General features: G+C 57.9%; 3 protein-coding genes across 5 annotated transcripts in view; 1 reads left to right on the top strand and 2 right to left on the bottom strand.

Annotated features, from left to right (window-relative positions):
* Positions 1 to 11,604, bottom strand: part of Syt3 (synaptotagmin 3) — a 17,003-nt gene extending 5,399 nt beyond the window's left edge. Inside the window, exons 1-7 of the mRNA XM_077793102.1 lie at positions 11,544 to 11,604; positions 10,770 to 10,902; positions 9,105 to 9,270; positions 5,963 to 6,491; positions 3,887 to 4,262; positions 2,663 to 2,881; positions 1 to 87 (exon numbers count right to left, since the gene is read on the bottom strand). The exon at positions 1 to 87 is cut by the window's left edge and continues 34 nt beyond it. Of these exons, the coding sequence (XP_077649228.1) occupies positions 1 to 87; positions 2,663 to 2,881; positions 3,887 to 4,262; positions 5,963 to 6,491; positions 9,105 to 9,255 (1,362 nt within the window). The 5' untranslated portion in view covers positions 9,256 to 9,270; positions 10,770 to 10,902; positions 11,544 to 11,604. The remainder of the gene's footprint in view (positions 88 to 2,662; positions 2,882 to 3,886; positions 4,263 to 5,962; positions 6,492 to 9,104; positions 9,271 to 10,769; positions 10,903 to 11,543) is intronic.
* Positions 11,605 to 15,998: 4,394 nt separating this feature from the next.
* C15H19orf81 (chromosome 15 C19orf81 homolog) lies at positions 15,999 to 23,806 on the top strand. Of its 2 annotated transcripts, none has more exons than XM_026406429.1 (5): positions 15,999 to 16,065; positions 21,423 to 21,495; positions 21,597 to 21,717; positions 22,905 to 23,038; positions 23,554 to 23,806. In XM_026406429.1, exons 1-5 carry the CDS (start codon positions 15,999 to 16,001, stop codon positions 23,747 to 23,749), a joined length of 591 nt encoding a protein of 196 aa, XP_026262214.1. In that variant the 3' UTR covers positions 23,750 to 23,806. The 2 variants fall into 2 exon arrangements, with proteins under 2 accessions (XP_026262214.1, XP_026262213.1); XM_026406428.1 differs by having other exon boundaries at positions 21,597 to 21,721; positions 22,888 to 23,038.
* Positions 23,807 to 26,523: 2,717 nt separating this feature from the next.
* Positions 26,524 to 67,366, bottom strand: Shank1 (SH3 and multiple ankyrin repeat domains 1). 2 transcript variants are annotated; one of them, XM_026406351.2, is made up of 24 exons: positions 67,112 to 67,366; positions 66,671 to 66,874; positions 66,088 to 66,159; positions 65,159 to 65,267; positions 64,823 to 64,974; positions 63,071 to 63,238; positions 62,522 to 62,638; positions 57,993 to 58,070; positions 57,722 to 57,788; positions 57,110 to 57,440; positions 56,083 to 56,276; positions 52,851 to 52,964; positions 52,599 to 52,674; positions 52,126 to 52,152; positions 44,660 to 44,742; positions 44,306 to 44,430; positions 43,708 to 43,843; positions 43,357 to 43,437; positions 42,789 to 42,812; positions 42,501 to 42,569; positions 41,972 to 42,090; positions 33,261 to 33,357; positions 29,120 to 32,219; positions 26,524 to 27,241 (listed from the first exon to the last, which is right to left on the bottom strand). In XM_026406351.2, exons 1-24 carry the CDS (start codon positions 67,364 to 67,366, stop codon positions 26,524 to 26,526), a joined length of 6,516 nt encoding a protein of 2,171 aa, XP_026262136.2. The 2 variants fall into 2 exon arrangements, with proteins under 2 accessions (XP_026262136.2, XP_077649287.1); XM_077793161.1 differs by lacking the exon at positions 42,789 to 42,812.
* Positions 67,367 to 68,142: the final 776 nt, after the last annotated feature.

The following is a 68,142-nucleotide window of genomic DNA, read 5'->3' as shown; positions in this document are numbered from 1 at the left end:
AGAGGCTTTGATGATGGTCACGGTGAGGCGCCCGGCCGTGGGGAGGTAGCAGAGTGAGAAGTTGAGCTCCCCAAGATCTGCCTTTTCCTGCAGGTGGAAGGGGTTCAGTGATGCCGGGCCCATCTCGTCCTGGTTCCGCTCTCTCCTCTGACACCCAGGCTCAGCCCCATCCACTCCACTCAGCACTGACTCTGGGCCAAGGCCTGAGCTCCCTGGACACAGCTGCCCACCACTGTCAGAGCCTGTGTGTTCTGCAGTGAAGGTGGGAAGGAGGGGGAGGGGAGGGAGCGGGGGAGGAGAGGACCCAGTAGTGGAGGGGCCAGGGGCCAGGATGCTGTTGGAGACAGGTGGAAAGAGACCACAGGTGGAGGCCCAGAGAAGGACAGAGACCCAGAGAGAGGGACAGAGACCCAGAGAGAGAGGGACAGAGACCCAGAGAAAGGGGGGGCAGAGACCCAGAGAAAGGGGGGGGCAGAGACCCAGAGAGAGTGGGGGACCAAGACCCTGAGGGAAGGGGACAGAGACCCAGAGAGAGTGGGGGACAGAGACCCAGAGAGTGAGACAGAGACCCAGAGAGAGAGGGACAGAGACCCAGAGAGAGAGGGACAGAGACCCAGAGAGTGAGACAGAGACCCAGAGAGAGAGGGACAGAGACCCAGAGAAAGGGGGGGGGCAGAGACCCTGAGGGAAGGGGACAGAGACCCAGAGAGAGTGGAGGACAGAGACCCAGAGAGAGAGGGGGACAGAGACCCAGAGAGTGAGACAGAGACCCAGAGAGAGAGGGGGACAGAGACCCAGAGAGTGAGACAGAGGCTCAGAGAGAGAGGGGGACAGAGACCCAGAGAGAGAGGGGGACAGAGACCCAGAGAGAGAGGGGGACAGAGACCCAGAGAGAGAGAGACAGAGGCTCAGAGAAGGGGGGGGGCAGAGACCCAGAGAGGGGGACAGAGACCCAGAGAGAGAGGGGGACAGAGACCAGAGAGAGAGAGACAGAGGCTCAGAGAGAGAAGAGAACAGAGACGAGAGAGAGGAGGACAGAGACGGGGGGTGGGGGTGGGGAGGCGGGGTGCGGGACAGAGACCCAGAGAGAGGAGGACAGAGACGAGGAGGGAGACAGAGACCCAGTGGAGGAGGGAGAGACAGGGCCGGGGTCCTGTGAGGGAGCAGAGACCAGAGCAAGAGGGGGACTGGGTGGGAAGGGGCGTGGGAACCCTAGGGGTATGAAGGGGAGGAGGGGGAGCAGCGACTGGGCCCCCAACATGCAGAGAGAGACCTGGGGCCCAGGTCTAGGTCATCACCGACGGTGTTAGGGGCCAGTGTTTTGGGGACACAGAGGCGAATCATCTGCTCAGGGCAGTAGGAGGGGACCCTGGAGCTTGCAGGACAGGTGGCATCACTGAACCGCTTCCCCAGTCGCAGCGAGGCTTCAAGGGAGACAGACCCCCTGTCCCTGACACAGAGATGGAGCAGTGGCCGGGGCTGGCCAGGAACTACACGGCGTTGGGCAGCCCTGCAGCCTGCCAGGGCCCTGCGTCCCACCCCTCCCCCATCACCTCAGGCCCTGGCCCAGGCTGCTCCCTGGGCTCAGAATACCCTTCCCTCCCTGCCTCCTGTCACCTCCCCTGACCCCAGCTGTGTCCGCCCAGACCTGAGCTCCCGAGGACAGGCTGGGGGAGGAGGGATGAGTGGATGAGCCGGGGGCAGATGGGAGGGGAAGGGCACAAGGGGACAAGAGAGGGGGCCTGTGGGGCTGCTGAGGCAGCCTCAGAGAGCAGAGGTGTGACAGATGGGAAGACGGCAGGCAGGGTCCCTGGCACTAGGCGCTTAGGTCCAGAGGCTGGGCTTGCAGGACAGGGCAATGGCCAGGGAGAGGCCGTGGGGGCCCGTGGCAAGAGCCGTAGGCACCCAGTGTGCCACTGGCCAGACAGGGAAACAGCCCTGTCCTGGTGTGCGAACAGGCCTTGCTGCCCGTCCACGGCTCCCAGAGACAGAGAACCGGGAGGTGGGTATCCCGGGGAGCAGGCCTGGGGCTGACTCTGGGGTCCCACAGATGAGCTGCCAGAGGGTGGGTTTGTAAGAAAGGAGGAGGGCGCCCTGGGAGAGAGCCTGTGGGCACCACCATCCGGGCCCTGGGAGGCATGGGGGACTGGGGATCCCAGCAGGCTTAAGGCCTGGGCCATCAGGCTGTCGGGACTCAGGAGAGGGGGCAGGAAGAAACCCTGGGCAGAACAGGACGGGCGGGAGGGGGGGAGTTGGAAGGTCATGGGTTTGAAAAGTGGAGTAGTCCCGAGATCAGAGAGGCCTGCGGCTTCGGAGGTCTGGCAACTGGAAGGTCAGGAGGTGGGAGGTGAAGGAAGCTGGGGAGTCAGAAACCTGGGGTCGGAGGGCAGATGTCACAGGGTTGCACGGTGACATCATCAGGTGGGTGGGGAGGGGGCCTGAAGCCCGGGAATCTGGGATCCAGGCGGATGCTAACGTCTGACAGAGTCGGGGTCGGGGATGAGAGGCCCATTGCTGTGTCACGACCCATTAAAACAACCAAACCACAAACCCCCGGGACAAGAAGTGAGGAAGTCCCGGGGCCAGGAGGGCACAAAACCAGTGTCTCAGGCTGGGGAGGGGGAAGTCAGCCGAGGGCCGGTGGGACGCAGGTGCTACTGACCGAGCCGCCCTCCACGATGTCCCTCCAGAGCGGGCGGTCGGGGGGCTGCTCGGCCAGCTCCAGGAGGTTGTCTAGCACCACCTGGCCGATGAGGTCGTGCCGCGAGAAGCGGTCAAAGTCATAGACGCTGAAGTGCAGCTTACGCTGCGCCAGCTCGGCCAGGGGCACCGAGAACTGAAACGTCTCGTTGAAGACGGGGTTCAGGGTCTTCCTATGCACCTGGCAGTGGGCGAGAGAGGGAAGCAGACAACATGCCCCCAGCCCCTTCCCAGGACCCAGGGGTCCAGCCCCAGCCTCCTCCCTCACACCCAGGGTCCAGCCCCGCCCCAGCCTCCTCCCTCAGACCCAGGGTCCAGCCGCAGCCTCCTCCCTCAGACCCAGGGTCCAGGCCCAGCCCCCCTCCCTCAGACCCAGGGTCCAGCCCCAGCCTCCTCCCTCAGACCCAGGGTCCAGGCCCAGCCCCCCTCCCTCAGACCCAGGGTCCAGGCCCAGCCTCCTCCCTCAGACCCAGGGGTCCAGGTCCAGCCTCCTCCCTCAGACCCAAGGGTCCAGCCCCAGCCTCCTCCCTCAGACCCAGGGTCCAGGCCCAGCCCCCCTCCCTCAGACCCAGGGGTCCAGGCCCAGCCTCCTCCTCAGACCCAGGGTCCAGGCCCAGCCTCCTCCCTCAGACCCAGGGTCCAGGCCCAGCCTCCTCCCTCAGACCCAGGGTCCAGGCCCAGCCTCCTCCCTCAGACCCAGGGTCCAGGCCCAGCCCTCCTCCCTCAGACCCAGGGGTCCAGACCCAGCCTCCTTCCTCAGACCCAGGGTCCAGGCCCAGCCTCCTCCCTCAGACCCAGGGTCCAGGCCCAGCCTCCTCCCTCAGACCCAGGGTCCAGGCCCAGCCCTCCTCCCTCAGACCCAGGGGTCCAGACCCAGCCTCCTCCCTCAGACCCAGGGTCCAGGCCCAGCCTCCTCCCTCAGACCCAGGGGTCCAGGCCCAGCCTCCTCCCCCAGACCCAGGGGTGCAGGTCCGGCCTCCTCCCTTGGACCCAGGGGTGCAGGCCCAGCCTCCTCCCTCAGACCCAGGGTCCAGGCCCAGCCTCCTCCCTCAGACCCAGGGGTCCAGGCCCAGCCTCCTCCCCCAGACCCAGGGGTGCAGGTCCGGCCTCCTCCCTTGGACCCAGGGGTGCAGGCCCTTAGGTCCCTGCTCTTCGGAACCCTGAACTGCAGCCCGTGGCTTCGGACCTTGGTCTGGAACTTCTTCTTGCGGTCTGGCAGCAGGTAGATCTTCACATAGGGATCCGAGAACCCATTGGAGTCCTTTGCGGGCAGGTCCAAGGCCTGCAGGATCCGTACCACCAGCTGGTCGGAGCCATAGAGGTACCGCAGGGCAAAGCTGATGCGGCCACAGGGTGCCCCTGCCTCGCCAGAGCCCCCGCCACCCCGCCGGCCACCTGGTCCCGTGCCCTGGTACAGCTCTGGCTTAATCTGCCCAATGAGTTTGGCTTTTTCCTCTCCACCGGGGAGGGGCAGGGGCAGGGCAGGTGGCCGCTCCTCGCTGCTCGGGTCAGGTTGGGTGGTCAGAGTCTGCTGGGTGAGGGGCCGGGGCAGGGCTGGGTACCTGTGGACAGGGGAGACCAAGGTGGGGGTCCAGGCCCAGCCTCCTCCCTTAGACCCAGCCTCCTCCCTCAGACCCAGGGGTCCAGGCCCAGCCTCCTCCCTCAGACCCAGGGGTCCAGGCCCAGCCTCCTCCCTTAGACCCAGCCTCCTCCCTTAGATCCAGCCTCCTCCCTCAGACCCAGGGTCCAGGCCCAGCCTCCTCCCTCAGACCCAGGGGTCCAGGCCCAGCCTCCTCCCTTAGACCCAGCCTCCTCCCTTAGATCCAGCCTCCTCCCTCAGACCCAGGGTCCGGGCCCAGCCTCCTCCCTCAGACCCAGGGGTCCAGGCCCAGCCTCCTCCCTCAGACCCAGGGGTCCAGGCCCAGCCTCCTCCCTCAGACCCAGGGGTCCAGGTCCAGCCTCCTCCCTCAGACCCAGGGTCCAGCCCCAGCCTCCTCCCTCAGACCCAGGGTCTAGACCCAGCCTCCTCCCTCAGACCCAGGGGTCCAGGTCAGACCCAGTGGCTCTGATCTTTGGCTGCATCTGACCACCTGGGACTCCTCCCTGCCTCCCTCTCAGCTCCCAGAGAGGTGGCTGTGATCCCTTCCTGTACCCACTCTGTGACCTTGACATCTCACTGAGCATGTTTCTTCATCTGTATCTGGGGGGAATTAGCCCCATTGCTAGGCCAGCTCTGTCCCTAGACCTGTGAATCGGCTTTCGGAAGCCTCCTCTGGACCTCAAACTGGTGACTCAGAATAACTTCTTGGGCCCCTGGGGTCTCACATAGCCCAGACCCTCTGAATCTTCTTCTCCCCCACCTGTCCTCTCTATTGCCACTGCCCTTTCCCAACCAAGGCTTGTCCTCTTCGGTTGGGACTCCCAGCCTCCAGTCTCCCTCCTGTCCACTCCTTGTGGCCCCAGAGGGGTCCTTCTACACCCAGAACTGACCCTGCTCCTCCCCTGCTCACAGCCCTTCATTGCTCCCCAGGGCCCACAGGACAAAGCCCGGCCTCCCTACCTGGCACTTGAGGCCCTGTGTGGTCTGGTGTCTGCAGCCCATCTTCCAACGTCCCTCTCCCACCCAGTGACTCCTGGCTGTTCCCCCAGTGCACTTGCACCTCCCCTCTCGCCTTTGCGTGGTTAGTTCCCTTTTCCCAGAATGCACAGCCACTCCCCTGCCCCCTGCCTGACTCAGCAGAGGCACCTCCACCTCCAGGAAGCCCCTGGTCTCCTCCCAGCCTGGGAACAGGGTCTCCTCTGGACCTTCAGGGGTGCTCCAGGGCAGTCAGGCCGAGCTCATGCCAGATGCTCAAGGTCCACATGCAGAATGAGCCACCCTGGAATGGGCTCCAGGTCCCCAGGGCTAATCCCAGCTTAAAGTGAACCAGAGGAATAATTGCTTCTGCCTTGGGGATCCAATTCCCATTCTCCTCCACTTTCCTGACTCTATATTCTTGTCCCCAGCCCTCTCCTGCCTCTGAACCCAAGAATCCAAGTCCCCAAGACTCCAGGCCCTTCTCCTTCAGGGCAGAGGAAAAAAGGCCCCTCTAGCCCCATCCTCCCTTAGGTCCGGAGTCTGGGGCCTCCGCCTCTTCATTCCTGGGATCCAGGAGTCCAGACCACAATCTTCCTGACCCAGAACTCAGAAAAGTCACAGATGGGAAAGAGACACAGAGGAGCAGAAGTTCAGAGTCGACCCCAGCCCAGCAGTGGCTCTCACCTGGTGCTGGGCGCTAGGCTGGTGACTTGCTGATGCGACTGGGCACTGGGCAAGCTCCCACCACTGGGGGGCAACAGGAGCAACCCAGATCCTGCCCCGCCCTCAGAGGGCAGCTCAGGAGATGTCTGGCTTGGTTTGACCCCAGCAGCTACCACAGCCGCTGCTGCCGCCTCTGGATATGTGTCCATGTCCAAGTAAGAGGGTTCCGGGGGGTCGGAGCCCCCCAAGCTGCCCGGCTCCAGCAGCTCGGCAAAGGGCGGATGGTGGGCCGTGTGGGCATGGTGATGTGGGCCGCCGAGCAGAGGATGGCCACCCAGGCCAGCCCCCAGGTGGTGCCCGCCACCACCCACCAGGCCTGCCAGCCCAACCCCAGGACCTAGGTCTTTCCGCAGGGGGCCGCCGCCCACTGCCGAGCCTCCCTTGTCCCGCCAGGGCACCCAGCACAACTTCCAGGACACGAAGAGAGAGACACCCAGGAGGACAATGCCACAGAATGTGACGATGACCGACAGCAGGCTCACGGAAATGTCTAGAAAGAGTGAGGACAGAGGTCAGGGGTCAGGGTGGGTCAGAGTGCATTCTCCCCCTGAGTCCCCAGGGGGCCGACCCTCGGTATTTGGCATGCATCGGTATTTGGCATGCATCGTCCCCAGCACTTCTCCTGCAGGCAATTTAAACTCCCCAGCCCTGGAGGGAGCTATTCCACAGGACCGGGTCTAAAGAGGTTGAGAGTTTGCATTCGGTTATGGAGGACAGAGCTGAGGTCTGGCCCCAGCTGTCTGCCTCCACATTTTACTCTCTTGATCAGAGCCCCGTCCCCCTTCCGATAAGAAAACACAACACCTGGGACAAGACCAAGGCCCCTCCCAAACACTCAGAGATGGTCCAGGAAAAGTGGGAATGCATGGCAGTGTCAGGAGGGTCAGGACTGAAATCACAGTTTGCCCTGTGGCCTTGGGAACCTGTCTGAACCACTCTGAGCCTTACATTCTCCATTTGCCCGATGGGAAAGATCATCCTGCTTTTTGGTTTGAAGAAATGCAGAGGTAAATGTGGAATATCCTAAGACATTTGCTCATGGGTGGCCACATACTGGACACCTCAGTGCCCCAGATGAAGCTGGCAACATAATTATTCCCATTTTCCACAAAAGGTAACTGAGGTCATTAGAATCACCTGCCCAAAGTCCTTCCGTGGCTAGGTGGTAGAGTCACAATCTGAGCCTGGGATGCCTGGCAGGAGCACCCATGGTCCTCACCACTGTGCTATCTTACCTCAATCATGCTTAGTAAATGTTAGTTCCAGTGTGACTTCATATTGGAATAATTAGTCCTATTGCTTCCATGAAGTGACCCAGCAGCATAACACCAGCTTCCAAATGCCTGTGACATGCTGCTCTGCCTCAGAGAAACCCAGGCAACAGCCTGTTTCTTGCAACCAAGAATTGGTGGCTTGCTCAGTGATTGGTACCAGGAGTGGGGCTTTCTGGAAATGTGCACTTGTTCTGGGACTGGCTCCTGGGGGTCATCGAGGTAGAAGACAGGTGAGCCCTGCCTGTGTAGGTGGCAGATTACGGTGGGGAAGTAGGTGGCTAAGTCATTACCAGCAAGGACGGCTGAGTGTTCAGGGGACAGACAGAGGGAACAGACACCTCCTGGTCCTGTACTGCTCACTGAAGCTACAGCGGTGTGTGACACTAATCCTTGACCGTGTGTAACCTAGGGATCACTTGTCCCATCTTACACTTAGAAAACCCAGGCTCTGAGAGAGAGAGAACGTGACCCTGCAGGGCCGTAACCAACCACCGGCAGAGGAATCCTAAACTTCCCTGCCTCCTCCCTTGAGTGACCCAAACTTGCTGCAAGTTCTGGGGACCGTTAGAAACCAGAGGCAAGGACTTTAAAAGCCTCCTGAATGCGGGTGGAGCGGAGGCCGGGGGTCCCTCTGGAGGAAGACTGAACAGCCTTCACTGTCCAAGTCAGACCGTGAGCGCTCCAGGGCTGACGGGTCCCTCGTCCCCACGCCAGGCCCGGGAGCCGCCAGGTCTGGGGAGGTGTGTGACTCCACAGCAAAGGAGTCACACCTCCCTGCAGAGAAGGCTGGCCCTCGACCAGCTCCTGGGAGGGAAACTGCCAGGACAGACAGACAAGGGCCTGATAGGAGTGGCTTATTTCACCGGGACCTGGGACCATACGACAGCTTTTCTCAATTCCGAGTTCTTCTAGTAAATCCGTGAACCTGAGGGGGGGTCCCTGGGATCCCAAGGACTAGACTCTCCAGGATCAAATTCTGGCCCCACTACTCACCTAAGACTCTGAGCAAGAGACAGCCACTCTCTGGCCTTCACTCGTCATCAGTGGCCCCTGGCTGTCCTACACACAGGGGGCCCAGCCCTGACCCAGTGCTCAGCCAGAGGCTGTGGTGGCATGCGTGACATTTCCTGGTTTCAGAACCCTGCTGCTTCCTAGCTCTCTGACATCAGGCAAGTCACATCACCCTCTGAGCCTCAGTTTTCCCTGTAGAAAACCAGGATATATGTACCATGGAGGACCACTGTGCACAGTCAATGAGGAGGACCTCGCCTGGTCCCCGATCCACAGCGGGTGCTCGATAAGTAAATCCCAGGATTGGCTTTAGGGTCACTTTGTGTCCAGTGTTCTAAGTGCTTCCCATGGGTTGCATCATTTGAGTCTCTCATCTGCCCTATGAAGTAGTCACTTTTATCGTCCCCATTTTCCAGATGAGGAAACTGAGGTATAGAAGAAGAGTCGCTTTCCTAAGGCCATCCAGTTACCGGGCAGGGAGGTGGGATTTGGATACCCACAAGTCAGACAGCCTGACTCAAACCTGAGCTTGGAACCACTGTGTGAGATGCACCAAGGGCCACAGCTACGGGGAGGCCACAGAGCAAAATGCAAAAGGTCAGAGGTCAAGTGGTTCCGCAGTCAAGTGACTAACCACACAGCTCCTTCTCCTTAGGTGAGAGGTTTGGGGAATGGGGTAGCAGCAGGCAGGAGGGGTTCAAGGTGCTAAGTGCGACTGTTCCCAAAGGGAACGGGAAGCTGAGCAGCCTGCTCTGAATTCCTGGAAGTCTTGGCTGTTGTGGAGGTGGGTGGCCAGCCAAGACAGCTGGGGTGCTGACCTGCATCTGGACCCCGGGGGTAGCCTCGGATTCGTAGCTCATTGAACTCCTGGCACCTGTCATTGGTGTCGGCGTCTCGGACCCGTGCACAGAGGTCTGAGACCAGGATGAGAGCCCGCCGGCAGAGGTCATCCTCATAGTCTCCAGACATGGTGTCCGTCTGGTCCTGTGATTGGGAGCGGGGTAGGGAGAAGGGGTGGGCAGCGGGCAGAGAGCAGGGGCAGGTGATCAGGGACCAAGATCAGAGGAAGAAGGACAAGAACACAATCATGAGGGAGAGATGGACAAGGAAAGAAATTAGGAGCAGATAGACAAAAGGACAGAAGTCAGGGGTGGACAGACAAGAAGATAGAGACATAGGTTGGACACACTAAGGAGACAAAGGCGTGAGTGGACAAGACGACCGAGGACAGGGACAAGTGGACCTGGAGGGGCAGACTGGGAAGGTCAGCAAAGGGGCAGAGTCAGGATGCACAAATAAAGGGATGGGCAGACAAGGAGACAGAGATTAGGGCTGCACAGAGGAAGGGACAGAGATTAGGGACGGACCCATGAGGAGAAGGCCATTCATCATTCATTCATTCTTCCAACACATCTTCATCAAGCACCAACTACACACCAGGCTCTGTGCCGGCTGCTGAAGATCCAGCAGAGAACAAAGTACGGGGGCCCCTCAGTGTCACAAAGTACGGGGCCTCCTCAGTGTCACAATCCAAAGACAGGGGACGAAGAGCAAACAAGTAAACAAACCAACACCAACAAGAAGACACACTCCACTTCAAAAGAAACAGCTGGAGGACGGGCCACAAAGGAACCAGGAAGGGGACAGTTAGGGAGGGCTCTCTGGCACTTGAAGGACAAGATGGAGCCAGCCATGAGTAGCAATGAGGCTAGAGCAGGGCAAAGCATTTGGGGCAGCAGGAACAGCATGAGCAAGGGCTTCAGGTTGGAAAGTGCTTAGAGGGTCAGAGGAAGGAGAAGGAACCAGACTGGGGTGGGCAGTTAGAGGACCAGGAAAACAGAGAAGAGGTGATAGGTATGGTGAATTATGGGGAGGGATGGGGATGCAGAGACAGGAACCAAGTTGAGGGAAGGGAGAGATGATGGGAGGAGAGACAGAGATAATGGAGAGGGCAACCTGGAGACCAGAGGAGAAGGAGAGAGGTACAGACAGATGGAGGGGAAGTCAAGAATTGTGACTTGGGCTGGACAGAGACAAAAATATGAGCTGGTATGTAATTCATGGAAGCTGAAAAATGGACAGAGGGGCAGCAACAAGGGGCAGGTGGCAGTGTGAGCAGAAATAGCTTCCAAAGAGAAACAGCAGGAGAAGAGGATAAAGGGATGCAGAAACAAAGCCCAGACAGACAGATAATGGCTTGAGCTCAAGACAGACACAAGGGTAGAGAGGAGAGCTGGGCAGACAGAGTGGGTCCAGAAGGGAAGGTTGCATGGGGACATAAATGAGAGGGGGCCAGGAGAGAGAGGTGAATGTGGGAGGGGGGAGAATTAGTGACACAGGGTTTGGAGCCAGACATCAGAGATGGGTTGGAAAGGGGATGCCGAAGGAAATTAGGGAGGAACAGATCCGGGCTCACAGATGGGCAGGTGTCATGGGGGTGCTGCAAAAGGCCAGGACTCGGAAAGAGGCATGGTCAGACTCACCTGCGCTTATCCCTGCCTTGTCCTGAGTGGCAGCCGAGGCGGCGGCGGGCGGCAGCCCATGAGGGTTGTAGGGCGGACAAGGGGCTGCAGACCCGTCCCCACGCGCGCCAGGTGGTGAGAGGGGATGACTGATCTAGGGGCCGAGGCCGAAGGAGGGGGAAAGCTCAGCCAAAGCCATACATCTTGCCCTACTGGAACCAGTCACCCGACCCCAGGCGACCCCGGGGGTCCCGCTGCCCCCTCCCACCTCCGGGCCCCGCGCCGGTAAAAGCTCGTAGACTACAATTCCCGACAGGCCTCGCGCTCGCTCTGCGGAGGCTTTCTAGACCGGGCGCTGCAAAGGCTGCTGGGAGTTGAAGTTCTGAATGCCTCTCTGGGCTGCAGAGAGGACAAGGGTTTTTTTTTTTTTTTTTTGGAGGTATGGGTGGGGGGGTTAAGATGCCAAGGTCCCAAGACACTGTAGGGGAGAGGAACGATGTCCAGGACCTTGAAAGACCACGGGGACCTAAGTCATTAGGGGCCAGGGAATGGGTAAACGATCCCCGCGCGTCGGGAATCGGTGGGCGAGGGGTGGGGTACACCCAGGTGTTTGGGGATCCCCCTTCCAGGGCCACGTGCCCCTCCCCCGGAGCGGCCAGCGAGCGCTGCAGACTCCCACTGCCCGGCCCGAGAGCCACGGGCCTCGGCACCGACCCCCGCCCCACGCGCTGGGGCCGCCCCCTGGCTCGGGCTGGGGCGGGGGCTGTGGCAGGGGAGGGGGAGGAGCGGACTCACCGGAGCCGCCGCCGCCGCCGCCGCCGCAGCCCCGCGCGCCCGCCGCGGTGCCCGCCCGGCTCCTCCTCCGCCCCTGTCGCAGGCCCGCAGCTCCTCCCCCTGCACCCCCTCCTTCTCCCCTCCCCACCCGCCGCCCGAAAGCCAAAATCGCGAGGCTGCAGCGAGGAAGGAGGGAGACTTCCCGGCACCGAGGCATCAGAGACCCAGTGCGCCTCCACATCAGAGATCTGGAACCAGGACCCCTGTCCTCCCAGCACGAGGGCTCTGCGACTCTCAGACCCAGAAACCCCGGACCCTGGTGCCTCCCCCTGAGCCGCTCTGAGGGCTGGCAGCAGGAGGAGGCCTCACAGGCGGAGGCCGAGCTGGAGGCTCCAAAGGGGCCGCTCTTTGCTGTATGATCCTGGCTCCTCGCCCCGTTCTCACCAGCAGATTGTAAACAATCCACTTATTTCCTAAGGGATGCAGAGTTTGAAAAACCAGTCAGGATAGATGAAGCTCTAGCACCAAGTCGGTGCTTTAATGAATACTTCTTAAAAGCAGCAAGAAGCAGTTTCTGGTATATTAATAGCAGTTAATGATAATTGCCTCTTCCTATGATAAAGTGGCAATGTGCTGAGTGCTTTGAAAGGATTTTCTCGTTTAATCTTCACTTTGGTGCTGAGATGGGTGCAATTAGGTTATTCCCATTTCACAGAGGAGACAAACAAGACCCATGGAGGTTAATTCCCTTGACGAAGTCCAGATCTACCTAGCCACCGTCCCAGCCCAGAAAGGTGGCTTTGGAAGGCCCCCAGTCTCACTTGGTGCCTACCCCCAACCAGGGACACCCCAATAAATACAACCTTTAAGGAAAAGATTTCTTGCTTCTGCAAATGCAACTGTAACACAGTCTTCTAGGCTCTCCCCTAACTAGATTGCCCTCTCTACTGGGCAACTGTATTCATCTTACAGTCCTTAGATGGCAGAATCCTCCAAAAATGCCCCCGGACTCCCATCCTCCTGTCTGCTCACATTTTGCAGATGGGTCTGCATTCACTCCCAGGGAAGCTTGCAGGAGCCCATACCTGTAGAGAGCGCAGTGTGGCCCTGCTCTCTGGCCATTCTCACAGCCAGATCTTGCACCCAGCAGGGGCCTGTCCAGGCTCCAGCAGCAGCCCCCTTCCTCAGGCCAGCAGGCATGCACACACTCAGAAATGTGCACGTTTCCAGAGCCCTGGACTCTGAGGCTGCCCAGGCATTGAGGGGCAGTCTTTGGCACCCAGTGTGGCTTGGAAGGCCAAGCATCAGGTTCAAGTCCCACTCTGCTTTTTCTCTCACTATGGAGACTTGGGCGGGTTCCTATGTTCTCCACACCTTGGTTTCCACCTCTGTAAACGAGGATGATGATACTTTTGAAAAGCAGACTCGATCTCATTATTTTAAGGACTAATTTAAATGCACGGGAGGTGCTTAGAAGAAATAGCCAGTGGCTAGTGCTGGCGTAATTAATAATTGCGTGTGTTTGCTCATTTAATCTTTAATCACATTTGACAAGTGAGAAGACTGAGGCCCAGAGAGGGACACACCCTGCTCAGGACCACACAGCTGGCAAGTGTCAGGTGTGAGATTGGCAACACGTGCGTGTCAACCTAGAGCCCCTGCCCTAGCCACAACTTTAGTGCATCTGGGACGTGGGAAGGCCCTTGCAAGCCACTACCCCTGGGAATGTAGAATGGTATAAAGAACAGGAACCAGGAGACAGAAGGAGAGTCCTCCATATTTATCCTGTTGAATTCACTCGGTCATTTGATGTATGCTTTGTGAGCATCTATTGTGTCCTGGACATTTTTTTTAGGCAACAGGGATTCAGCTGGGAAATAGACAAAATAGACAAAAATCCCAGTGGAGGGAGAACTGGTGATCTAGTGAGAAGACAGATGATCAAATAACTCAACATCCCAGGCTCCTAACTAGGATCCACGCTACCAAGGCAAGTCCAGGGTGCTGGGTGACTGAGCAAGAAGGCAGGGAGGGTGTGCTCCCCGTGTAACCCTGTTTGAGCCGAGCTCAAAGGGGGAGTGGGTTAGAGCAGGGGAGAGGGAGGAGGAGGGGAAATGCCAGGGAGAAGGAGCAACCTAGTTCAGGCCGGGGCGGGAGGGCTCTGCCACAGGAGGGCTGGGGCACGCGGCTCGTGGCTCACCAGGCTCAGGGTCTGGCACATGGCAGGCACTCATGACATATTTGTGGTTGGGCCGGAGGGAGGAATGCGTGGATAGAGGGGTGTATTCGTTACATATGGATGGCTAGGTGGGTGCTGGACCCCTGGGTGGGTGGTGATGGAAGGAGTGGCGATGGAAGGTGCTGGACCAATGGATACCAGGAGGATGGATGGGTCAGTTACCAACTGCATAGATGGACAGGTGTTGGAAGAATAAATAAAGGAATGGATGGATGGATAGATGGATGGATGGATTTGCACAAATACCTACCGATTCACACACAGACGCTCCTGGACATAGACAAAGACCCACAGCAGGGAAAGGCACCCCTATGTGGAAACATGGTCCCCAAGGCGAGGGTCTTCGCTGGGGAGAGAGGTCAGTCCAGCTGGCCAGGGCCTGGCAGAGGTGGGCAGGAACCCCCCACGCAGGGTTACGACCGGCCGCATCCCGAAGTGCTGACATCACCTCTAAATGCTGGTTCTGGACCGCTTGTCCCCGGCTGGGCACCAGGCCAGAGAGTGGGATTCGGAGGGCCCAAGAGAGATGGGGGGCGGAGGGGTGCAGGTGTGCCTATGGCCATGGCAAAGGGTCCCCACCCAACAAAGATGGAATTGGCACTGGAGAGGGACAGATTGACAGGAGAGAAAGAGATGCCAAGATACAGGAAGGGAGTCAGAGCCACAGAAGAACGGAGTGAGACCATTTATCTAGACTGTTTCGGTTGCCAATGACAAAAACTCAGATTGAATCTACCTAAGTATAAGAGGAATTTATTGGGTAGATGAGGGCTTCAGGTTCAGCTAGATCCAGCTAGATCCCTCATTACCAGGAACCTGACTGTCTCATCTTTGGGATCTGCTTCCCTCCAGTTGTATTCGCTCTCAGGCAGATTCTCTCCTGGCACATTGCCACCATGGCCTCACCAGCTCCAGCCTGACTCTGATCAGCCCAGCAACTTCAGTGTAGAAAGAAAAGAGACACATGTACAAGTTGTCAGTGGAGGCTAGGCTGAGTCTTCATTTCACCCTAAGCAGGTCACTGAGGGAATCAAGGGGCTACTGCCTAGAAAGGAGGAAACTGATGCTCAGCAAGTGGGGACAACAGTCAGCGAAGGCAGGACTCTCTGGAAGTGGAGAGAAAGGGAAACAGAGATCAGAGCAACAGAGGCAGAGGCCCGGAGGTCAGAGGGAACACGCCCAGCCTCCTGCCTGCAGCTTGGGGTAGAGCTCTAAAGCTAGCAACACACAGGGCGGACCCTTCACCCAACACTTGAGACCCAAAGCCCCAGAACCAGGGGTCCAGCCCCAGTTCCCTCTTCCTCAGACCAGGGTCCAGGCCCAGCCTCCCCCCTCAGACCCAGTGTCCAGGCCCAGCCTCCTCCCTCAGACCCAGGGTCCAGGCCCAGCCTCCTCCCTCAGACCCAGGGGTCCAGGCCCAGCCTCCTCCCTCAGACCCCGGGGGTCCAGGCCCAGCCTCCTCCCTAGGCCCAGGGTCCAGGCCCCGTTCTCCTCTCTGATCCGGGTCAGAACCCTCAGCCCCACCCCCGGGGTTCCATGGCAACGGGCCTCTGTTCCCCTCCCCCTCCCCTAGAGAACCCAGTTTCAGTTTGACTCGCCTGTGTCTAACCAGTTCCTGCGTCAGACAGGGATGAGCGGAGGGCAAGTGGGAACAGAGAGGGATGAGAGAGGAAAGGGGAGGCTGGGACGGTGGCGGAGGCAGCTGTGAGAGAAGAGAGATGGAGGAAGGAGGCTGGGGAGAGGGGAGGACAAAGGCAGGGTCAGGGGGAGACGGGGACAGAGTTCCAGACAGGCCACAGAGTGTGAAGAGCGGGAGGGCCGTGGGGCTGGGGAGGTGCTGGGGAAACTGAGGGAGAAGGCGGGGAATGGAGCCAGGGAGGAGAGGGACGGGGAAGAGGAGGGCAGAGAAGCCCAGCAAGAGGGAGGAGAGGGTGGGGGGGAGTGGGGCCGAGAAGTGGGGAGAGAGTGAGCAGGAGAGAGACGGGGAAAGGGACCCCAGGAGACAGGGAGAGGCCAAGGAAGGAGCAGTGAAGTGGGGAAGAAGGCGCTGGGCCGCACAGGAAGTCCCCGAGGTTAGGGGCACCAGGGTCACCATGTGGTCTCCGCCTTCCAATTCTTTATTTCCCCTCCCGGGCTTCAAAAAAGAAGAGGAAGCAGGGAGAAGGACCGGGGGTGGGAGGCCCAGGCAGAGCCCTCCTTCCCACCTTCCTGAGACACCCTCCACCCGCCTTCCCAGGATGCAGCCAGAGGTGGAGCCTCTGGGTTCTGCCACCCTGGGCAGCCCCGGCGTGCACAAGGAGGCAGGTACCAGCTGGGCCTGGGGGGTGGCCCCAGCCCTCCGAGTAGCCCTGAGTGAGCCACGGGCATTCTCCTTCACAGAGTCCTGGACAGTGGCTCCTTGGCCTCCAGCTACACTTCTCACAAGCCTCTGCAGGCCCCTGGCCAAGCCTCTGAGCCCAGAACTACATTTCCCATGACCCTCTGGGCCTCTGCAATTGTGAGGCCATTTTTCCCCTAGAGGCCTGAACTCTCCCTTCTCTTCCACACTGAACTCAGCATCTCCCCTTCCTTTCCCTCCCACAGCTCCTCAGTTCCCGTCTTCCTGTCCTCTGACTCTCCTGTCTGCCTGGTCTGGACCCTCTTGTCACCTTCTCCCTGGTTTTCAGTCTCTCTCCCCCGGTCTCCATGGCTCCCAAGTAGTCTTTCTGACATGGCACTGACCCTGGCTGTCCCTGTTGACAGCCCTTTCTGGCTTCCCACTTCCCCACCAGCTTTTGAGGTCCTGTGTGGTCTGTCCCCTCAGGGTCCCCTGCAAGCTCTCCCGGCTTGCACTCTGTGCCTTAGCACAGTTCATTCACTTCCTCAACAGTAATCAATATTTCAGTGAGGATGCATTTGGCTGCAAGTAAAAGACAACTGGACTCAAGATAAAGACTAGGAATTTCATTATTTCACCCCAAAAGAAACCTAGAAGTACGTGTGTGTAGGTAGGGGTTTGGGTTTTGTTGAGTCAGCTACTCAGCCAGATCACAGAAGACCCAGTTTCTTTCTGTAGTCCAGCTTCTTGGTTTGGGATATGTCACCTTTGCATACCATCTGGCTTACCTCATGGTCATATGTGGTTGCTACAGTCCCAGGCATCACCTCCAGAGGTCTTCATTCTTAGATCCCCCAAGTGACCTTTCTCACATCCCATTGGTCAGCACTCAGTCACTTGCCCACTTCTACCAGGCAGAGGAATGGGATTATCATCATTTTAGTCAGGGATCTTAGACTTCCCTTCCCCTGCACACCAATTAGAAGCTTATTGGAAAAAAAAAATTGTAGCTAACTCTACCTCGGACCTCACGTAACAAGAATGTCTGGGGTGGGTACTTGTGGTTTCTGTGAACACTTTCTGGGTGGCTCTGATGAACAGCAAGAGTTGGGAGACTCTAGTTCAAGGTGGATGAGTATTCCCAAGGGAACTGGCGGTGCATGAGCCTCCTGTGTCACCTGGGTGTAGAGTGGACTCTGCCGAATAGGGCCTGCAGGAGGGGGTGCTGGGGGTCTCCTTCCCGCCTGTATAGCTGTCTAAGGGAGCCCGACCCCACAGCATCTCACCCCAGAGGCCCTGCGTGCTGAAGGTGATTTATGGACAAGCTCAGAAGAGCTGAGCGGTGTGCCCCGGGCAGCTGGGCAGCTGTGTGGGTGGACAGGTCCAGCACGGTTGTGGCATTTAGGAACCAATAGCACTTTCAGTTTATCAGGTTGCAGACCTTGACCGAGGCCGCCAGGAGCCTGTGGACGCCCGGCAATTGCCTGGAGGGCCTAATGGACAAACAGGGCAGATGCCGAGTCCCATCTCAGGAATAATTAATCACCTATGACTGCAGAAAGTGCTCTGGTCTTGGGCTAGAGAGGACTCTAGGGAGTTCCTGCAGATGACCCTGTTCTTTTGTCTCTCTTGGCTCCCTGGGCTCACACCAGCCCCTCTGCAGGAAATATCCTTCTTCCTGCCACCTCTTTATTTGGCAGACTCCTCCTTACCCCTCAGGTGTCACCATGGACAGCACCTCCTCTGGGAAGCCTTCCCTGATTGCTCCCAGACTGAGCTTCCCCTACACTTTCCAGTTCCTTCCTTGCTCCCCAGACTGGGGATTCCCAGGCCTCACTCAGCCCTTGGTGTCCAGCATCCTCCCAGGCACAGAGGAGGCCTCTGAGATGCTGTGACAGAATAAATGATAATTATTCAGCAAAAGCTTAAATTACGCTTTTATTACTTCAGTTAATTTAAATGTAGAATCCACCTACATTTAAATTTAAATATAATCTGCATACCTTTCATATACATATCCACGTACATTTAAAGGGCTGTGTTGACATCACTCTTGTAATTTAGAAGTATTTCTTATTTTTTTAATATTGTTTTAGTTGTAGGTGGACACAATACCTTTAGTTTATTTGTTTATTATTATTATTTTTTAATGCGGTGCCAGGGATCGAACCCAGTGCCTCAGGCTTGCTAGGCAAGCGCTCTCCCGCTGAGCCACAATCCGCCCCCAGGATTTCTTATTCCTCATGTCATGTTGTATGAGAAGCCATTGCAGCTGCAGTTTTTCATAAGCATCTTTGACATCTCCAAAGCCACTTCGTGAGTCATTGAACACACTTTTCCAGGGCATGTCATTTTGGTTTTGTTTGTACTAGAGATTGAACCAAGAAGCACTGAACCACTGAGGCACATCCCAAGCCCTTTATATATATTTTATTTATGCATAATATATGTGTATATGTGTGTGTGTGTATATATACATATATACATACATTTATTTATTTATCTAATTTTTGCCTTACATTCCTTTTACCTTTTATTTTTATGTGGTGCTCAGGATCAAACTCAGTGCCTCACACATGCTAGGCAAGCGCTCTACCACTGAGCCACAACCCCAGCCCTTCAAATATATTTTATTTAGAGACAGGGTCTCACTGAATTGCTTAGGGCCTCACTAAGTTGCTGAGGCTGGCTTTGAACTCACAATCCTCCTGCCTCAGCCTCCCAAGTCACTAGGATTTCAGGCGAGTGCCACCATGCCTGCAGGGCATATCATTTTTATTTCTAAGTTATCTGTGATCAAATTTTAAAGAATTTTATTCCAAAAAATTTTAAACATATACAAAAATAGAACTGACGTTGTACAAAAATAGATCGGGCCGTTGTAATGAACTCACACAGGCAGTGGCTCTGATAACTAGCAATACTTTGCTGGTCTTGTTTCATCCAGGCACCCTCCCCCCCACACACACGCTTTTAGGAGGCCATTCTATAGGACAAACTTGTTTTAAGAAAGTTGCAGACATAATTCCATTTCATCCAAAAATACTTCAGCTCACATCTCTACTAGTTACATACCCACTGTGCCATAATTACACTAGCAAAATTCACAATTATTCTTGAATGTCATCCAAACCTACTACATACTCATATCCCATTACTTATGTCAAACATTTGTTTTTTATTTGGTTTTTCAGAATTAAGACCTAGATAAGACGGCATCCGCCTGTAATCCAGCCTCTTGGGAGGCTGAGGCAGGACGACTGAAAGTTCAAAGCCAGCCTCAGCAACTTGGCGAGGCCCTAAGCAACTCAGGGAGACCCTGTCTCTAAATAAAATATGAAAAGGGCTGGGGATGGGGCTCAGTGGTTAAATTCCTCTGGTTCCAATCCCTGGTACCAAAAAATGATGATTAGGACATAAATAAATCCCCTCCCATGGCTTCTGATGATTATGTCCCTTTGAGCTTTATTCAGTCCTTACTATGAACCATGTGCCTGACACAGTGCCAGATGCTGGGACAAAAACAGGGCCTCCGCCCTCCTCCCTCAGAAGATGTGGGGGGACAGGTTCAATGAATATATCACAGAAATAAAGGTCAAAGTGCAGCTGTCTTGAGCACCAAGTGAGCAAGCCTGTGACAAGCTCTTCAGGACTTGGGACTAGACCGGCTGGAGCTGGAGGCTCTGTGCTTGAGGGGGGAGGGGGAGGCCTGCAGGGCAAGAAGAAAGGGAGGAGGGTCAACGTGAGCCCGGGGAGGGCAGGGCTTCTCACAGGCCAGCCTTCAAAAATGCAGATTCTGGCCCAGGAGGTCTGGGCAGAGAGCAAGCCTCCACCATGCCAGGACTGTATTCTGGGGGCAGGGGTCTGGGGGCTTCAACTCCATCTGCCCAGAGGACAGATGGGAGGAGGGAGGATGGGAAAAGAGGAAGAGGGAAGATGGGAACAGAGCAGGGTACCTACAGTGTCCACAGCCTGGAGTCAGAGACCTCCAGGAGCACAGTGGTGTGCTGGAGACGCCTGTACTGGAACACAGGTGCCCCAGGCTGACTTCTGCAAACTGTTTATTAAAACAGCTGGTGCGCCAGTTGCAGTGCCACATGCCTGTAATCCCAGCAGCTCTGGAGGCTGAGGCAGGAGGACCACAGGTTTGAGGCCACACTCAGCAACTTAGTGACACCCTAAGCAACTTAGCAGGACCCTGTCTCTAAATAAAATACAAAAAGGGTTGGGGATGTGGCTCAGCAGCTAAGCACCCCTGGGTTCAATCCCCAGTTGCTGGCCTACTAAAGAAGCAGCCGCTGGCTCGGAGCCAGGAGGGAGTGCTTGCTCATTTTTGTGGTGTGGACAATGTTGGTGATTTTGTGTGGGCAGAGATGCGATTCAAGGTGGTCTTGTCTCCTCCTTGCAGTCACAGAGGCCTTGCCAGGGTGTGGTGTGGGAAGCTGCTCATGTCCTACAGGAGTGCACCAGGGCTTGGCTCTGAGCACAACAGTTCCTGGCTGTTAGAGGCTGCTTTTCTCTCTTCGGCTGCTCTAACAAAGAGACCCCAAAACAAAATAGCATAAAGTTGTCAGAAGTCTACTTCTCTCATGAGCTCATGTAATGGGGGCACGTGGGGTCCATGAGATCATTCAGAGCCCCAGGCTCCTCCATGTTGGTGCTCAGCACAGCCTGGCGTGGAGCAAGCTGGGTTACTGCTACGCCCACATTCCAGCCCAAGGAAAGGGGGAAAAACCCAAGGCAAGCAATCTCTTTTAAGGAAGTGACCGCAGAATCTCACCCTTCACTCTGCTGGCACTCTGTGGGCGAGAGCTTGGTCACTGCCAGGGAGGCTGGGCAGCTGTGTGCTGGGTACCTCTCGGGGAAGAGGAGCTAGAACATGTGGGCAGCCAGGAGTAAGCCAGAGAGCGGCTAACCCACAGCCGGTAGTCAAGAAGGGGCCAGAGGAGGAGGCTGGTTCTGAAAGGTTGGAAAAACAGCAAACTAGATGCAGATGTTGCTCCTGGAGCTAAGTGATGCTGCTGCCCTGAGAAGCCAGGCAGGGCCACCGGAAGAGGTCACAGAAAGGAGCAAGGCCCTTCCAAATGGGTCTCACTCCAACCTCCCTCTGGCGCCCCCTTCAGGCAGAGCCTGATGGGAACCAGGTGTCAAAGCACTGAGAGGTGATCAGTGGGGTCCAGTCCCAGCATTTCAGACCCGGCTGAGTTGGGAACTAAGGGACAGTAGCACAGCACTGACCTAGGAGCTATCCTGGGTGGTGTAGATAGCACTGAGTGATCCCCAGTTAAACCAAATCATGACTGAGGAGGGCTCAGGGCAGTGACACTGCATTCTCTGTCCACAGGAGCCCTCCTTGTGAACCTGGAGATCCCAGAAGACACACAGGCCCAGATCCAGGGCAGGCCCATCAAATCCTCGTGAGTGGCCTCTGGCCCCATGACGTCTGATCTCAGCTCCCACAGATGTGACAGCAATGACCCCTGACCTCAGATGTTCCTGCCTGTCACTCTTTCCCCAGGAAGCAGTACCTGCGGCAGGTCATTGCAGAATATGAGGCACTGGACAGAGAGCTCCCATGCATTCGGAAGTTCTCCATGCCACCTGCTGCCCAGCCCCTTTGCCTCTGCATGGAGACCTCCGTGAGTGACCCCTGACCTTTGTGGCCCAGGGCCTTAGTTTCTGCAGCTTGGGTGGTGGGGCTGAAAGGGCACAGACTCAGGATCGAGGTGGCCAGGGTTTTAATTCAGGCTCTGTGGCTTACCAGCTGTGGCTTTGGCACTGGGACAGTTTGTTGAAAATTGATTGTGAATTTGTCAAAGGATTAGTCATTCAATTTATCACTGCTCATCCCAGAGGGGTCTGAGAGGTTTGGGGGAATACCGAGGACAAAGGGGTCCTGCATTCCATAGGCTAGAAAATTCTGTAAATTTTCAAGTCTAACAAAAACTCATAAGGAACTACTCAGGCTTTTGACAGATTCAGCAAACAGGTCATCGGGACCCCTGGGCAATCCCTGCTCTTAGAGTAGGTAATGTGCAGGTTCCAGGCACCTGATACTGCAGCGAGAAGAGTTGATATTAATAGGAACTTAAGGTGCACCAGGCACCGGCCTCCGAGGTGTCCCTAATTTGTGTGCCTTGGTACCAACACAGGGATTGTTCTCCTTTTAGGGACCAACTCCCACCCCATCACTCCTCTCCGGTGGAGTTTTGAGGAAGGGACCCTTCAGCTCCTGCTCCTCCCCACCTAAGCCTTGCCTCTCCGGAGGTGAGAATGCGTTTTCACTTAGCTCCTCAGTAACGGTATATGCTTTAACAACTCTGAATCGCTTTTGAAATTGCAGTCTCATACTGAAAACGTGGCTGGTGATCAAGAGATTCTTCTGAATGTCAAAACGCCACGACCCTTATGTTTTCATAACTGAACATCTTTTAAATGCAAATATGGCTTTAAAAGGAAAAGTTACAATTTAAATCCTGGCAGAAATCTTCAGGAGCTTAGAGTACCATACATCGCATTGCTGGAAAAGTTTGTGGTAGACTGCTGAAGTTGGCCACCCTGGGAATCATTCAGGCAACTGTTCATTGGCTTGGCGAGAACTGAGTCTCTGGAGAATGACCTCGAATGACAGTTGACGCTGAAAGATACCTATCGTCCCCTACTCCCGTTTGACAAAAGCAATAGGACCCGGGGATCAAGCGCGATCCCCGCTCCTCAAACGCCACCTGGGACCAGGTTCTGCAGGGCGTCTAGGGTGGTGACTTTCTGACTAGGACTGAAGGGTGGGACCAGGTCATCAAGGGCTGAAGCTCTTCGACTCCCCCAGGAGGATTTTACCCACCTGGAGGTGCTGGAGGCGCTTGAGGCCGAGTTGCCCGGGGCCATGGAGAGCGGGTGCGTGAGCAGCATCCGCTTTGAGAACGTGAACGTCATCTGTGGAACCGCGGGCCGCCGGGACCGGTAAGCCCGCGTGGAGGCGGGGCTGGGAGCGTGGAGGGCGGGGCGAGGAGCTGGGGGCGGGGTCAGAGTAAGGGCTGGGAGACCCGGAAAGAGCAGGGCGGAGACAGGGCGCCGGGGCGGGGCCGGGAGAGAGCTGAGAGACGGCGGGAGCTGCGCGCAGCGGGGAGCCCGACTTTGAGTTAATCAGGCAGTGACACGACCAAGACCAAGACCAAGGCCAGGCCTTGATGTGGAGTCCCAGCCTGGAGAAGCGGCTATGAAGGGGCACTGGATTGAAGACTGGAGTGGCAGGTCCGGGGGCGGCGGTTTGAGAAGGGGGAGCCTGTGATTAGGGGGCAGAGAGGACCGAGCTTGATGAGGGTCAGGGCACGGACTGACCTCGGCCGGAGAGGACCTCAGGGACGGAGTGGCTACAGTCAGTAAACGAACAGGGACCCAGCGAGGGACAGAGGGCAGCGGAGCAAGTTCCCCTTTGGTGTTCGCCCCGCCCCTTTCCCTCGGCCCCGCCCCCGCAGGTGGCTCATCACGGTCACCGACTTCCAGACGCGCTCGCGCCTGCTGCACTCAGGGATCAGCCCGAGAGGGATGGCTCACTCGCTGGTGCGCCACGACGAGCTGCTGCTGGGCGACTACCGCCTGCACCTGCGCCGCGCCCTGGTCCGGCGGCACATGCTCCAGGCTCTGGGGGCGGAGCCTACGGAGGAAGACTGACGCGCAGGGCGGGCCCCAGCTGCACACCGTCCCGCGGGCCTGGGCGTCCCCAGCCAAACCCCGGAGGAAAGGGGGCGTTGCCTCCCCAGGAAGGAGGCGGGGCCGGCTCGAGGGGGTGGATACTGTGAGTTTAATTATAAAGAATGACCTGGTACAAAAGCCATTTCTCTCTGCAAAATCTTGGTGGGGAGTCAGGGGGAGGGAGGTGATGGGGGGTAGGGACGAACCCCCACATTATAACCCCGCCTCCCTAATCGTACTCCAGTCCCTGCAAATGGACGCTGGGGTCCCAATCCCTCGAGGGAGGAACCGAGGCCAGCGGAAGGGAAGACCCGGGCGCCGGGGCTTTCAACGCATGTCATCCCTGTCTTAGCTAGAACCAGACGTCTTCATCCGCCCCCTCCTCTTCCTCCTCCCACCCCCCCTTGGAAGACAATTCTTGGGCTTTTATTTCAGGTTTTTTTTTCTGGATTTTTTTTTTGTGTGTGTGTGTGTGTGTTCTAGTTTCTTTTGCTTTGTATTTTCTTCTTTTGTTATTGTTTCTTTTTGCTTTGTCTCTCCTCTCCACCCCGCGCTGCCCCCCCATCCAGTCCCTCCCCCCTCCCCCACCTCTCCTCCCCCTCCCCACCCCCAACACCCTCCCCAACCCCGCGGCACCCATCCAGAATGAACAAGCCCTTGATAGACAGGTACCGCGCAGGCCCCCTGCGGACTGGGGGGCATCCGACAAGGGGGAGGGGGCGGGTAGGGACCCAACGCAACTTCTGCTCCTCTTCTCGCCATCCCTCCCCCCTCCCACGACCCTCCCGCAAGTTTCCCCGCAGATCCCTGACGTGGTGAGGGGAGGGGGCAGCCCCCTCCCCTCATGGGCGGAGCGCCCCCCCCCACTCGGGGGTAGGGGGCAGCAGAGGGGAATGGGCTTGGGGGACGGAGGGGGAGCTCCCTTCTTTGGCAGCTGAACATGGTGGGGGGGACCTGAGGGCTATGCCCTCCCCCCTTTACCCACAGCAGGGGAGGGGGCTTCCAAGGGGTAGGGGTGGCTTAAAATTCCCAAGCCCCAGGAATAAGGGGAAAGGGGAAGCGTGCGGGATGGAGCAGCCATGCTGGAGGGAGAAGGGGGGGAGAAAGGAGAGAAGAGGAGAGGAGGAGGAGAGTGGGGTCCTCGTGCAAAACGGAGGGACAGGTGGCCCAGGAAGGGCAGGGAGAGTAAGGGGAGAGAGCTGGAAGAGAAGGGGAGCTAGCGGCAGAGGAGGGGTGAGAAGCCTGGTGAGCAGGAGCAGGCAAGCACCGGCCTTTCTCCAGGGAGTGAGGAGAGCAGGAGGGGCGCAGAGCATGAGAACAGCCACAGAGCTGTGCCTGGGCAGGAGCAGAAGAGAAGGGTGTCAGGAGAGGGAGGGGCAGTGCAGCCCAGAAGCGTGGGAGATGGGTGTGCAAACAGAAAGAGGGGGCAGTGCACGCTCTCCTGGGAGCTGCATTAGCGGAAAGGCAGAGGGGTGCAGCAGGTACCCGGGTGCAAAGCATCACAGAAGGAAGAGGCTCCCGGGGGAACAGTGAGAACGCAGGGGAGGGTGCACGTGACCGCGAGTGTGCAAGAGGGTGTGTGAGAGTCAAGAGTGGAGGTGGACAAGGGTCTGAAGAAGAGGGGTGCAGGGAAATGGGACCTGGCAACGAGGAGGGGAGTGAGCATTTGTGAGAGAGACAGTTCTGTGAAGCAAGTGTGCAAAAGTGACAGTGCAAGAGGTTGAGGGAGAAAGTGGCAGGGGAGGGGTGAGAGTGCCACTTGGAGGAAGAGGTGGGTAGAGTAAGAATCTGGGGGTTCATGATAAAGAAGAGAAAGTGCTTCGACGTAAGCAAATGGAGGTAACTGTGTGCGGAGGGCTGCACGAGAGAGGAGAGAGCACCGACAGACGGACAGTCGGACAGACGCAAGGACTGAGCAGAGAAGGCTCCCAGGGAGCTGGGGGGGGCGGGGGTGTGGGGTCCGGATGGGCAGGGAAGGTGTGTCCCACGTGTGTCTGCATCATGGGTTCAGAGAGGCTGAGGGGTCTGAGGCTGTAGGAAGTGAGGTGTGCACAAGAGGGTCCCAGCGGAAGAGTGTGAGCAGAGTCAGAGCGGAGGGCGCAGAGCAGAGGAGGGAGCCAAACGCAACGTGTGCCAGGAAAACAGCGTGTCTGACAGCTGAGGGGGCCCGGAGCCTGGACGCAAAGGCGAGTGTGCAAGACAGCGAGAGGGCCAATCTGTGCAAAACTGCAGCCCAGGGAAGCGGGTAGAGGCAAGTGGGCGTGCAATGGAGTGCGCGTGCAGGAGGGGCAGCCTGTGTGCAGGGGAGGGGCGAGGGGGGCTGGGGCCGGCCGGCAAGGTGGGAAGGCTGCTGAGAGGCGGCAGGTGGTGGAATCTGAGGGTGCCCCCTTCCCCTGGGGCCTGGGAGTCAGGCCCCCATCCCGTCAGGCTCAGGGCTGACCCTCTATGGCTCTGTCTGACCCCTCCCCCCAGAATCGACCCTTCCCTCCTTCTGGATCCCCGTGTCCTTTCTTCCATCGCCCCCTCCGCCCCCTGTCACAAAGCAGTCTTGTGTCAGCCGCCCCCTCCTGTAGGGCGCAAAGTGTCCGGCCTGCACAGGGCCACCTGGTGGCCCAAGGCCTTGGGAGACGAGGGCAGGGCGCAGTTTCAGCAGAGTCCCTGGCCCAGGGAGAGAATGGTGGTCAGGGTTCAGAGGTCAGGAGGCCAGCAGGCTCAAGGGTACTGTGGACGGGCTGGTCCGTCCAGGCCAGCCATCACCTCTCCAGGAAGAATTTGAGAGCCCGGTCAATGTTCATGCGGTGGCCCACCCTGGTCACACCCAGATCCACATAGTCCTCCTTGGTCAAGGCGGGCAGGTGGGAGCCATCGATCTCGTGGTCCAGGAACCGGGCCCGGTGCTCAGCCAAGCCCAGCCACTCGAGCCAATCGGCCACATCGAACTTGGTCCAGAACCCCAGAGGTTTAGCGCCAAACGGCTTGTCCGGGGGCAGCGAGAGCAGGCGGGTGGGTGAGAGGGAGCGCGAGGCCCCCGACAGAGCTCCTCCAAGGCCCCCGGACATCCCCGGGTGTGGCGGCACGAAGACAGGGGCAAACGGGTCAGCGGAGCCTCCTGCCCCTCCGGTGGGGGAGCCACGGATGTCAAAGAGGCCCGGATAGAGGGGTCCAGAAGGCAGGATAGGCAAGGACGAGGGCCTGGGCGCAGGGCTGACCTTGTGCTCCGAGGTGGGCAGCAGCGAGGGGCTGGGGGCCCGCCGGAGCAGAGGGGGCCGCATCTCGAACTCCACGCCCTGGAGGTGGCGGGTGGACGTGGAGGAGGAGGAGGCCGAGGGTGAGGTGGCCCCTGGGGCTGCAGCTGCTGAAGGGGGCACGCCGGTTCCAGTGGGAAGTGGTGGCAGAGGTGGTTTGGGCCAGTTCTGAAACAGGCTGCTGACTGGTTTGGAGAGGAGGGAGGACTGGGAGTCGTCGGAGAGCCTGGAAGATGACCAGGGGCGAGGGTGGAGGAGAGGGGTGCCGGGGAGAGAGAGGCCAGGACAAGATATGGGGAGAGAGACACGAGGGTGGGCAGAGAGGTGGAGAAGAGAGGCAGGGAGAGATGGGAGGAGCACAGGGGTCAGATGGACGTCAGGACAGAAATGAAGGGAGAGAGAGAGGAGAGGACAGGGACAGGGTGACAGTCAAGAGATGAAAGAAAAAGAGACATTAAGTGATAATAATAATAATCGCCATCACTCACTGCTGCTCACGTGTGCCAGGCATCGTTCTAAGTGCTTTCCATATTGCATCTCAATTTAATCCCCACGACAGCCCTGACGCAGGTTACTATTATTATCATTATCATCATCATCATCAGCACAGAGAGGTTAAGTAACTTGCCTAAGGACACACAGCCAGGAAGTGGCAGAGCCCGGTTATATGGCACCAAAGTCTGAGCTCTTAACCACTACTCTATACTGCCTTTCGGGTTATGGCCAGTCATAGCAGAGTGGAAGACAGGGAGACAGTGAGAGAGAAACAAAAAGAGGGTGGGCATTCAGGGGAGAAAGATGGATGGGGACAGGGGACAGAGAGAGAGAGAGAAAGAGAGATGAAGAGAGGGAGATGAAAGAGAGAAGAAACAAGGGGAGAAATAGGTTCCCCTCATCCCTTTACCTCCCTCCAGTACAGGCCCACCTCAGGGCCTTTGAACTGGCTGTTCCCTCTGGGTAGCTCACTCTTTCCCCAGACAGCCTGGTGATGGGCCCCTTCCCTTCTCCACTCTCGGCTCCTCTTGCTTGTTTTTTGAGAGACCTTCTATAACCATCCCATTATTTTATTTTTCTTAAGGATGGTTGAAATCATTCTGTGCCCCCCGCCCCCGCACCAGCCTCACTAGACTGTGGGCTGTGGGGTCTGTGCCCTGCCTTGTCCACTCTGGAGCCCTCCTCACCCAGAATGGTACCCAGCACATGGCAGGTGATACATCATCGTAAGGGATTCATTTGTTGGCTAAATTAAGTGTCCTCTCCTCAACTCAGAATATTCAAGAATCACGAGTGAATTGCTTTAGAATCTCCGTGGCCTGATAAACCCACACTTGCATGTTAATCATGACGATCCCCAACTCTCAAATGGAAGTCCAGTGCGCTCTGGGGACGCATGCCATTCTTAAGCTCTCTCCCCCTCCCTGGGTCTGAACCAGGACAGTAACCACTTTCCCTAAGGCTCAGAGGTCTTGAGGGGTTCAGACTAGCTGTTGGGGGAAACCTGGGCATCCTCCCGTATTTACCCACCTACCCGGGGCCGGGCTCCTAAGAGGCCCTGTCCTCCTCCATCTCCTAACCATGGCCCACTTCAAACTCTTTGGAGCAGGCACTGTGCTGCCCCCTTCCACAGACGTGGAATTCCTTTGTCTAAAATCCCCTCGCTTCAAGGCTGGGCCGGGAACTGGGACCCCAGGAACTGGGACCCCAGGAACTGGGCCCCAGAGCCACACCTGTAACCATGGTGCCCCCAAACGTTCCATCCTGAGCCACACCACAGACCTCAAGGAGATTCCAGGGGCGGTCAGAGGAATTGACCCCAACAAGGACAGAGACCTCAGCAAGCCGCTCTGAGTCTCTTGCTCCTAACAGGGTCTCATCCTGGGGTGTGGGCTGTGGCGGGGATGGAGGAGGCCGAAGGGGCCACTGAGGGGAAGTCCGAGGCCCTTGGGAAGGCAGCATCCTCGGGGCCAGGTCTGCCACCCAGCCCCGTGTCTATTTCCTTTCTGTCACCCAGAGACCCTAAAAGGACACAGCTAGGGGGAAGAGGGACTCTGGTGCCCACATGGGCCGCTCTGGCCTCCACTGCCAGCCACTAGCCCAGGCTCACCTCTGCCGCTGTAGGGAGGAGGTCCTCTCGGGGACGTAGCTGGGTCCCCCGTGGTGACTGTCCCCGCTGCCCCCGCTGCCTCCCCGGGCCCAAGGCAGAGCCCCTCCAGCTGCCGAGGAGCCCCCAAACTGTTGGAGCTTGGAGCTGAGTTCACTGATGATGCTGGCTTTTACTGTGGCCAAGGCTGAGGCCTGAGGCTGGGTCAGAGGCCCAGGCAGGGGTGGCGGTGGTGGGCCGGGGCCCTCCTCCCAGGGCAGCAGCTTCCGAGGCAGGGAGGAGGCCGTTGGCAAGGGCACCGGTGGGACTTCTGGCTCTACTGCCACTGAACCCCCGGCTACACTTGCTGTCGAGGGTCCTGAGCAAGCACTCAGGGCCAGCAGCCCATCAGTTCCAGCCCCTGTCACCGAGACGGTGGGGCTGGTAGGGGTGACAGGGTCTCTCAGTCCCCCACTGGGGCCAGGCCGCAACCCTCCACTGGCCCCCAGTGCCCGGCTGCGGAGCTTAGAGGGAGTCATGAGCTGTGGGGGGTACGGTGGGCCAGGAGTCCCGCTCCCCCCGAAGGCCTGGCCGTCCAGGTAGGCCACATAGGTGTCCAGAAGCTCGGGGCCACTGGACACACCGGCCCCACCCCCGCCACCTCCACCCCCCCCTGCGCTCCCACCACCTTCAGCAGACAGGCTGCTCAGCGTGGATGCGCTACTGATGGTCTCCAGGGGGTGGTCACTGCTGCTCCGACTGTCCACCTCCTCAATACCAGAATCCGTGCCTGGTGGAGGGTCTGGACCCGGCTGAGGGACGGGGGGAGCCGGTGCTGCTGGGGCCGGAGGGCCTGGTGGAGGGGGGTCTCCAGGAGCTGAAGGAGCCCCCTGGGTCAGTGTGGCCACCTCACTGTCGTAGGACGTCAGGCTCGATGCGGTGGAGTCCAGGGTGGGAGGGGCGGGGGCCACCGCTGGGGGTGGCACCGGGGGTAGGGGAGTGGCGGGGGTGGGAGGGTCCGGCAGCGGGTGCGGAGGCCCAGGCGTGAGAGGCGACTCTGGCTTTTCGAAGCTGTTGGAGAACTCCAGAGGCGGAGGCAGAGGTTCCACAAAAAGGAATTCGCCGTCGTCCACGTCCACCGAAGGAGCGGGCGGCGGCAGGACCAGCAGGGGGAGCCCGTTCTCCTCGCCGCCCCGCGGGGAGGTGGGGGAGGCAGGCACGGAGCGGCGCGGGCTGGGCGGCGGGACTCCGGGCCCGTCTTCCGACGGGGGCCCCCGTCCGCCCGACGCGGTGGCCCTCGGCTGGCAATTCTCGAGGAACCGCACGTGCAGGGGCAGCCTCTCGGGCTCTTCGGGGGCTCCGGACCGCCAGGCCTTGCTCACGGCAGGGTGCGGGGCCGGGGGCTCGGGCCCCAGCTGCAGCAGGAGCGGCCCGACCCCAGGAGCTGTGGGGGGCAGGCGGTGCAGCAGGGAGCGTCGCGCGGCCGGTGGACTGGCCGGGAGGGACTTCTCCTGGCTGCCCAGCCCGGCCCGGTACCCCAGCTCCCGGCGCGCGGGGTCGGGCGGCGAGGCCCCCCAGAGGCGCAGCACTGGCTCGTGGTGGGCGTGGGGCGAGTGGTGGTGCGGGGTGGGCGGCGGGGCCTCGTAGCGCGGCGACGGGGGCCGGGGAGGAGGCTGGGGCGCCCCGCCGCCCTCCGAGGACTCCTTCAGCGCCCGCTCGCGGGCGGCCAGGGCCAGCCCGAGCGGGGAGGCCGGATCCAGGGCCTTGCCGGTCAGCGGGTGGACCAGGGGTCGCGGGGGCAGGAAGCTGGTAAAGGCGCTGCTGCCCCCGCTGCCCCCGTAGGCGCGGCCGCCGGCTCCGTAGCCCCCGTAGCCCGCGCCGCCGCCCGCGCCCGCCGACTCCAGCCGGAGGTAGGGCTCGGCCGAGAACATGCCCTCGTCGATGGATTTGGAGTGGCGCAGCCGCGGCCCCGGGGGCGCCCCTGGGCCCAGCCCGCCGTCGCCGCCGTCCTCATCCCCCGCGTCGGTGGACAGGAAGAGCGTGGAGCGCCGGCGGGCCTCGTTCTGCCAGCCCCCTTCCCTCCGGGCCGCCCCCACCAGGGCCGCTCCGAACTGGCTGGTGAAATCTAGAGTGGCCGGGCCGCTGGGCGAGGCGGGGGTGGGCACGGGCGAGGGAGACGGCGGCACGGGCGACACGGCCGGGGCGGGACTCGGCGAGGAGCCGCCGCCGCCGCCACCGGCTGCCTCGGGCTGGGTCGGGGGCTCGGCCTCGGTGCTGCTGCCCTGGCTGCTGCGGCCGCTGCTACTGGTGGACGGAGCCTTGATGATGATGGTGGGGATGGGGATGGAGTTCTTCTCGGAGGGCGCGGCCGCGGCTGGCGGCGGCTGCGGGGAGGCGGGGGACGTGGGCGAGGGCGCGGGCGGGAGGCCACCCTTCTGGGGCTCGCCCTCCACTTTGGTCTGCTTGACCAGCGGGCCCTTGCGGCCACGGCCGGAGCGGGCTGGCACGTACATGGCCGCGCTGGCCGCCCTGGGCGGCAGCTGAAAGTAGCGCAGGGCCGGGGCCTGGGAGGAGCTGCTGACCCCGACCCCGCTACCGTGGTGTGAAGGGGACGGGGCTCCAGGGGTCGGGCTGGGCCCGCCGCCCCGCCAGCCTCTCAGGCTCGGCTGGGGCCCCAGAGCCAATCGGGGAGGGGGGTCGTCCGGGGAGCCACCGGTCTCCATCTCTGGGGGGTGAGGGGGGTGGGCGTGGTGGTGGTGGGGCTGGGGGGGTGGGGCGTGGTGGTGGTGGTGGTGGGGCGGGTGGTGGTGGGCAGGGGGGAGGGGGCCACTGTGGTACAGGCTCTTCTCACGGCCCCCCACGCGCGTGTCGGGAAGGGAGGGTCCATCAAAGGACGCGGGGGAGGAGGCGGGGAGGGGTCCACCTGAGCCTGGGTTGAAGGGGCCACCCCGGGGGGAGGGGGTAAGGCGGCCGGAGGTGGAGGGGGCCGGAGGTGTGCTGTAGGGAGGCTCTGGTGGGGACGTCGTGGGTGGTGGGGGGATGTCCTCCGAACCAGGCACAGACAGGCTGCGGCTAAACTTCATGGCTGGGGGTGCTAGGTAGGGTCTATCATCCTCTGCAGCCCCTAGGGAGACAGAGAGGATCCAGGATGGGGCCTAGGGGCAGGAGTCTCCCGCTCCCCTATCCCATAGAAAGCAGAAGCAGTAGTAGGGATGGTGGTGATGATGATGATGGTGGTGATGATGATGATGATGACGATAACGATGACCTAGTATCACATGCTAAAAATTTCAGATATTAGCCCAACGCCTCCAATCGATACAGGTTGTGCACTGCGCAACAACAAACAGCAGGGGGAGGAAGAGGGCAGGGGGCGAAATTCATCTGAATTTCCTCCTGGAGCCATGAGGGGGCGCCTTTTTCTAATTTGCGGAAAGGCTGCGGTGTGCTGGTGGTGGCTTGGGGTGAGCCAAAGTAGCTTGAGCTGGGAAGGGATCCCGGTGATTATGGGGGTAGTGTGTGCTTCTTGTCATGTATATGCCGGAAGAAAATGCAGTCAGCGCCTCAGACCTGTGATTATACAGGTAGAATGCGCAGGGTGCAGCCAACGTTTAAGAGAAGTGATGGAGAAAGCACTGGGCACACAGCGAGACCCAGGAAGACCCCAAAGATGCAAGACTCGGGGAGACTGTGAACACTGGACGCTGGGGAACAGCTGGCTCCAATGGGCAAACCACTCTGGGAAGCTTGGAGGAGGGAGTTAGGTCTTTGCCTGCTCATCAGTTGTCGGGACTGTCTTTGACCCTCTCACCTGTTTCCCATCCCGCATCTGCCTTCCTCCCAACCTGTTGTCAACTCCCAGTTGTCTAAGGGCCCCATCCTCTCTTCTGAGCTCTAATCCTATATCCAGGAAGGCAAAAATGTCCTGTTTTGCAGATGCCGAGTCCAAAGCCCAGAGCAGCCACCTGTTCCAGGTCACACAGCTCAGGAGAGGAGCCAGGATTCACACGACACTTCCCCAGTTCCAAAGTCTGAGCTCTTTGCCAGACCTGACAGAACGTGGTCACAGGTGAAAGTAGAAAACATCTCCAAGCGCCCTTGCTTGACACGTAAATGATCAGGCACCCACCCCATGTCCCTCACATGCACCCTTCCAGGGACATACCAATGGATTTTTGCCGGAGCATAAGCCCAGGTCCCGGAGGCAGGAAAGAAGGACGCTCATAACTTGGCTGGGAGCGATGGTGGGGATCAAAGCTCGACTTTGGGGCGGCAGTCAGCAGGAGAGAGGAGAGAGCAGAGGAGAGTCAGTCAGGGCATGGAGCCTCCCGGCTGCCCACACCACCACCCCGCATTCCTCTGCCAGGGATCCACAGGCAGGGGGCACCGTGGGGAGAAAGTGGAAACACAGCTACGTCAGGGCAAAGTTTTTAGCGTGGGCAGGGGGAGAAAGGACGGAGAACAGAGCAGATGAGCAGCCAACCCCATGGCGCTACCATCACTAAGCTGCGCAGTCCCTGCCATCGTTTCCTGTATCCAGGTCCCCACCGGCGCCCACCTGGAGGGCAGCAGGAACCTCTTTCTTCCTACTCCTGCCCCTACTTATCCCCACACCCCTTTCTGGGTTTCTGGCCGTACAAAAATCAAAGGGATGCATACAAAAGTCAAAGGGATGTTTTGAGAAGAAATTCAGGGCACGCAATTGCCCCAGCATCCCATGTTGGTTAGAAGCAGATCTGAATTCCCAATTCTGTCTGCATGGCCCTCTGAGGGAGGCACTGCCGGTGCCCTGCAGACCCCTCCCCTCGAGCTCCCCTCCTGTGGGCGGCTCCTGCTGGCAGCACCAGAGAATCGCAGGTTCCCCCAGGGAACCAGCCTCTTTCTCAGAGCAGTGCCCAGGAGGGACTAGTAAGGCCCAGGTACCAGGCAGGTCTGGCTCCGGGGTGCAGCTCACACTCCAGAGCTCCTGTGGGATCAGGCTGAAGAGAGACTCCAGTGGGGACCGGTCTGCTGGCGTCACTCTCTGAAGGTTCCACCATAGCAGACGGCCGGCACAGAAATCACCATCTTGGGCTCCCATTCCAGATGACCCTCGCTAAGACGCCCCTGTCACCCGGCCCTCGCCTGCATCTCTCACCTGTTCCCTCTGTTCCCCCCACACCCCACCTCTTCTGCTCCCCAGCACCCCAGCTCTGTCCTGGCCTAGAACTGACAAGTCCCGGCTCTTCTCCCTGCAGCCTGTCCTCCCCCATCTCACCATCCTTTCATCTTTGACTCCTCCACCCCACAGTCCTCTGCCTGTCCCACAGCTGTCTGCCATGGGTCCCTGTCACGCCTGTCTTCATCTGAAATGACCCAGTTCACTTGCTTGTTCTCTGTACCAGCCTCTAACATGGAAGCTCCCCGAAGGCAGGGCAACCTCTCCCGGCACTCGAGCTACCAGCTCTAGGGCCACAGTACTGCTCGGGGAAATGTTTTAATGTCTTTTAAAAAGCAGAAGGAACAAAAGGAAGACAGGCCATCAACAGTCATCCTTCGGTATCCACGGTGATTGGTTTCAGGACCCCAGTGGGTACCGGCACCCATGGAAGCTCAAGTCCCTTATCTAAAATGGCACAGTATTTGCCTACAACCTGGGTACATCCTCCTGTATACCTCAAATCATTTCTAGATTATCTGTAATACTTATGAGATTGCAAATGCTCTGTAAAGAGTTGCTCTACTAATATTGCTCAGAGGGTAATAAGAAAAACGACATGTTTGGTACAGAGGCCATTTCCCCCCCACGTTTTCAATCTGTAGTTGGTTGAATCAGAGAATTTGGAAATTGAGGGTACAGAGGGCCAACTGTATTTGCCTTTGTACCCACATAAGCATGGAATATAGGAGGGGCTCACAAAGACAAAGTTCCCCACGCTCGGGGAAGTAAAAACAAAAATCTGCCTGAGGACAGCCACAGGCAGCCCTCTCCCCTGCCTGATGCTCCACAAGCTCAGGTCAAATGAGGGTGACTGACGGAGAACCAGCCAGCCACCCGCGCTGCTGGCGCACACTCCCCAGCTTCTGCCTGGTGGCCCCAGATGCCTCCCTTCTCTGTTTTTGAGACCAGAAGTGCAGAGACAGAAAACCGGATCAGGACAAAGTTCCCGCCTTTGGGACAGGACTCTATGTGGCCACCAGGCCCCTCCTTTCCCCTTGATCCAGCCTCTGCATTTCCTGCTTCAGAGCCTCAGCATTTGCTGGCCCCTCTGCCTGGGACAGCCTTTCCCTGTATTGCTGCTCTGCTTGGGAAGACTCCCCTCCGCGCTGGCTGGCTGGCTCTCCTGGGCGTCTGTGCAGTCTCAGGGTAGTCACTGACCATTTGGATGGAAATTTCAGTCTCTCTATGGCACAGCTACTGGTGGCTACCATGCTGGGTGGCACAGATGTGGCACATTTCCATCATCACAGGAAATTCTACTGGACTGCCCTGGTGGCCCTGGTGCAGTAGAGCCCAGACCTTCCTAAGGTCTGGGCCACCCCTCACTGCACTGCCTTCCTGCATTGGCCCTGATTCTGTGTTTGTCTCATTCATTCTACAAATATTTACGGAGCACCTCCTCATGCCAGGGCTGATGTGAATGCTGCAGATGCAGCAAACTTGACAAATGTCCCAGCCACATGAAGGGCAGGCAAGCCATAAACAAAATAAGTCAGTAAAATATAATGGGTTGACGAAGGTAAGTGGAAGTGTATGTCACTTCTGGGACGTCTCTAGCCATAACCCAAGAGGCAGCAAGGTGCCCTTTCTTGCCTTTCTGCCTTTCAACCCTGCAAAGTTCCTGTTACTTGGAATTGCTGGTGCAACAGCTAGAGCTCCAGCAGCCCTCTTGGGCTCTACAGCTGCTTTGCAGGCAGAAGCAAAGCTAAGATGCTGGAGCAGAAAGTGAGAAGAACCCCAGGTCTCCCTGACCATGAAGGCTGCCACCTTCCTGGGAATCCCTACCCCAGACTTCTCTAACATGAAAGAGACATGAGCATTTACCTTGTCAAACCACGGTGATCTGGAAATTTCTCTCACATACAGCAGAACCCAATTCTGCCCCACCCCACCCTGCAGGTGTAAGTTCTCTGAAGGAAGTGACTTTGCTTGACTGGTTTACTCCTACCACCTCAGACCCTAGCAGTGGGTGCTCAATAAATACGTATAAAATGCAGAATTGTTTGGAGGCCATACAAGACCCACTGAAAAGATGAGAGTGAGCCCTGAGGGCAAAACAGTCCTGTCCTTCTGAACATCCCATCAAACAGCATAGCGCCAGCTCGGGGCACAGGACGGTGTCTTCCGAGCACACCCCCCACTGTGACCACTTCCCCTCCTCTGTTCTCCACTGAGTGATCTCAGCCACCCAAGTCTCTCAACCTTGCTCAAACTTCTTCTCCTGCCAAAGGCCCTGCTTGGTTTCCCGTCCTTTCCTGCGGCTGTCTGTATCAGGGAGCAGAACCCTGTGAATGGTAAAGGTATTATTCAGGGGTGCAGAGAAAGAGGAGGGGCAGGTGAAGGGGACATCTTTGTGTGAGCCACTGGCCAGCTGCTTTCTACACTGGTCCCCCTAAGCCCTCAAACTCCTGAGCTGGGGTCAATGAGCCTGTTCTGATGATCATGAAAGAGGCTGTGGATCAGAGGGAACAAGGATTTTGTCCTAGATCAGCCGGTGAATGAGGAGAAGATTAAAGAGGTATCGGAGAAAGCAGACCAGGGTGCTGGGAGATGCTAAGATCAAATCCAGGTGGAAAGAGAGGGGAGGAAGCAGACGTGGGGCTGTGGAGGTGGAAGGCAGGGGAGGAGGGCAGGAGGACAGGAGGGTGGGGAAGTGCCCGGAAGAGCCGGGGGACTAGTGGGATCAGGGAGATGGGGGTCGGGTGAGAGCAGCTGGGAACTGTTTGGAGTGATGCCCAGGCAGTCAGGGCCACCGATAAGCTTCAGGGTGAGAGCCGAGAGTGTTCCTGGCTGAAGAGGGTGAAGATCAGTGAAAGACCCTTCAAGGTGTTAGAGGAAGGAGAGAAGAAGATATAAGAAGGGTCGGTTTCAGAGGTGTCCGTCGGAGCCATTATACCGTTGGAGGCGTCGGTCTGACAGCCTGCGGGGAGAACTGGCTTCCAGATGCCGCAGCCCACCTCCATCACCAAGCCCAGGGCATCCTCTCCCGCGCAGGGGGGCAGCCAATCAGAGTGCGACAGCGGCCCGTGACGTCACTGGCTGCCGGGCAAGATCCTCATTAGAAAGAGTCGGCCGTGGGTCCAGCTCTCTCGTGGCCTGGAGGAGGGTGCCCCGTGGCAGGGTGTGAGCGCTCCTGCTGGGGCGCAGGCTGCCAAGGGGCTGGGGAAGAGGATACAGCTCCTGAGAGGGGTAAAGGAGGCTGCACCATGGGAGGGCCCGGAATGGAGATGGAGGGGCAGATGGGGGCAGAGAGGGAGGTGGGGGCTCAGAAGGGCGGGAAAGACTGGGGGACAGGAGGGGAGATGAAATGCAACAGAGAGAAAGAGGGGCCCAGAGGGGCGAGCCTGGTAGGGCTGGAGGCGGGGAGGGCTGGGGTAGGGCTGGGGCAGTCCCAGGCCACCAGCCCAGAGTGAGGAATCTAATTAGAGGGAGAACCTAAGTTGAAAGAACGTCTGAAACTAGCACCCATACAGAGACTGCAGGGACCAGAGAGCAGAGACAGTGGCCAAGAAAGCGAAAGCCAGGCAGAAGGACAGACAGGCGAACAGCAGATCCCTCGGAGGAGACATGGCCTGGGCTCTGTGGCCCCACTGCAGCCGTGGGTCTCCCTCCCCACCCCTTAGGCCAATGTCCTGGGGAACTGAAACCTCTCAAGGTCCGAGTGCTGCCTCTAGTACAGACACAGAGGGGTCCACACGAAGGATGAAGAGGGAGAGAAGCAGAGGTGGAGATACAGAGGAGAATAACTCCCAGAAATGCGAGAGGCCAGTGAGATGCAGAAGCCTTCATGTTGGGTGCCGGAAAGATGAGGTTGGCAGGTGGCGGGGAGCAGAGAGGGGCAGAGAGCCCCACATACTTCAGGGCGCTTCCTGGGGGCTCCATGTATTTGCTGAATGAATGAAAGTAAGATTTGCTTTCACTAATCTGATATTCACTAGTCACAGTGGGGTCTCTCATCAGCACCTTGCTATGCTAGAGTTACCCTCCATTAAGGCTCATCATAATGGGCAAGGTCAGCTCTGACCCTGTGTAACAGAAGAGGAAGTTGAGATGCAGAGAAATGAAATAATGTGGCCAAACGTAGCACATGAAGTTAGGAGGATTTAAATGCACATTCACCTAACAGGTGAATTACAGAATTTCTGGGGTCTGCGAACCAAGGGAAACACCTGGGGCAGATTCACAGGGAAGAACATTCAGAGAGAGCAGGGGCTGAGATGCCTCTGGAAGGAAAGGAAGCCTGAGGAAAGAAAGGCCATCACGTGCCAGCCCACCAGCAAATCCTGATTGAGTGGGGGAGGGAACACGGGGAGGCCAGGATTGGAGTCCATTGAGGCTGAGACTCTTTTAGCCTCAGAATGGTGAGGCAGTGGTGCTCAACCAGAAGTGGCTTTGCCCAACCCGCAACAGTGGGTCATCTCTGGGGACAGTGGTGGACTGGAGGCAGTCCTGGAGGACCTTCCAGGGACGCTGCCAGACATCCTACAATGCACAGGACAGGTCCCACAACCCAGAGCCATCAGGCTCCGAATACAGACAATTCTGGTTATCTGTGGTAGTTAGGTTCTGTAAAGTCAATGTGCATTTTTGTCAACCTGTCAATATGTCACCTTGTTTTGTATGTGTTCCTGTAGAGACATACCTTATTTAATATAGTTTGTGGATTGGCATTAAACTCACCACCAGCAGCACCACAACTCATGCCTGAGAAAGCTCGTCTCCATAAGGCACATCACGGCCTTCCTGCACTTAGAAATACTAGGTGGCATTTCAGAACTATACTTGGGGAACATTTCAAACACTGAAATCGCCAACCAAAGGCACAAAGATGAAAAAAAAAATCCCTGGTATGAAATCAGTGACTCTAGGATGCCAGTCTACAGGGGTGTGCACCGGGCAGAGCGCTGGCTTAGTCCACCTTAGTCAGGAGCATGCATGTCGGATGACTTGAAAATTTTGCGATTCTGTCCATGTCCATGATGAATCACAGAAAGACCCACAGATATTGATTTGGGGGTCCAATTAAATTTTAGTGAGCAGGTGAGTTTGCAAATATAGAATCCTCAATTCCTGAGGATCCAAGAAACCCTGGTGTGTGTCAACAGGACTTGGACCTCGGCTCTGATTGAACATACACTGGAGGAGAGATCTAAGGCCAGCAAATTCAAATCTCTGAGGCCCTCTATTCATCCTCTGTTAAATGGGGATGCTTTCTCTCTCTCCTGTCCTTCCCTCCTGCCCTGAGAGAAGTTTGCTGGTACCAGATGGTACCAGAGGGTGAGGAGAGAAGACCACAGAGAAAACAGCGACAAGAAGGTGATAGAAAAGCATCTCTGAGAAGAGGGAGGAAGAGCCGGGCTCTAGGGTGGCCACTGTTTGTTGAGAGCCTGCTACGTGAGGAGTTGGGCTCCTTTAATTCTCCTAAAAAGCAATACAGTCATCTTTCACCCCATTTTACAGAGCAGGAAAGTGAGATGCCCAGAAATTAAGCAGCATAATCCAAAATGATATAGTTAGCCAAGGAAGTCAGGATTTGAAGTCACATCTCCCTGACTTTCATGGCCACGTTTTCTTTTGTTTTTGCACCAGGGATTGGACCCAGGGGTGCTTAACCACTGAGTCACATCCCCAGCCCTTTCTGTTTTTTTATTTTGACACAGGGTCTCACTAAATTGCTTAGTGCCTTGCTAAATTGCTGAGGCTGGCTTTGAATTTGTGATACTCCTGCTTCAGCCTCCTGAGCCGCTGGGATTACTGGCATGTGCCACCGGGCCGGCCCATGCTCCACTTGACCATGCACTTTTGATCTTTTGAATTTGCGGGAAGGTGAGCATGGGAGATAGCCTCACAGCTGCAGGGATTTCAAACTTCTTTGGAAAAGGGCATAAAGACAGGGCCTGTTGCTTACAGGCACTCCCCCAAGCTCTGAGAAGTGGCTAAAGACCTACTGCCTCTAAACTGGACAGAAATTCCAGGAGTCCTGGGGCAAAATTGGCCACCAGTTCTTGAATCTCGTGAAAGTATGAGACCCTCTACAGGATGTGGCATAACCCTTGGGGAGGCTATGGGAAGACTTCAGGCTCGACTGTGCACTTAGACAGGAATAAACTACAAGTCTTTATTTTTACATCCTCCAGTGAATATTCAACTCTTCCTCAATTAAGGATGTAGGCAACAAACTCTGCTAGTCTCAGCAAGACCAGCGCCTACATGCCCAGTAGAAATCACAGACATTTCCATATCCCATCACAGTGGTACGCATTTCTCAAAATAGTGTTTATGCTCCTCATGATTTTGAAATTAGAGTAGTTAAGATCCACCACCAGATCTTGTGTTGACAAAATGGGACCAATATTACGATATCACAAATTTTGCCTTTTAAAAATATTTTAAGCCAGGCATGGTGGTGCATGCCTGTAATCCCTGCAGTTCAGGAGGCTGGGGCAGAAGGATCACAAGTTTAAGGCCAGCCTGGGCAACTTAGTGAGACCCTCTGTCTCAAAATAAAAGGAGCTAGGGATGTAGCTCCGTGGTATAGTACCCCTGGGTTCAATTTCTTGTACTGCAAAAGAAGAAAGTAATAATAAAAAATTTGATTACTATTTTGGTGTAACCGTCCTTTTTTAAATTATACATATTTTGCATCTATAAGCATTATTCTGAGACAACTGGGGACCATGGCCCCTAAAAGCCAAGGAACCCAGCTCTAGAGTAAATGGCCCCTTGGCCACCAGATGGTAGGTGTGACCAGAGGGCAGGACCTGGGCAGAGAAGGAGGAGGGCTCAGGGAGAGTTAAGGCAGTGGGTGGCCTCAGGAGGTGACTGGTGGAGGGTGGGGTGAGGTACTGTCAGATCTGGGGGTGGGGGGACCTTGGTGTCAAAGGTACATCTCAGAGAGTACACAGCCAGGGAAAAGCCAGCAGGGTCCTTCCAGAAGAATCCAGGCTGAGACTGGACTATGAGTCTAGGGCCTGACTTCCTGGGTTGGAATCCTGTCCCCTTCTCTGAACCTCAGCTTCTGTAAATGGGCTAACAAGCATATGTACCGCACAGGGTGATTCTAAGGAACAAATGAGATCATCTTTGCCAAAAACAGCATCCCAAACTGATCAACAGCCACCTTCCAGAGGTCACCCTCTAGTGGGGAAAGGCTGCAGAGAAGGGACAAAAATAATAATTCATACATATGTTTTTGGAGGTGAGGGCTCACTGTGTTGACCAGGCTGGCCTTGATCCCCCTGGGCTCAAGCAATCCTCCAACCTCAGTCTCCCAAGTGGCTGGGACTACAAGTGTGTAGCACGGTGCCCGGCTTAATGATTAATATTTCAACAACTACCACTTGTTGAGCAGCTGTTATGCCAGGATCTCCATCTATGATATCATTCCGCCTTCCCTGAGACCCCGAGGAGCAGAGAGAGGCAGGACAAGAGAACTAAGATGAGGAGCAGGAGTGGCCAGTAGAGCCAGGCTAGGATAGACTGGATTTGCGGGAGAATGAGGGGCAAGAGAAAGGGAGCCAGCAAAGTGGGGAGAAAGGAGGGGACCCAGGAAGTGATGTGCCTCCAGGGCTGGCATGAAGCACAGGCAGTCAGGAAGCCTTCTGGAAGGGGAGAAGAAAGAGGCTCCAGGGCGGCACGTGCACCCCGCTGTTTCCTCCCCACCCCAGGCTGCCTACCTCGGTGGCAAAGAAGCCTTTGGGCCGGTGCTTGCCCAGGGACGCCAGGCCACCAGGCCCAGGACTCTCGCTTGCACTGATGGTCTGTTGAGCTGCCGCCAAGATTTCGTCCAGTTTGTCTAGACAGAGGCAAAGGTGGGTGGGGAGACAGAGAGATGAAGTTTGCTCAGACCCCGCCACAAAGGCAGAGCTGGCGCGGGAGTCGGGGAAGCCCGAACAGCGTTGTGAAGGAACCAGGAAAGGGCTGCTGTCCTCCACCCCGCGCACCGGCAGTCCTGCTGGGGGACACCTCTGCCCGCAGCAGGCAGGACCCAGCGAAGGGAAAGAGTGAGGCAGAGAGTAGGAGAGCCTCAGGGGAGGGGGCGGGCGGCAGACAGAGGAGAGGGGTGAGATCGTGGCACGCCTGGGGTCCAAGACACGCGCTCAGTGGAAGTGGCTGAGGGGCGCGGGGAGAAAGAGTGAAGGTGGCGCCCAGCAGGGCCGAGGGGTGGGGCACGCGGGCAACCCGGAGCAGGGCCGGTCATCTTACTGAGAGCCATCTGATACACGGTCCGCTTTTTCTCCATGCTGGGCACTGGCGCAGGCTGCTGCTCGTACTCTGTGGGCAAAAGAGACGGATGAAGCCCAAGGGCGCCCCAGCGGACGGGGCGGAGCAGGCTCGGCCCGTGGGCGTGGCTAGCAGGTGCAGGCCGGTGGGCGTGGCCAGCGGCTGCGCAAGCGCGAGTGGGGGCAGTGAGGGGCCGGGGGTCAGGGAGGGGCGAGTCCACCGGCGGGATCGGGAGACAGGGGCCCTCCCGCCAGTCCTGTACCCACTCACCACTCTTCTTCTTCCAAGGGGAGACTAGCCCGGGGGAGAGGCAGTAGAGGAGCCAAGAGTTAGGACGTCAGGGGGAGGCGAGGGCCCCCTCTCTGGAACGCCCCCCTCCCTCAGGGCCCCGGGTGGCGGGTGGTCAGCTGCCCGACCCGCCCCTGACGGCGGAAACCGGACCCCCCTGGGTCCAATGGGCCCTGTCTGGAAGGAGGGGTTCGCTCTCCTGTGTTATTGGGATTTGGGGGGAGCCAGTGGAAGGAGAGAGAGAGAGAATGGGGTGGGGGCGAGGTGGCACTGATGTAGGGAGGCCTGAAGGAAAGAAAGAGCGACCCGCAGAGAGCGGGACACATAGAGACCCTAAGAGAGATCCTGACAGAGAAACAGAGATACAAGAGGACAGGGGAACGTGTTCTCTCAGCGACACACAGGCAGGCCACAGAGTCTGGCCCATAGATTGGGGAACAGAAGGAGGACGAGGACCCTGATCACTAACAACACTAACAAACTCGAGGGACGGTCCAGCCCCCTCCCCACCCCTCCCTGGCCCTCAGCCCCAGCAGCCCCTCAGGCTCACCCATTTCCTCCAGCTCTGAGGTCATAGACTTGGAACGAAGGGAGATGGCTGGGGGCGGGAGCCGCTTAGCCTGCTGGGGTGCTGAAAAGGCGACGTGGGGGTGGGCGTCATCAGAACCATGGGGACAAGACCCCATGACTTCCTGCCACCACACTGCTCCCAGAGCTAGAGAACAGCACCTCCGGCATGCTGAGCCCTCCCTGCCTCCTTTTGTCCCCAGAAGGGTCATGAACAAGCAGCCTTGGGAAAGTGCAGGCCTCGGGTGGTGGGGACCAGCCATGAAGGCTCCTGAGGGTCTTGAGCTGGTATCTGTGAGATGCCCAGGCCTTGCCATGCAGGTGTGCCAAGTACCTTTCTTATGGACAGCTTCATCCATGTCCGGGTGCCTGGTGACCATCACCACCTTGACCATCAGTGTGTTGCCCCCTTGGCGGATCATGTTTACCACCTGTCGGTGGCCGACCTTCACCACGTTCTGCCCATTCACCTGTGGCACAGGTTTGCATGAGGGAGGGTAGTTTTCAGCTTCAGAATCCCAGCGAAGTGGCCTCCTACCCTGCCCTGTCCCCGTCCACCACTCTCCCCTCCCTCTGAACCTCCTCACCATTCCTGCCCTGGCCAGGCCCCTACCCCCTTCCTGAACTCCCTGGCTCAGGGTCCAGGAGGAGACTCTGCATACCCTATTCATCCCGGTCCCCTTCTCATCCCCCAGAAGTGTGTGTGTGTGTGTGTGTGTGTGTGTGTGTGTGTTGGAGACAGCTCTGTGCCATTCTTTCATGACACTTCAGAAGAGACCTCAGATGGAATTGTGGCTGGGGGTGGCCAGGGAGCTGGGAAGCCTGGTGCCAAAGGAGACTCTGGAGTTGGGTAGGCAGATCTTGGTGTGGACTATGAGGGGACTGGGGGGCCTGTCATCATGGCCCCATGGAAGAGAGGTGGCAGGACTCACCTCGATGAGGAAGTCTCCCATTCGAAGTCCAGCCCTCCATGCCACGCCGCCCTCGTCCACTGACTCCAGGTACTGCAGCGCCGGGAAGGCCGGGGTGGGGGTGAACTCCTCGATGGGGGTCTGCGCTGCAGACAGGGAGGAGCCGGCGGGGTCGGAGGGGAGGGGGTGGAGAGGCCAAGCAGGGGATGGGGCTCAGACCCAAGTCACGGAGGCCTCACCGTAGCTGAGGGACCAGCACCCTAGGGTGGGGTGGTGGGAGGGGTGGGGTCCCTTCCTCTTTCCATGCCTCCCACCCTGGCCCTGCTTCCTGGGTCAGAGAGCCCTGCTCCCAGCCCCTCCCCGGCCGGCACTCACCCTTGGCCCCCCGGAGCACGAACCCAAACCCCTCACTGTCCTTCTTCTGCAGTAAAACTGTCTTCTCCTTAATGATGTAATCGCTGGCAGGAAGGCAGGAGGGATGGGGGTGGAGAAGGGATCATGAGATACAGAGCTGGCGCCCCACCCAGCAACCCGGTGCCCCAGCCCCTGCTCTGCTCCGGGACCATTCAGGGCACCTCCTGGGATGTCTCTCCGTGTGCATGTGCTGGCAGCAGCCCTGACAGGCCTCCCCCTCAGAGCCCAGAGTGCTCTCTCTCCCACTCACTCTTTCCTCATTCATCCATCCATGCATCCAGCCACCCATCCATTCAGCAAGTAGTTACGGGGCCCACTGTGCACCAGGAACGCAGAGGGCTGGGGAGAGAAGCCTCCAGAGACACAGAGCTTAGCTTGGGTCCCTGCTAGCCACTTCCTTTCTGTGACCTTGAGCCCATGACTTTAACCATTTGTGCCTTGGTTTCCTCACCTATAATGGGGGATAATTACAGACCCTGCCTGATGGGGACATGAGGGAATTCAGAGTGGGTAATATGCATGGTGCATGGCACAGCGCCTGGCAAAAGCCTGTGTTCAGTGGGACCTGTACACCATCCTGGGATCAAGGTATTAAGTCACAATGACACATCCTTTGACAAGACCCCTCTCAACTCCGTTACTATACATTACAGTAACACTTCCTGAGGTCCCCAAGCCAAGTGGGACTCTGCTTGCTTTGTACTACCAAATATGGCAGCCACGGGCTGCATGTGACTATTTTTATGAAAGCTAATCAAAACTAAAAGCATTTAGTTCCTCAGTCACAGTGGCCACATGCGGCTGGTGGCTACTACCATGCAGGACAGTGCTGACACAAAACATTTCCACCACTGCAGAAAGTTCCAGTGGGCTTTATTTAGGCCTTGGTAAATCTCAAGTGCATCCCCTGAATGCCATCAGTATGCCCTAGTAAAATGTGAACTCCCCATGAATATTCTGACAGTCCTCAGGAAAGCCACCAAGTCCCACCAGTACATTTGGGCAATGCTCACAAACCCAGTAAATATCAATGAAACTGAAAACTTTGCATTTATACCCCCGCCTGTGCAGGTTTGCTCAGACCACTGTCCCAAATTCCAACATCACTACTGTATATCTCAGCAATGCACAGCTCATCCTCCAGGGAGACCAAGACCCCAGGTCCATCAAGAATGCTCAAACACCCTGGACCCAGACCACTCCCTTCTGAACCCCCAAGAATACCTAGGAGCCACAGAATGCACACCTGTTTGGCCCCAAACATCCTTCAGTAATAACTGGAGCTGGAGACACTGCATACTTGTAGACCCTCCCCACTGTTCCTCTTGCACGTCCTCAGGTATGCCAACAATGCCCAGACCCCCTCAGCATACCCCAGTAACATCCATGCAGCTTCAGCACACTCCAATAATAGCCAAGCGTGCTCCCCAATTACCTGCCCCCACAGATTTAGCAAAACAGCCCTCCACGAATACTCCAGTATATTTCAGTAACACCCCCACATATCCCAGTATGCTCCAATAATAACTTCCCCCTCACTCCAATCTCAGTGTATTCCCATAACACACCCCCTGACACATCCCAGCACATGCCAATAATACCCAATGTGCTTCTAGTGTATTTTGGCATCACCCCCACAGGCACCCCTGTATACTCCCATGAACCCCACCAGTTCCACTGTAAAATCTATACATCTGTATCATAGCAACCGTATTCAGCATGTGCACGTGTACTGCCAGCCCGTCTCCACACTCCTTAGCGCGCCTTAATGTGCTCGACAGCACATATGTACACACAGACACATCTGAGCCGCAGCCCTTGCTGGAGAGTTCACCCTGGTCCAATCAACACTTCCACACCACACTCACCATGTCTTCCTCCCCCTGACCTATGCAGCCCAGCGCCTGGCCACCTTTGCAGCTAATGGAGCTGCTGCTGGGAGAGAAGGGCTGAATGAGGCGAGATGAGGGGAACAGGAAGGACAAGGGGCCAAGAAGCCTTGGGCGCAGGTACAGTGGGGAGGTAGGGTCAGCAGAAGTTGGTTCTGAAGTCAGGGCTGCCTGCTCCTGACCGTGCATTTGGTGACATCCTCATCCCCACTTTTGCCCCGCCCCCAATCTGACAACCTCCTCCAAGCCTTATGTCCTTGCTACTCCCATATCCTTTCCAGCTCTCCAGGCCCCACCTGCAGCCAAGAGTGCCCATCAGCACCCTTTATCCCTCACCAGCAGCACTACCTCTTTCCTTCATTCATACCTCTCACCCCTCCCTCCCCCACCTTCCCCCTCCCCACACCTTCCTCACTCTCCATCCACAAGCCTCAGAATCCTCCATCCCACAGCACAATCAGTAAAACCCCATGCTGTGATAGAGGCACTTGCTATGGGCAGGCTGTACATAAAGCCCCTCACAGGCAAAGCACTCATGTGTCCCCCCACAACCAGCCTGTGAGGTACATGTAAGTACCATTTCCACTCTGCAGGTGAGGGAACAGAGGAAAAAAAGGTTAAGTAACTTGCCTGAAGTCACAGGGTGAATAACATTCAATAATATCCAAGAAAATACCTGGGCCACTGCAGTAATAATACACTCTACTCCATTGCACCCAAATACCTTGAGCACATACACAAAATCACCAGGAAATGTCCTCCAGCACCTAAAGTTTATCTCAAGTTATGCCAACCACACAGCGAGTAACACATATTGAACTGCTAAATGCCACTGTTCTAAGCACTTCACGTTTATCTATTCATTTAATCCTAACATCAGTCCTAGGAGGCATTAACTGTTATTGTTCCCATCTTACAGATGAGGAAACTGAGGCACAGATAAAAAACTTGCTCAAGATCACACTAGCTACAAAAAATGTGGAAGCCATGATTTAAACTTCCCATAAGCAGTATGTCCCAATAATCCATATACCCTAAGTGTCCAAACACCCCCCAGATCACCACAGCATCCCTCTGACCTTCCCTCCCAATTCCCACCTCTGAATCCCATAAGGGACCTCTCTCCTCGTTCTCATGACTGGGTCACATGAGCCCTGGCTATCTGTGGTGGCCCCCATCCCGCCAATTTCTCAACTGCCCTCTTGTCCCCCAGCTTCCTGCAACTCTGTATTTCGTCTCCCCTGTCTCCTCCCCCTGACCTCACTCCATACCATCTTGCAGTTCCTCCTCACCCTAACCACTCCACCAGCCTGCACAGCCCTCTGCAGACCCTTATCCGACCCCAGGGGACCATCTTTCCACCTCCCACAGTCCCTTCCCCAAAATGTCCTCCTCAGGCTCCTGTGACCTCCTCACCCTATCCATGCCACCTCTCCCTGCTTTCCTTAGCCTCATCTCTCCAACGTCCTCTTTGGCCTCCTCTGTATGTGTCCCCTAAATCACCCTCAGTTCCTACTTTCCACCCCACCGGTTCATCCATGGGAAGCTCTCCTCCTTGCATCCTCAACTCAGTTCCCCAGCACCCACCGAGCACCCTCCAGCACCCTCCGCAGCTCTATTCGCAGCTGCATTCATTTACATTCCCTGCGTCCTCTCCCCTGCTCTCCAGGCTGCCCAGATCCCCACCCCCAAATTCTCTTCGCATTCCCGCATTCCCTCTGTACCCCATTTCCTTTCTTTGCACACTCCACACACCCCATGCTCCAGCATCCACTCCCTACTCCAGCACCCCCACTCTCCCTGTCCCTCCCGCTCCTACTCAGGCCCCTCCACCTTCCCCTCCCCCACATGTGCTACCCACACTGCACCCCATTCACGCTCTCTGGTGCGGACTACCTGCCTGTCAGGAGCTGGCACAGCGCTCTCCCCCAGGCCATCCCTCGGCGTCCCTGAGAGGCCTCTGGAGCTCGGCGGCCAGCTCCTGTTCCCTGGATCCCACACGCGGAGACTGCGGCGTCCACTCCCCCACCCCCACGCGGAGGTCCTCCTCACACACTCAGAATCCCACAGCCCCACGCCTGCGGCTGTACATGGCGCCCCTCCGGTGCTCAGCCCCTCCCCGTGTGCCCATATCCATGGGCATCTCCACAGCAAGCCCAGAGGCCCCCACACAGGGAGGCCAGCCCCCTTCTCCATGCTGAGAAGTGGCAAACACAAGCAGATGCGGCTCCCCATGCAGAAGCTCAGCTGCGGCCCAGTACACGTGCCCGGCATGGGCAGAGGGCAGAACCTCTGGCTCACAAGGGTCCCTACCCACGCAAGACCCCCTGGGGGCAAGGGGAGGGGCACCTGGTGATAGAAACACAAGAGGGACCAGTGAAGGGGCTAGTGGGGGAGGGGCAGGCTGGGCACTGGAGGTGGGGTGTTGGGAAACATAGCCGCAGTCCCTGGGACAGATCCACTCCATCACTCTCTCTCTCACACACACACACACACACACGCACACACGCACGCACGCACACACACGACTTCCCAGACAGCCTCACTATTGTTCCAAGTCACACAGAGACAGACACTGTCACACAGGGCCACACAGATGGACACAGCTGTGGGGTGGGCTAGGAGCCCGCCAGCTCCCCATCTCTCTCCGTCTCACACACATACATACACATACGGCTGCAGGCGGTCACACACACGCATATCGACACAGCCATACTGACACACGCACAGTCGCACAGTGACACGCAGCGGAAAAAGAGGAGGGGAGGGGAGGGGAGACTGGGGGCGGATTGCGTGTGTGATGGGGGGACGACTGTGAATGGGAGAGAGGGGTATGAATGGGGGGACTTGCCAACTCCGGGAAGAGGGGCGGGGAAAGGGGGATCAGTGGAACAGGGGCCTGGGGGTGTCGGTGCCTGAGGGAAGCCACTGTGGCTCCCCGGGGAGGGCTGCACAGAATGGGGGCGCTGACGGCGGCAGCAGGGGCAGTGGGTGCTGAACCTGGAGTGGGGTCCGTCTGGAGGGCCAGACTGGGGAAGGGTCTTGCGGGAAGAGGAGAGGGGTCAGGAACCGTGGGGGGGGTGGGGGACGGTCGGGGGGCTGAGGAGTGTGCGCGGGGGCTCTAGCAGAGGGGCCCAGGGAGCCGGCCGAGGGATCGCGAGGGATGGAAGGGCTCTAGGCCGGGCCGAGGTTAGGGACAGGCAGGGAGGGCAGGGGGAGTCTTGGGCTGGGGGCAGCCCTCGGAGGGGCGCTGGCGGCCGGGCAGGGTCCCGGGAGCGGGCCGGGGCCTCGGGCCTGGCCGCAGGGAAGGGGCGGCGCGCTGGGTTACCTGTAGATGTACCAGACGCTGCGCCGCCGGGGCCCCAGGGCCGGCCAGCTGGAGGAGAGCGCGGGGGGCGGCTGCGGCAGGGAGCCCCCGCCGGGGCCGCCCCCGAGACCCCCGCCGCCGCCGACCGCAGACAAAGCCATCGCCGCCGCGGCCCCGGCCCCGGCCCGGGTCCCGGTGCCGGCCGCCCCCGCCGCCGCCGCCGCCGCCGCGTCCCCGTCCCCGCTCGGCCGAACCCCCGTGTCCGGGCCCCCAGGCCCCGCCTCATGCTGACCCGCGCCGGGAGGGGGGAGGGGGAGGGGGCGCGCACCCCCCCGCTGGAGGGAGGGCAGGGCCGGGGGCTCACATGCCGGGGGGCGCGGGGGCGCGGGGCGCGGGGTCGGGCCGCGGCGGTAGCGCGAGGACCGCGGACGGCGCCGGCTTCAGCACCGCGGACAGCTCCGGAGGCGGCGGCGGGCGGGAGGCTTAACCCCTTGGCGTCCTGCGCCGGGTGGCGGAGGGGGCCGGGCAGGGGGAGGGGGCTGGGAGGGGAACGCGGGGGCCCCCTTGGCGGGAGAAGGGGGAGGGGCGAGGCGCGGGGGGAGAAGGGGGAGGCACTTCCGGTCTGCCCCCCCTTAACCCCCCTCCCCCCTCCAGAGCCCTCCCGCGCAGGTGCAGAGCGAGGGAGAGCGGGGAGAGGGACGCACAACATCACACAAGATGCCTCGCAACCGCGTGCAGGGACGCATGGACAGAACCTCACTCCCGGGCAGGGACACCACGGGTGAGAGAGGCCCCGGGAGCGGACACGCAACCCACCACCACAGACCAACACACAAGGCACCCCAACACCGCCTGACAGGGCCCAGAAAGGAAGTCCAGGACATTCAGACCTGGCCCCTGGGGAGGCAAGACAGCCCTCCCCCATGGCCCAGAAGCCCTGCCAGAGGGAGACACACAGCACCCCAAGCCGGCAAGAGGAGAGAGTGGCACACACCAGGAGGGGGATACACAGCTGAATGGCCCTGCTCCAGCAGGGGTGCTGGGGCCCAGTAGTGGGATGCAGGACAGACAGAGGCCAGGCCAGGTCACCACAGAAAGGGCCAGGTAGAACACAGGGAAGGCAGGAGGAGGGGGCCTCAGGCACTCCACACACACAGCAGCACAGGGAGCCCCAGGAGCAGTGGAGGAGAAAAGACAGGAACCACAGTAGACAGCAAGACAGGCTAGCAGGAGGGGAAGGAGGTAGAGAGGGACCACCCCCAAACAGCTGGTGAAGCAAGTGACCTCCCAGACCAAGGCCAAGGAGAGGCCCAGAGAGATGTGGACAGAGACAGAAGCAGAGGCCAACTCTCTGAAGCAAGGACACCAGGGGTGGGGGAAACCTTGATACTCACCCGGTGCCCAGAGCCGGAGACGTGCCAGGTGAACACGCACAATGGTCAAGCGCCTCAGACCCTCGGGGCGCAGGGTGGCATTCCAGTCCCACTCCCTCTCCCCATGTTGTCATTTCTCTTCCCACCCCAACCCTGACCCTTCCCCACTGGCCAGAACACAGACACATAGGTTTGGACACATTTAATGGAAGGACGCTATGAACAAGGAGACCCTTCCTTGGCTTGTGGGACGGCGGAGGAGAGTGTCATCTCTCAGACACCAGATTATGACCCTCCCTCTCCCACAGCCCTGCCCTCTGGAAGCCCAAGCCCTGCAGTCCTCCCTTCCTCTGCTCTCCCCTCCCCCAGCATTCCAGATCCTGAATTCCAGATCAATCAGATAGATGCAGATGCATGCACACACTCCTCTGTGCTGACACGCACAGCAACATGCACAGACCCACAGATGTGTACAGAGACCCGCCTATCCACATGTGTGATCAGACACATGAACACTTCTGGCAGTGCTTGCCCACAGACTCAGAGAAGCACAGATATGCAGAGCCAGTTGCACAGTTAGCACAGTCACAAATGCACAGAGCATTGGGACAGAGCATTTTTACAGGGACCTCCATCTAAAGGCCTTCCAGGGACAGAGCATTTTTACAGGGACCTCCATCTAAAGGCCTTCCAGCCACACATGCACACGGATGGGTGTCATGCACACCTACAGAGACACACATCCACACATTGGGAAACCTCAGCTCTGGTCGTGCACACGCACACATTCATTCACCCCACAGGCACCCCCGTCCTTCCCATCCTGACCCCGTCCCCTCCCTGCCCCTCCCCTCTCACCTCCCTGGGCCAATCCCATCCATCAAGCTTCAGAAGCAAGTCAGCCAGCAGCCAGGGAGGGGAAAGGTGTCAGTGTGCCCCTCTCCCGACCCCATCCCACCTGGCCCTGCCCGTCCCCTCCCTACACCAGTGCAAGGCAGGGGATGCACACACACTTCCACTGCATGTGACTGCACGATGGGGCACATGAAGGAGACCAGAACCTCCACCCAGCCACACACACGAACACCCCCGGGGTACCCAGCCACCTCATTAGTCTCTGGCTACCCCAAAATGGACAGTCTCAGTGGCTGCCAAGCATGGTTTGCAGTTGGGCTGAGTTGTCTGAAGCCAACTGCCTTCTCCCACCCTTGACACCCCTCCAAATTTTGGGAGGAGATGAGATGGGGGCTTAGAGCTGGTGGACATAGCTAAAGTGTGGAGCCTGCAGGAAGACTAGGGTGGGGGGCACCTGAGAGTGTAAAGACATTTACCTTGGGGCATCAAAGCTGTCGTAGGAGCCCACAGTATAATGCCGGAAGAGTCTCTTTGCTTTGTCACTGCGGCTTTCTGCAGGAGGACAGGGAACAATCTTGAACCCTTGCTTTGGAATCCATGAACCCACCCCAGGCTCCTGACCTGAGCCTTCCTTCTCCTCCAGCACCCCACCCGTTCCCCAGGAGGAGGAGAGGAAGGGAGATGAGGATTCTAGGGTGTACTGGGGACAGTTGGGAGTTCCTTGTTACCTTGCTTTCCCTCCTGGGAACGGTTTGCCACCTCTTCCAAGCAGTCAGAAGGGAACCAGCCAACACGACCTTTGACCTGGCCTTCCCAGAAGCCTCCTTCCCCGATGCTGAGCACTGGACGGGAGCAGAGACATGGGAACATTTTGAGGTGTCTCTGCTGCTCCCCAGCCGCCAGCACACTCCTGAACACGTAGCCTGCCCACAATCCCTAGCACCTGACTTACGGGCATCCTCAAGAAATGTCTGGAGAAGGGTGAGGGGATCATGGGAGAACCAAACCATGTCACTATTACCTTCAAGATTTCTGGACCCAGGGGGGACATCAAGAAACATAGGGAGTGAGGGGAGCTGGGCCTGAAGGTACATGCCCGTAATCACAGGGACTCCAGAGGCTGAGGCAAGAGGGTCGCAATTTGAGGCCAGCCTCAGTAACTTAGCAAGACCCTAAACAACTCAGTGAGACCCTGTCTCAAAAAAATTAAAAGGTCTGGGGATGGATGTAGCTCAGTGCCAACAACCTTGGGTTCAATCGCCAGTGCCAAAAAAAAAAAAAAACAAAAGATGGGGCTGGGGTTGTGGCTCAGTGGTAGAGCACTCACCTAGCACGTTCAAGGCACTGAGTTCAGTCCTCAGCACCACATAAAAATAAACAAAAGAAAGGTATTGTTTAATAAAACTAAATTAAAAAAAAAAAAGAAAAGAGCCACGGGTGGGGGGGAGGCATTTCCTGACATGGTCCTCCCAGGTTAGGGGCAGGTCCTCCGTCCTTATCTGTCTCCCCTGGTCATCAGCCGCAGCCAAGCTGTATAATTCCCCTAAACCATCCTAGGCCCTCCCTGTGAACTTGGGTGGCCATTGCAAGGACAAGCTGTGCTCCCCCTGCCACCGTGCTTCTGCCACATTCTGAAGTGTCCTTGCCACTCAAGTCTTTTATCCTTTCCTCCAGGGCCCCCCCTCGGCCTCTTGGCCTCCCTTGGCTCTCGGAAGAAAAAGAAATTAAAATCTCCTCCTTCCTTCTCCTCACCACAACTCAGGATGCTTGCTGCCAGCTCCACCTCTTGGCCAGTGGGCACATCTTCACCCTCTGCCTGCTACATGCCTGGCGTTGGGTACAGAGACGGGTGACCAGGCTAGCAACGTTTACCCAGCTCTCACTCTGTGCCAGAACCCTACAGTGAGCATCTTCACTATCGCTGTTTTACTGACAAGGAAACTGAGGCTCAGGGAGCGACATCATTTGCCCAAGGTTCTAGGGCCCGTCACTGGCGGGGTGGCTTTGAACACAGATCAGTTTCCAGAGCTGATGCTTTGAGTCATTCATGTGCTGCTAACTTTTCATCCAAGGCTCGCTGCTGCTGCTGCTGCTGCTGCTGACAAGTGATAGACACTCGTCTTCCCTGTTCCCAGCAATCCTCATGACTCTGTCCCCACTCCTCCACCTCATTCAGTCTTTGCACCCACCCAGGGAGGGAACAACTGTTTTTCCACTTTGTGCATGAGGACACTGAAGGTGACAAAAAAAAAAAAAATCCCCTATCTGGAGATGGCTCAGGCCACTCTAGGAGTTGAGATCCTTTTCCCTACACAAACAGCCTCCTTTGATAGGATGTGGGGAATTCAGCTGAGGTGTCCAGGGTCATGCACAAGAGCAGAGATGGCAAGTCCAGGGGCCTGGGTTCCTGGCTGGCTGTGCCATGCTTGGCTGGGCAGTCTCGTAATCAGTCATTTGTTACTGGATGGATACTTATTTAGTGCCAGTCATGACCAGGGTAGACACTGTTGCACACAATCACTGTGGCTCCTGCCCTCAGGGAGGTCCCAGACAAGTGGCTGTTGGAGAAGTAACTCTACAAGCCACTGCAGGATTGGAAAGTGAGGCCAGAACTCAAAGGAAAAGAACAGGGTGTTGGGAGAGAGGGCAGATGGGAGTGCATAAACTGGATGGCAGAGGGCCCTGGGGTCCCCTGAGGATTGACATATTGGCTGGAGAGCTGAAGGATCTCAGGAGTTGAGGAGGCAGAGAGCGGGAAGAAGGGCTTTGCAGGCAGAAGGAAGAGTCTGGCACAGAAAAGGATGTAAAGTGTGTGGAGAGCAGAGAGAAGGAGAAGGTCTCCAGAACCGCATGCGTGAAGGAAGAGTGGGCAGGAGGGCGCCGAGGCCAGGGGACGAGGTTGGGCTTTGACTCTGGGAGCAGAGGGAGCTGGGCCTCCTGTGTGCTGGGTCACTAAACTGGGCCTTGTTGACCAGAGACCAATGACCTGTCTGCAGGAACTCAGACTATGGGGAGACAGACGACAAAGCAGACCAAGGAACCAACCTGGTCCCATCGTGCCTCTTCAGGCCTTCCTCTGCTAGTCTGGGTGGCCGGGTTGTCCTCCTCTAAGTGCCTGAAGGAGGGCCACTTATGACACCTTACTCAGGGCTTATTATGTGCAAAGCATTGGTCTAAATGCTTTATAAGGGTATTTCCAGCCTTGTAAGGGTCTTATTTTAAAGATGAGGGAACTGAGGCCCACTCAGAAGTGGTGGGGCAGGATCTGAACCAGGCAGCCTGGCTCTCAGCCACCACACTGCTCCTTCTCCTGGGGTTGACCTCGTGTCTGCAGCTCACCTCCCTCCTCCAAAGCACTGTGCTATCCAAGAACACACCGAAGGCCCGGCCGGGTCTGCACGTCGGGGCCAGTGCACTGTTCTCCAGGGGAGAGTGGGAAAACCAGAGAGGCCACCCTGGTATCAGCAGCCCCCACTGACGGAGCCCTGGCCTCAGCCAAGCCTCACACACCTGCCACCTCCTCAGAGCACCCTCCCATTTCCCAGATGAGAACACCTGGCTGAGGCAGGAGGTGAAGTCAAGGGTGCTGGGCTTGGACTGGGGACACTGGGCGAGTCACTTCATCTGTGTCCCTTCACCTATACCATGGTGCTCAGGACCCCTTCCAGAAAGGGCGATCAGACATCTAATGAGACCAGGTGGTGAAAGACTCCAACCTAGCCGCAGGGTCCCTCGAAAGTTCCCTTCCCTCCTTCACCGGGACCCTGCTCCTGGCAGGATCCTCTCAGTGTGCCTTCTCTTCCAAGGCAGAGGGACCTCTTGGGGCTCACTGGGGTCCCCAGAGTGCAAGAGACATTCTAGGTGCCTAGGTGCTGCCCAGATTCACCACGTCTCCTCCCAAAGACTGTGGCGCACCTGCCCCCGCCTGGCCCCACAGTGCTGCCCCTACGGTCCCGTTACCTTTGATCTTCTCGCCCTTGCTCAGGGAGATTTCCCCCTCAGCTTGGGCCTGGTACGACTTGACAGCCATGAAGGAGCGTCCAGGTACCGCTGAGTAGAGCTTCCTCCGCCTCCCGCGGCTGCCCAGGGAGCCCCCAGGGCCCCCTGAGCCCCCTGTGCCCCCGGCTGGCCCTTCCCGGGGCGTCCCGCTGGAGCTGCATACACAGAGGGTGTAAGAGGCAGGGGGCGTGGAGGGAGGGGGCATCTCTGGGAGAACAGGGGTCCTCGGATGGGAGGGGGATGGCGCACAGAGTGGGGGAGGGGTGAGTGGGTTTCCCAGCTCTGGAGTCCTCCGGGGAAGAGGGCATTTAGAGGCTCCCTCTGCCTGCCCATGCACCCCAGCCCCCTCTCCTGGCTCCTGGCTTCCGCTCTGCCCCCTCCCACGGTCCTGCACACACTGCCTGATTCAGCTTCCTGAAACGGAGCTGGGACTGTGTCATCCCTCAGCTCAGGAGCCCTCCGCGACTCCCAGCCTCCTCCTGGGTCGGGTCCAGGTCCTTTGCCCACCCCTCCCGGCCTCTCCCACTTCCTCGCTGTGCCTAGCTGGCCCTGCTCTCTCTGCCCAGGCCGGCCTCCCTGCCCTCGAATGACTCCTGCCCATCCTCCCTCTTCTCCTCCCTGGGCTCATCCCCAAGTCTGGACACCCCTCCAGAAGCCCCTGCCCCTGCCCACAACCCTCCTCCTGCTCACCCCACCCTGACATTCTGTCTGTCCTCAGGGGCTGGAACTGATCCTTCTTTTGGGGACCCCCAGTCCCAGGCCCCTGTCATGCACAGGTGCTTAGCTACAATTGGGGGATTTGGGGAGGGGGTCAGGAGGGCAGCTGGTATGTCCCCACTTATCCCTGGGGACCGACACCTAGATGGGGGGGCTCTCCCCTCTTAGGACAGGAGCAGAACAGCTGGGCTGACCTTGGGGAGCGTGTCAGCTCTGAGGAGGGCATTGGGCTGGCAGAGCACTGTGGGACCAGGACCGAGTCCTTCCCTACCTGGGTCGTCCTCGGGGCTGCCTCTTGGCCTCCTCGGGGTGCCTCCCTCGGGATGGGGAGCGGGCCCGGGCGCCCCGGGGGCTGCTGGCACTTCGGAGGGTCCCACTGCTGAGCTTGGTGCTGGGGGCCGAGGGCTGAGACTGGCTCTGGGGTCCCGAGGGCGGGCCAGGGGCCCCAGAGGACGAGGCCCCCGGGGCGGAGAATACCATCCAGTCAGGGAGTGCCATGCTGGTATCGCTGTTGGCCCGCAGCAGCGCGGGGGGCACCGTCAGCCCTGCACCTGGGGGTCCCCGTCTCCGTGCTGCATACTTGGGGGACTCCTGGAAGGGCACTGAGAGGGCAGTGGTGGTTGGGGGCAGATGAGGTAGAGGTGACAAAGGCAGGTGGCATTGTATGGGCAAGAGGTGGTGGGGGAGGGGCCGGAGAGAGACAGAGATGAGAAAGAGCAAGGGCCTAGGATTGCTCCCCCCACCACTCTTGAGGCCGTTCTGGCCCTTTGGGGTTTTCTCCATCCCATCCTGGCTCCTCTGTCAAGCCCCCAGCCCCTCCAATCCCATTGTGAACCCCAGTTGTCCCAGACCCCCCTCTTCGCTCCAGACCCCACTTGCTCACCCACGTCCTGTTCCCGATGGTTGCGGATCAACTCCCCCAGCTCAAAATTGCCAGCAATGACGGCCACCTGGAGGGAGAGGCACAGGGAGGGGTGGCCCAGGTGGTGGAGAGAAGACAGGAAACCACCTGAGGTCCCCTCCAGCCCAAACCCTCCCCTCTCCCTGACCAGGGGCACCCCTCCCACCATTCCTGTCCCAACTGTCTGTCCACTGGTCCTCTTCATCCTCCCTCCCGGCCCCTGCAGCCATTTGACCCCCTACCAGCCCCAGACCTGGAAGGGTGTCTGTCCATTGTTATTTTTCACATCCTTATTGGCGCCTCGATAGAGGAGGATCCTTGCACAGGTCTCCTGAAGGTGACAGCCAGGGGCACAGGATGAAAGTTAAAAAAAAAAGATGAAGGTCACCATGAGTGGACGCAGGCACTGCACTGGGAATGACCCACCTGAACCCATGCTGCATAGGGCGCAGCCGCTCACGGTGAGTGTAGCCCACCAGCACTTTCAAGGTAGACTCCTGTTTCAAGGACTTACACAGAGTTGCGCAAAAGAAATTAAACATCTCGAATAATTTTTGTATTGATTCTGTATTGAGGTGAGAAGATATTAAATACATTGGGTTACATAAAAGATGCTACTAAAATGAATGAATTTCGCTTGATGGTTTTTCCTTAAACGTGGCCACGAGGTGTTTAAGGACATGCGGAAGATGCGGCTTGCGTTATATTCTGCCGGACGGTGCTGATCGGAACCAGGGCTTCTCGACCTGGGCATACTGGCTTTGGAAGCCAATGAGCCTTTGTCACACAGGGCTAGGTTCTGCACTGTGGAGTGTAGAGTGGCATCACAGGCTTCTGCCACTAGATGCCAGTAGCAGTCCCTTCCCCAGTCATGACAACCAAAAATGTCTCCAGACATTGCTAACTGTGTGTGTGGGGGGGGCGGGGCAGAAGCACCCAGTGGAGAACCACCACTCTAAATCTTAGGAAGGGCTTACTACGTGGCAGGTCGGGTGCTCAGCCCTTCAGAACTGAGCTCACCGAATTTCCTAACAACTCAGTGAGATGGAAATTATGGTCCCTATTTTACAGATGAGGAAACTAAGGCTCCAGAGGAGCTCAAGGTCACACAGTGAATGACTATCAGCACCTGGATTTGAGCCCACACCTGTCTGACTCTAAAGCCTTTGATCTTAACCACAGACTTTGCCAGGTCCAGAAGGGAGGGGGCACACACCATGGAGGACAGAGGGTTGAGGACTGGGGGCAGTGGGGACAGGGATGCCATCTGCAGCCATTATGGATTCTGTATCAATATCAACCGCATGTCACTCCTCAGTGCTCTCTGGTCTATCCTCAAGTCCTTGCCATGATCTAGAAGGCCCCACCTGAGCTGTCTGCCCTGCCCCTACCCACCAACTTCGCCTTCTACCATCTTTCCTTGCTGCCCACGTTCTAGCCACCCTGGCCTCCTTCGTCCTCTGTCAGGCATGCTCCTGCCCCAGGGCCTTTGTACCTGCTGCTCCCTCTGTTTGGAATTCTTCACACCAAGGTCTCCCCACTGCTTGCTTTCTCACTTCATTCAGGTTTTCGCTCAATGCCACCTCTTTAGATAAGTGCTTTGGTTTTGTTTTGCTGTAGTGGGGATGCGACTCAGAGTGTTGCATATGCCAGGCAAACATCCTCCCACTGAGCTACATCCCTAATCTTTTAATTTTGAGACAGGGTCTCACTAAGCTGCCAAGGCTGGCCTTGAACTTGCCTGCCTGAACTTGATCCTCCTGTCTCAGCCTCCCCTTCCAATTACCTGGGATTACAGCATGTGCCGCCATGCTTCAGAGAGGCCTTCTCTGAACATTCTGTCTAAAGGAACTCCCTTGTCCTGTTCCTTTCTAATTGTTTTATTTATTTTTATGTGACACTCTTGCATGTGACAGGCATTCTTTGAAGCCAATGTTAACTCATTTCTTTCCAACACCATGTCCTGACATTCCGTTTTGATGTCATTTTTCTCTTTGGTATCTCCTCCCGTATGTGGTAAGTTCCACAGGGCATTGTATTGTCCGTGGCACTTGCCACCAGGAATAGTACCTGCACACAGGGACTGTTCAGTGGACAGTCAGTCAGTGGGGAAACTCCTCTGCCCTGCCTTGGCCTGGCCAAGTCCAACCTGGCTGCCCCAGCTCAACTCCGCTCTGGCTCCCTGGTGCTAATTTCAAGTATCCACAAGCCCCTCCTCTTCCTATCCTTCCAGGTAAGACCCTCCAGGGATACAGGCACAGGCCCATCCACAGGCCGGGTCCAGTGAGGCCAAATCTCTTGCCCAAGACCCACAGGCAGTTAGCAGGGCAGCCAGGAGTCCACCCTGGTCTTCTCATGCTGGTGCTCCTCTGTCTCCTACAAATGACCCCTCATAGAGGAGGATCCTATCACCAAGACCACCCCCTGGACAGCAGAGTCACTCCGGTTAGTGTTGTGTGTGTGTGTGCTAAGAATGTGCGTGTGTGTGTGTGTGTGTGTGTGTGTCTGAGTATGTACATGCTGTCCCCCAATGGCACTGGTAATATCTCCACCTGTATTTTTGCATATTCTCACACACTTTCAGCTCCCACAATGGGGGTACAGGGCCCAGGCACCATCCACTAGCTCCCGGGCTCTTCTACTCTACCCTAGTCCAGAAAATGCCCAAGTCTTAGTTAGTAGCTCCCTCCTCTGGATGCCTGGGGAACCTCATATTTACTTGCAAACTAGCACTTATCTCATGGGATTCAATGATTTGTTTACGTCTGCCTCTGCGCCAGACTGTGAACTCCCCCCACCATTCCCAGGGCAGATGCTGTCTCTGATTCATCTCGCATCCCCAGCACCTGGCACGGGGGGGGGGGCACACAGTAGGTGCTTAAGAAATGCACATGGAAAGGATGAGGAGATGGAGGATGTGGAACTGTCAGTCAAAATTCATTTGTTCGTTGAGTCATTCATTCATTCACTCATTCCCTGAGTCATTCAATCTGTCGAAACAGACACCCCTGGAGCAGTCCGAGGTGGGCACTGCGCACAGCCCCGCGGGGACCCAGGATGGCTGACTCCTCATTCATTCATTCGCTCCACAGAGATGCAGCCTGGCAGACTCTATGCTGGGGGCTTGGGCAGAGCAAGTCCTCAATCTCAGCCCCCACCCAGAAGAGCAAACCATCTAGACATGGACCTGACCTTCACCACAGAGGCTACACAGGCAGACCAAGAGGCCAGGGAGCAAGATCAAGGAAAGACGGTCCGCCCCAGCCCCAGCCCCAGCCTTTGGAAAGCTTAAAGCCTGGGAGGGAAGACCAGGGGATCTCGAGAAGTGGAAGGTGAGCTCCCATTTGTTACCGCCATGCCAAGAGCAAGCAAAATGTTAACCCACTTGATCCTTCTGTGTGGTGGGCATCAATTACTGACCCATTTCACAGTTGAGACAGGGGAAGCCCAAGAAGGGGAAATGATGTGTTCATCCAGTCTAAGAGTCACTGTGCCTGCTACATCATTAATTGTTTGTGCTAAATATTCCCTGCTCAAATGAACGGTATGTCTTCCGAGTGAATCCTGATTGACGCTGGAAATGATAATAATAATAACAATTATTATTCTCATGACTGTCTTCTAGGGATGAACACTTAATATCCATGATCACTCAGCCCTTTTAATCAGCTGGCTTTATTCCCATTTCAGGGAGAAGGACAGAGTCTTGGAGAGGAAAAGGGGCCTGTCCAGGGTCCCCCAGGCTGCCCAGGACTGGGGATCCCCCTTCTCCACTGCACAGTGGCCTCAGAATCAGAGGACCTGGACGCCAAGCCTGCTGTCAGGGAGCAGGAGAGGCAGAAGCAAGCAGGAGGGGAAGTGGTCTGATCTGACAAACACAGTCCTTCCTCAGTGTTCGGCATACTGCTCACTGCTCACCGCCACCAGGCGGCATGTGGCCACCTGCCAAGTCCCCAGCACTGCAAGTTCTCCTGAAGCAGAAGGGGCTGGGCTGTTTTGGAAGACTTCCTGGAGGAAGGGGGCTGCCAGACCAGCAGCCTCATGCCAGGCCCTGTCTCCCTAAGTTCTTCAAGGGCAGGGAGCGTGGAGAAACAGGCGGGGGCCAACGGCTGTCCAGCACAGCTCCCGCGCCTACGTGAGCCCTCCTGCTGCTGTGACTGCCCACCTCTCCTGGGACCTCCTGGGGGCAGTGTCCACCCACCAGGTGATGATGAGGCACAACACTGCCTCATCCCTGCCAGGGCTGCACTCTGGCCTTGCCTCTGTCCCCAGCTGTGCCCCCACACAGCTCCCAGGCACCCTGCTGGCTGGCTGGAGACACATGGCAAAGGAGACCTGCTGAACCCCTTTTCCTTCCTGCAGTGGTCCCACCTGCCCTCCTTCTGCTCTTCTGCACAGGCTGTGCCCTCTACTCGGCTGTCTCTGGCTCGTCTCAAGGGCGCACCCTCCAGGAAGGCACCTCCACCCAAGGCAAGCCTGGGGGTGGGCTTCTGTGGGGACCTGGATTCCCTGTGACTTCACTCTGAGCCACAAGGTCAGCACACTGTCTCCAGCACCCAGCTCTGGGCCTGACCCAGGGAAGGCACTCTGTCAGTATCTGTTGGATGGATAGATGGATGGTTGGACAGACCGATGGAAGGATGGGGGATGAAGGGTGAAAACCGTGGAGGAGCAGAGACTGCGGAGGGGTGGAGGCTGGAGTCCCCGGGGCCTGGCTGGGCACTGTGGAGGTGGCTGTGGGGAGGGGGCTGTGCGGAGCCGGCTGGGCCCTGGGGGTCAGACCTTGTTGTAGAGAGCACAGATGTGCAGGGCCGTGTTCCCTGAGGCGTTCTGGGCTCCAGGCTCAGCCCCGTAGAAGAGCAGGTGTTCCAGGTGCTGAGAGTGGCCCCGCTGGCAGGCCTGGGAGGTCAGAGATGGAAGGGTCAGATCAGACACGGCCTGAAACCGTCCAGCCCTCTCCCCTGGAGCCAGGAACCCCCACATCTACCCGCTCTTCTCTTTCCACCCCATTCCTGCCCAAGGACTAGGCTGTCAGCTCCACAAGTCTGAACGTTTGGTCATTTCCATGCCTGGGCGTCCAGTCTGGTACTCAAGAGGGCCGAGAGGCCAGGCCCGGCATCTCCGTGATCCAGCCGTTCACTTCCCCAGCTATGTCCCCTTCGGTCCTGATGTCCATGCAGCCACCTTCTCCTCTGTGCAGACCACTCTATTCTCACTCCTGCCCTCTGCCAGGACCCCAGCATCTGGATCCCTGCCCCAGCTCCAGCCCCTGGGATGCCTTGGGGCCCGGACCTGGCCCACCCCGACCCCTTGGGGCCAAGCCTGGCGCACCTGGTGGATTTCCTGCCAGCCGTTCTCATCAGCTATGCCCAGCTGGGCCCTGTTGTACAGCAGCAGTTCACAGCAGCGGGGGTCGCCCCCCACCATGGCCGTATGGAACAGAGGGGTCAGCCCACGGCGGTCCTTGTAGTTGGGGGAGCCCCCCAGGTCCAGGAGTGCCTAGGAAGGGAGAGAGAGCCAAGGAAGAAAGGACAGATGACAGTCACACTAGAACCAGCTCATTCTGAAGTGCTGCTGAGGAATCCTGGTGACCCTCACTGGCCAAAGCCTGTCTCAGCTCCACCATGACGCCCTCCTAGACCTCGGGCCAGGCCTTTCCCCTTGCCAGGCCATTCCCATCCCTGGGGAACAAGGAGGGGACAAGGTAGATGCCTCCGAGGACATCTCCTTCTCACGTACTGCCCAGTCTTTCATCCACGGGTGACCGTGGATGAGTCATTAAAGAATGCCGGTAGCTGCAGTGCCCCTCACCCCAGAGGACGCACACTGGGAGACAAGGAGAGATGAATTGTGGGTGCAGGAGGGCCTATGGCCAGGTGAGAGTGCCACTGAGACCAGAGTCCTGAAGATAGGGGTCAGGAGGGAGCCTGGGAAAGGGCGCGCGTGGGGTGAGGCAAGTCCTGAGCCAGCCTCATTGGGGGTGCAGGCTGAGGGGTGGGGAATGATCCTATTTAAGGGATACCTCTGGGTGTGGAAGGCGGGTGACATCGAATACTAATAGGAGAAAGCGTTGAAGGAACCCTGTGTAAGGACAGCCTGCAGCAGCACTGTCCAGGGAGACATTCTGCAATGCTAGAGATGATCTTCAATGGTGCCACCCCTATGGTGGCCACAGGACGGCAATGACACCCGAAAGTGGCTAGTGAGACTGAGGCATTTAAATTGCAGTTTTACTTCATTTTAATCAATTTGAATTTAAACAACCCCACGTGGCCGGTGGCAACGGGTTGGGGGAGGCCTAGGGCTGGGTGTGTGTGTCCAGGGTGGAGGTCTGGGGCTGAATATGCAGGGGATGATTCCACTGATAAAAGGCAGCTCTGTGTGGCTGGCGCTTGGCTACATTAAGGGTTCTTCAAGAAAAGAGTTGGAGAAGAGAATGGTGTGCCAAGTCCACTGGATCCTCTGAGAAAAGGGGTGTTTGTCCACGGCCACCCGTGGGTGCAGCCAATCCTGGGCTGTGCATGAAGAGAATGGAGTGTGCTGATGGGGGGGTCCTTCTGTGATGTATTTTGTGGGTACGGGGGGGGCTGCCTATTTGGAAAAGAGCATTTGAGGCACAGGGGGATGTGAAGCAGGGCTGAACTTGCACGTGAGAGGAGAGGCAGCAGGCACTGGCTGAGGAAGGGCAGGTGGAGGGTGGCCACCGTGTGCATGGAGAGGTGGGAACACAGCAGGTCGCTGTTTTAAGGAACATGAGGTGGGCTGACGCCTGGGAGACAGAAGTAGGATGGGTGCTGCGCAGGTGAGAGCTGAGAGCGGTCTGGGTGTCTGAGGGAGGAGGCTGTGCTGGGGAGAGTCAGGAGCTACCTGGGCAGCTGGTGCTGCACTGGTGGGGCACACCTGGGGCCTGAGGAGTTGGAATGACAATAGGGACTGTGTATTTGTCAGTCTGTGGAAGAGGGCTTTGTACCACGGGTAGCAGGAGCAGCTATTTATAACAAACTAAAGAACCAGGGTTTGAGAGAGGACCAGGGGGAATGGAGACAGGGTCCCAGGGCGAGGGGGTGGTCACGGCAGCCTCACCGTGAGAGCCAGGCAATGCCGGGCACACGCGGCCTTGTGCAGTGCTGTCATGCCATCCCGGGCCCGGAAGTCAATGTGGGCCCCACCCAGGCACAGAGTTCGAATCACCTCTACCGAGCCTTCAGTCTGGGCCGCCAGGGTCAAGGGGGTCTCTGAGGGGCAAGAAAGGCCAGTCACATGCAGGCCCTTAGGCTCCAGCCCTTCCCACACCACCTCCTTGGCTCCCCAGCTCGACACCCACAACCTGTGGTCCCATGGTCCCCCTCGGGAGTGACCGTGGTAGGGAATTTGGCATTCCTGCCCCTGCTGTCCCCCACAACGTGGGCTCCTCCCTACCTCCCGAATCTGAGTCATGGTAATTGGGGTCCAGCCCCTTGTCCAGCAGGCGCGCCACCTTGTCTGAGGTCCCAAGCTGCACGTACTCCAGGAACTTCTTCAACCCCGTCTGCGCCATGGACAGAGAGAGAACATAGGCTGGTTAGGGACCGGGGGGAAGGGCAGAGGTCTCCAGCAACACCACCCAGCGGAAATGCACAGCTAGCCGCAAGTGGCATTGAAATTTCCTGTGGCCACCTCCAAAGCAAAAGCAAAGGGGAACCATCAATTATATTGAAATTCAATCTGAAGAGCTATGTTCTGTACTAACATATCCACAGCGCTCCAGTTCAGCAGGCAATCCATAGGAAAGTTATTAATAAGATACTTCACTTTTTTTTTTTTTTTGCACGGAGTCTTTGCAATCCCCTGTGACCCAACTCCATGTTGCAGGTGCTCAGAAGCCACAGAAGGCAAGTGGCTCCCAAAGTGGATGGCAAGATTGGGAAGGAAAGAGGGTGCACAGTGTGGGGGAGCAGGGGTCAGGGTTTCTTCCTTCCGAAGCATCAAGAATCCTCCCTCTCTGGCCACAGCAGCCCCTGACTTCCTTCCAGCTCTTAGGTGACTAGGGGAGACACCCGGGAGACGAGGCCCCAGGATTGGAGGGTTAGATCCCAGACCAAATACCCATGGAGAAGAGGGGTTGATCCTTGGATTCGGTGGAAATTCAGGCTATGGGATTGGGGAGTTTCAGGGCATCTATAAAGTAGTCCCCAGACGGGCAAGCAGGAGTAAGAAAAGGACCCTGAGTGGACATGGGGTCTCAGGGGAAGAGAAGTGGGAGGCCAAGGAGCCAGGTGGAAACGGAACGCTCCTGGGAAGGATGAGCGGCCTGAGAGGGAAGAAGGAAGGGGTGAGGTTGGGGGCCATGGCCAGCAGGGGTCTCTCACCTTTGTGTGCAACTTGGCCAGCTGCTTCTCATCCAGGTTGGTCTGTTTGTAAACGCGGGTCTTGTATCGGAACTGAGGTCAGCAGTGGGGTGGGGGGAGAGACACAGACTTAGAAGCAGAAACCTGGGCAGGTAGGTCTGACCCCTTCTCATCCCCCAGGAGGAGCTCAGGGTTGATGTGGAAATAGCTCTGGAGCCTCAGTTGGGTGGGCAGACGGTGGCAGAGAGCTGTCCTGAGAGTGCTGGGTCCTTGAGGCATAGTTCCCTACAACTCCCACCTTGAAGAAGCAGGCATGAGGACCCCACAAGGAATGTTCTAGAATGCCTACTGTAACTGGGGGTCCTTCCCAAATCCATGGGGCAAGAGAAGCTTGGGGTGGTGAAGGGCTTTTCCCAAGGCCACTCAGAACAAATGGTGATGTGAACTCGGCCTCTGACTCCCTGTGGGTCCTAGGATATCCAGAAGGGCTCACTGGAGTTCCCCTTGTTGAGGTCTCCACTGGAACCAGTATGTGTTTGGGGGTTGATGGCTTTAGGACAGGACTCATGTTTCAGTGAAGGGGTCAGGAGGCTGTGGACCTCACCTCCAGGTAGGGTACCCCCTTCTCAAAGGACTGGGGGTACTCCCGCAGCAGCCTCTCCTCCTCCAGGAAATTGGCATCCCGGCCTGAAGTGGCCGGCTGGAACAGGCCGTAGTTGAGCACATCCTGCAAGCTCTCACTGAGGGCACAGAGCACCTGCTGCTTGGCCGTCCAGATGGTGGCATCCGGGTTGAAGCGCAGGCATTTCTGGTGGGGGGGGGCAACCAGGGCCAGGGTGAGTCAGGGGTCCAAGGTAGGTTGGGAAGGAAGTGGACAGCCGGGGTGGGGGGTGATTCTGGACACAGGGGCAGGAGAACGGGAAGCACATGGCGTCTGAAATGGGAGCCAAGGGGGCTTCCTGGGAGGACACCCAGCCCCGGAGGTCTCCTGTGCCACTCAGACTCTGTCCCCACCTCTGCTTCTGGCAAGTAGGTGGTCACTCACTGTCTGGTGCAGGTCCGGGATGCCAATCCTGAAGACCATCATGCTGAAGTGGGCGTCGTCTGGGACAGACATGGAGCGACCCTGGAGGCCTCGGGCAGAGGCCAGGCTACCAGGTGTCCCACTGCCCTGGCCCCGGGTCCCCCGAGGGCCTTGCCCTGGCCCGTCTGGGGAGCTGTCGGACTCTGAGCCCCCCTCGGGACACTCGCTGGCACTGTGGCGTTCCTCGTCCTCGCTTGTGGCAGGGCTGTGGGTCATCGTGGGGCCACGGGGCGACGGGGGACGGCAGCATCACAGGCGGCTGCAGGGGCCAAGGGTGACTGTCAGAATAGGAGCCCAGAGCCCCTCTGAGGCCACTGGCACCACTTAATGGACAAGTGGTCAAGGGCAGGTTTCCCCCACTGTTGTCATGTGCCACCTCTGCAAGTGCATGTCACCCCCGATCCCGCCATGCTCCCAGCACCTGTCTCCTTCCATGCCCTTGGCCCTGCTAGCAGCCCCTGCCCCCCCTGCGCCCCACTTTGCCGCTGACCTAGTGTGGCCGTGTCCCAGAAACCGCAGAATCACCGCGGGAGCTACTGGCCCACTTTGTCAGGTCACAGAAAATGCAGCTAAAATTAGCTGAGGAAGGACAGGTGGACCAACCCACCGGCATCCCGCCCTCCTGGCCTTGGCCTGGCCCCTCACCCTGAGGGAGGCTGAGGCTGAGCTGTAGTAAAGGGGAGATGGAGGTGTGGTGAGCCTGGGGCGGCAGGAGGTGCCCATGAGCAGGTGGAGTCGGTGACTTCACTGAGTGTGGCTGACTACATGTGCAGAGGGTTGCTGGGAGTTGGCCATTCCAGGGGAGCAAGGGCATGGAGATGGGTTGTCACAGATCAGAGCATCTTGCACGGGGTGTACCCTAGGGAACTAGGAGCAACGGCCTTTGGCAGTTATTGGGGCATCTTAAGAGGGCATATGGCTGGGTGGGGAGGCTGTCCCAGGGACAGCTGCCCAGGTGCGATGGCCTGGGTGGGTGTGGGATGCTGTGAATA

This window comes from Urocitellus parryii, chromosome 15, assembly GCF_045843805.1.
Source record: "Urocitellus parryii isolate mUroPar1 chromosome 15, mUroPar1.hap1, whole genome shotgun sequence".
Lineage (NCBI taxonomy): Eukaryota > Metazoa > Chordata > Mammalia > Rodentia > Sciuridae > Urocitellus > Urocitellus parryii.
Note: the sequence above shows the minus strand (reverse complement) of the source record. Positions and strands in the feature narration are given on the sequence as shown.

Bases quoted from the DNA above. Each gene is read 5' to 3' on its own strand.
- Shank1 (XM_026406351.2), bottom strand. From the start codon at position 67,366: ATGACCCACAGCCCTGCCACAAGCGAGGACGAGGAACGCCACAGTGCC. The intron at 56,277-57,109 runs GTAGGGAAGGAC...CTGTGTATGCAG, and splicing joins CAGCCCCGAGGACGACCCAG to CTCCAGCGGGACGCCCCGGG. The intron at 27,242-29,119 runs GTGAGCCTGGGC...GTCATCTTCCAG, and splicing joins TCCTCCCTACAGCGGCAGAG to GCTCTCCGACGACTCCCAGT.
- C15H19orf81 (XM_026406428.1), top strand. From the start codon at position 15,999: ATGCAGCCAGAGGTGGAGCCTCTGGGTTCTGCCACCCTGGGCAGCCCC. The intron at 16,066-21,422 runs GTACCAGCTGGG...CTCTGTCCACAG, and splicing joins CGGCGTGCACAAGGAGGCAG to GAGCCCTCCTTGTGAACCTG. The intron at 21,496-21,596 runs GTGAGTGGCCTC...CTCTTTCCCCAG, and splicing joins GGCAGGCCCATCAAATCCTC to GAAGCAGTACCTGCGGCAGG.